Source organism: Vicugna pacos, unplaced genomic scaffold, assembly GCF_048564905.1.
Source record: "Vicugna pacos unplaced genomic scaffold, VicPac4 scaffold_144, whole genome shotgun sequence".
Lineage (NCBI taxonomy): Eukaryota > Metazoa > Chordata > Mammalia > Artiodactyla > Camelidae > Vicugna > Vicugna pacos.
In genome coordinates, this window is record NW_027328824.1 from 7,589 (window position 1) to 68,536 (window position 60,948).

The window sequence follows — 60,948 nt, forward strand, 5'->3', positions numbered from 1 at the left end:
TGGAAAACCAACCGAGTTTTTCTTGAGTTGTTTTCCAAGGAGTAGAGATGAGTTTATAAACAGAACACATCTTCAGGGTAATACAGGCAGAGTGCTTTTCCAGCAGGCCAGAGAGCTATGAAGTGTTTTCAACAGAGGCGCCCAGAAGCTGAGAGAGAAAGCCTCCAGGACACTACAAAAAGCTGCCCAAACTGCCGTCTCCATGGTACTACTGAAATAGGAAAGAACAAATCTGACTTCATATTTGATCTGTTTCTTTGAATTTAACAAAGCCAAGTTAATATCCTCCGGTCTTTTCATGGGTTATGATGTCACAGAGGAAACGGACAGGTCAACAAGGAATCACTCTGCCGTGATCCCGGAGCCGGGGAAAGGGATGGGCTGCAAGATGTATGAAGCAGCCGCAACTGTGCCCGTGCTTCTAGGCAGGTATCCAAAATCGCCTCGACAAGGTGTCAAACATTTGTGCCCATGCCCTCATCAACAGACATGTATTAAAGACAAATGGAAACATATAAAAGGCCAATACCCTTGCTGGGTACACCGTCCAAAGAACAAAGTCTCAGTTTGACAACTGGCCATCTCGGTTCCATGGGATTCATTCTTGGAGAACCTTAAAAACCACTCTTCTGTCCTCAAGAATTGCTGCATATTTGTCCTATCTTTGGCTCAGGGATGGAGCACGTTCAAGTGAATTTTAATGTCTGCACAGATTTGACTGTCTTTTTCCAGGTTCACTTGTCCATTCCAAAGAGGCTTGAGCTATGTCCATCTTCCGTAAGATCTATTCCCTCCAGTGACAGCTCATTGAGCCTGCAATTAAAAGCCAAGTGAACAAGACTGTCCTCAGCTAAAAAGTTCACCCACCCTTCACTGTTTTCTTAATCTCCTCTCCTGGCTAATTGCAACAGACTAACACCTCCCTCCACCAAGATACCCAACTATGTCATTTTTCTCCCCATAGGGAAAATAAGGTCCATAAAAGAGGAGACAACTCCATAGTCACCTCTGAATTCTTAGCATATAGTAATGTCAATAAATACAACTCAGATTATTGTTAGTTTCCTTTAAAACCTTTCTGGTTATTTGAATGAGACCTTGGAAGAGAGGTGTTTGCTGTCCAGTATCTTGATCCACAAGACTCTGGAGGCCTTTTTCGGAATAGCTGTTCACTGATTCATTCAAAACACAACTTATCAATCAAGGAGTAGCTGTGGTTTTCTGCCAGGAGTTTGTGGTCACTCTCATGCCAGAACAGCTTTAAACTATATCCTTAATTTGGATTTGTTATTTTTCCCCTCTTCCACCAAAATTGACTTTTCTTACTTTCTTGTCTTGAGGAATTTTTTTTTCCTATTTCACCCTTTAGTAAAGCAAGATTCTCAGGATGGGCTTGGCCCATTTTATGATCACCCATCCAACTCCTATTGTGAGAGGTCTGGGGCTCACCTGCTTCCCTCCTGTCAAGGCAACTGAAAATCAGTTCAGGAGCCAACCAGCACACCACGGCTTCTAACGCTCACGTATCTCTCAGAAACCCTGCTTTCTCGTTTGTCTTGGCTTCTGAGAATTTTCCCTCACTTTCTTGACAATGAGTTGTGCAGCTTGAAAGATGAGGAAGGAAGGTTTTATTTCTCAATCAGCGTTTTAAGGAACTTGTGTAATGAAGGTTTTCAGGAGTTTCTAGAACCCTCCATTGCCGAGACAGAAAACACACTAGACATTTTCTAAATTTAGTTCTCATGTGCATTTTTTCTTTGCTTTTTTTTTTTAACTGCTAACAGACATTTTTTAATTAAAAAAAAAATAAGGCCCCAAAAAGAATAGAACACTGAAGGGGCAAACAAATTAACGGGCAAAGACAGAAAAATGATAACTACTCTACAAAGTTAATATAATACATACACTATGTATCAGATCAGCAATTCTCAGTAACAGCTAATTGAAACATGACCATGAGGTAAAATTTCTCTCCTGTCAGGACATGGCCAACAGAAAATACAATTAAACCAACAAACTAATATCCTAAGTCTGGCGAGGTACAGAAGGCTACAAGCTAAATGTGTCTTATTCTAGAAAAGAGGGAGTCTCACCAGCTCTTTTCTGTGGAGCCTGAGCCCACGGGAGGACGGTGAAGTGAGCTCTGTAAGTACACAATTAGCAAAGTGAGTGATGAATAAATAGACGTGAGCTTTGATGACAGGGATAATACTACTATTCGTTTGTCCTTTAAAGTATGACTTCACGTTCAGTGATCAATACTTCGGCGTCCTTAGGAGTTGAGATTTTAGGAAAATGCACAACCTGGGCCCAGATCTCCTCTTTAAGCTCGTGACACTGCAGTTAGTTGTCTCAAAGGCAGCTCCAACTCCACATGCAAAGAGCTGACTTCACGGTGTTCCTCCCATAGCCGTCCTTACCAGGGCCCCTGGTCGGGGGGTAAGGTCTCCCTGCGTCTCCCAACTCAGGCCCATCACTCACAGATGTGAATGGACCCCTCCTTCAGGGACCAGATATCCTCAGACTCCGAGTCCCACTACCCTCAACTGACCTACCAGATACTCACTGGCACTCACTCAGCACTGACTCTCTGCTGGAGACCACACTGCACACTGCACAGTGTATCTCACTGGATCTCCACAATAGTCCTGGGAATTGGGTACATCACTGCTTCAATTGATTAGATAAATTGTTTCACTTCCTTGCGTGCGTCCTTCAAACTGACACGGCTACTAAGCCACAAGCCTGGGCCTGAAAACCACTTGAAAATTGGACACTGCTACACCTCGCAGCCACCCTACTCTGACTCATCACATCATCTCCTGCCAAGCCTTCTAAATGTTTCCAAACATTCTAGAAGACAAATATGAACTATGAGAGCACCCCACTCTCCTACTTAAAATCTGTCAATGATGGTTCACTCCCCTTAGGAGAAAGCCCAACCAGGCCTGAGCACAGCCTAAGGCCCCAGCATCCGCTTTCCCTGCACGGCCGCGCCGCCTCACCCACCACGCAGCTCTACACGTGCCGTGTCTAGGACAGGGATGCTGACTCCGCACAACCCAGGGCTTGTCTCACTCGAACAATGATCACCTTCTTCAGTGTTCATCTTCTTCATTGCTGACTCTCACAAAAATGTTTTCTCATAATGAATCAATATCTTTTTCCTTACAACTGCTCATCATTAATAATGAGCTCCTCCCAAAAGAGAGAAGACCTAATTCTCAGTCTCCTTATCTGTAAAGTGAGAATAACAAGGAAATATGTGAGGTTTCAAGAGAAATAATATTCATGTGAGGCTGAGGGACAATTCCATCATACAGTAAGCATTCAATATGTGCTTACTTAATATTAATAAGAATATATTGCATTCTAGCAACCTTCAATGTTTTATGACTTTGTCCAACAGACTACTGACAAACTGTTGGACGAACCACTTTGAGCAGATCAGCACAAGCATACTGGGAGAGGTAAGTGCTGACTCCAGTTACAGCTGCAGCCACCCAGCACTACGGGGCGGGGGCAGTTTGCTCAAACTCTTACATGTTGCTTGAGCATTTAGTTCTCATTATAGAATAAAGACAGTTGTTCTTTAGTCAAAGCTCCTGAAACATAAATCTTCAAAGATTGATGCAAATTAGGTTTCAAGTACAACACTCTCACTAGAATTTATTTGAAAATTATAGTCTTAGCTACTCCGCACATCAAAAGGGCATAATCTTAATGTATCTGACTAAATACACTGAAAGGGTTGTTTAAAAGTAATTAAGAAGAAGCCATTCAGAATAAGCTCTCAGTATCATCTGCACAAAGACCCACCCAAGGGTCTCATTTCTCACTTCCACATAGGTGTTTTCAAGTAGCTTACCTTGGGTCTTGGTTTCTTATAACACGGGGCGGGGAATAGTTGTGGATAGATTTATGTAGCAAATATATACCAAGGGTATTTGTTGTGAAGGAATTCTACAAATAAGAAGATTGATACATAGTCCCACCCATAAGAAATTCAGCCTTTCCATTTACAACAGCATTAAAAATAAAGTGAGAGATACATTTAACAAAAATTTACAAGATTTGTACATTGAACTTTTTGAAGTATCACCAGAATAAATTTTAAAAGATCTACATATATGGAAGACATCCCATTTTCATGGAATGATTGACAATATAATTAAAAATGTTAAGAATCCTCAAAGTGAACTATATATTCAGTGGAATCCCTATCAAAATTCCAGCTGACTTCTATGCAAAATTGAAAAACTGATCCCAAAATTCACATGGACCTGCAAGGGGCCCAGGACAGCAAAAACAACCTTGAAAAAGAAGAGTAAAGTTGGAGGACTCACTTTAAAGTGTACTAAAATGCTATAGTACTAAGTCAGTATGATACTGGCATAAGTTTGGATAAATAAGTCTAAGAGACACAATAAAAACCCACGGGGAAAAACTTACATTTACAGACACTTTTCCACTAGGGGGCCAAAAACACTCCATTGAAAGAATAGTCTATTCAACTAATGGTTCAGGGACAGCTGGGTATCTGCAGGCAAAAGAATCAATCTGGAATCTGAACACCCATATTTTATATAACAAATAAAATTAATTGAAAATAGATCACAGACAGAAATGTAAAAATTAAACCTATAAACTTTCTAAAAGAAGACACAGTATAAATCTTTGTGGGCCTAGGATAGGCTTTGGTTTCCTAGATACAAAACCAAGAGCACAAGTGATAGAAGGAAAAAGCAGATAAACTGGACTTCATCAAAACTAAAACCTTTTTCTTACAAAGGACATCATCAAGAAAGTGAAATGACAGGGGAAAAGGGTATCTCAAGTCAGAGAGTGCGTGCTTTGCAAAAAAATAAAATAAATCTTTACATCAAACTACCTCCCTTGTAAAGAAATTGTTTTAATGTTTAAAAAAATATAGTTAAAGGACAATGTGCAGAATAGAAGAAAAATTTTGCAAAGCATGTATCTAATAAGAGAGTAGTATCCAGGATATATAACGAATGCTTACAACTGAACAATACAAAAAAATACACCCAATTTTTAAATTTACCACGAATTTAAATAGATATACAAATGGCCAATAATCATATGAAAAGATGCTCAGCATCACTAGGGAAGTCATAAACAAAATGAGATCTCATTTTACACCCACTAGGATGGTTATAACCAAAACATGGACAATAACAAATGTCGTTCAGGAGGCAGAGAAACCTCATATGCGGCCAGGGGAAAGGAACAATGTTGCAGCTTCTTTGGAGAAGTCTGGTATTTCCTCAAAAGCTTAGAGTTATATGTCTCAGCAATTCCACTCCTACATATAGAGTCATCTCTCAATATCCTTGGGGGGTTGGTTTCAGGAACCCCACACCCTGGATACCATAATCCAAGGATGTTCGAGTCCCTTTACAATCAACCATCTGGATTCATGTAGTGGAAACTACAGATATGGCGGGGCAAATGTACAGCCAACAGAATGAAAACATATTCTCATAAAAAATTTCACATCAATATTCATAGCAGTATCATTCAGAGTAGCCAAAAGTTACTAACAATATCCATCCATCAATGAACGGATAAACAAAATTACCAAGAATAGGCCCACAAACTTTTGGTCATTGAAACTTTGACAAAGGAGGTGAGAACATACAATGGAGTAAAGACAGCCTCTTCAGCAAATGGTGTAGGGAAAACTTAACAGCTGCATGTAAATCATTGAAGTTAGACTACTCCCTCACAGAATATACAAAAATGAATACAAAATGTGTTAAAGACTTAAACATGTAGACAAGACACTATAAACCTCTTAGAAGCAACCATAGGCAAAACATCTGACATACATCTCAGCAATGTTTTCCTAGAGCAGTCTACTCAAGCAATAGAAAAACAACCAAAAATATACAAGAGGGATCTAATTAAACTTACAAGCTTTTGCACAGCTATGGAAACAGTAAGCAAAACAAAAAGACAACCAACTTATGGAATGGGAGAAAATATTTACAATAAATGAAACTGCTAGGGGCTTAATTCCCAGAATATGTAAACAGCTTTTACACTTAATAAGAAAGAAAAACAAACAATTCAATTCAAAAATTGGCAGAAGTCCTAAAGAAACATTTCTCCAATGAAGACGTACAAATGGCCAGTAGCCACATCAAAAAATATTCAATATCATTATCAGAGAAATGCAAATCAAAACTGCAATCAAGTATCACCTCTCACCAGTCAGAATAGCCATCATTCAGAAGTTCACTGACAATAAATACTGGAGAGGCTGCGGAGAATTGGGAACACACCTACACTGTGGTGGGGATACAGTTTGGTGGAGCCATTGTGGAAAAGTGTATAGATGTTCCTCTAAAGACATAAAATTGACCTCCCAGATGACCCAGCAATCCCACTCCTGGGCATATATCCAGAAGGAACCCTAATTGAAAAAGACACCTACACCCCAATGTACACAGCAGCACTATTTACAATATCAAGACATGGAAGGAACCGAAATGTCCACTGAGAGATGACTGGATAAAGAGGTTGTAGCATATTTGTCCAATAGACTACTATTCAGCCATAAAATAATAATAAAATAATGACATTGGCAGCAACATCAATGGACCTGGAGAATGTCATTCTAAGTGAAGTAAGCCAGAAAGAGAAAGGAAAATACCACATGAGATTGCTCACATGTGGACTCTAAAAAAAAAAAAATAGAAAGAAACAAAAAAATAAACTTATCTACAGAACAGAAACAGACACAGAGACATAGAAACCAAACTATGGTTACCAGTGGGGAGAGGGTGTGGGAAGGAATAAACTGGGAGTTCAAGATTTGCAGATACTGAGTATGTAAAGAATAAACAGCAAGTTTATACTGTATAGCACAGGAGAATATATTTAATATCTTATAGTAACTTATGTTTAAAAAGAGGATGAAAATGAATACAGGTAGGTTCCTATTTAGCTGAAGTGTTGTGCTGTACACAAGAAACTAACACAAAATTATAAACTAACAAGACTTCAATGAAAATATTTTTAAATAGACCAAAAACGAAAACAAAGGAAAAGGATATTATCAAGCAAAAAGAATAAAGTACTGATTCAGGCTACAATTATGGATGAACCTTGAAACTTTATGCTAAAATAAGCCAGACACAGAAAGCCAAATAGTGCCCTTTAAAGTGAACTGTATCTAAGCGTTTATTGTACTACTCCTGTAAATTTTCCAGAGGTTTGAAATCTATCAATATCAAAATAAAATGTATTATGCATTAAAAACTTAAAACGCTTCCTCACAGGAGGGCTTTAATTATTAAATGCAGAAACGCATATAAAGCTCTTGGAAAAACAATTTGCACGTCCACACACAGTCACTGCTGTCACTGCCACTCAGAGGGTGGTGACAGCGCTGATGAGAGCTGCCTCCACTCGCTCCCCTGCAGAAAGGAATAAAGGCCTGAGCTCTGACAGGCAGGGTGAGCGTGAACCTGAGTCATACACAGCCACGTTCCAGACTCTGCGTTACCCAACTTTCTTATACAAACTGCAACATGTAATGTAAACACGCTAGAGGGATGTATCTTACAACACAGGGAATACAGACAATGTTTTACAGTAACTATAAATGGAGCATCTATTGTACACCTGAAACTAATATCATATTTTAAATCAGCTATATTTTTATGAAAAATTAAAAAATATTTTTAAAATGCTATCACTTTAATATTCAATTCGGTTTTTAAGTTACTACTAAACAGCTCAGAATGTATAAAAGCATTTAATTGTGCTGTTTGCTTACATATTTATTTACATTCAGCCTCTTGCTAAAAGAGAATTTAAACAATTCTGTTAAACACAGCTTAACAACCATAACAACAAAAATGCAAAACGGAGAGTGAAGAGAAAATGGAGATTCAATACTTAAATGAAACCAGGGGGAAGTAAACTCATAAAAATGGATTCCATGAAGTCAGGGCAAGTGTTAAGGCTGACTAGAAATTCAGCTGTAGGATTCTTGGCAGCGAAACCAAAAAGAAAAGATGATGGGGCGGGTGGTAGAGCGTGTGCTTAGCGTGCACGGGGTCCTGGGTTGAAGCCCCAGGGCTTCCACTAACAGGTAAATACATCTAATTAACTGCCCCCCTAAAAGATCACCAAAGAAAAGAAAAAGAGAAATTTCTTTCCCAAAGAACCCTGATATTAAATTTGGATTAAATATTAAAAAAAAGAAAAATTCAAAAGATAAGTGACACTGAAGGAAAACCACAGCTGGCCTAACAAGCTAAGTCACAAATCAAAGTGTGATAAGTGTCGGTTTCCTGATCTAAGTTTTGCTGGGCTACCTGGTAAATCTGAAGTTTAGTGTCAGTTTACTGGGCTAATAAGCTAACCCGAAAATCCAAGGTCAACAGTTGTCAGTAACGTGATCTGTTCCAAATTGATAAGCTTCAGTGTACTGATTCCTTGCTTTTTGTTGTTTGAGCCTTATTGGGTATTAGCCCCATACTTGTAATTAACCCTATAAAACCTCATGTGCACGTCTTGGAGGTGCTCAGAGCTTTGGAAAAGAAACCCCTCTGAGCCCGCCAGCGTAATAAATCTCAGTACTCCAACCCTCTGTGTGATTCTTATTTCTTGGCTGGCCTTTTGTTTCCATAACAACACAAGCGATAATGCCCGTGAGATAAATCTGGGGAGGCTGCTGGTAAGTCGCCATGTCTCACGTGGGAAAATCTGAAACATCCTTCTCACCACTCAGAGTCATCATAAGCCCACACCACACCTCCTGCCGTTAAATGCAGGAGCACGGTTAGGGCCCGGCCTTTGCTGTCTTTGTGTCATCACAGTGATACAGGATGGAAGGGGGAAGAGCACAGCCATTCAAGGAAGGCCGCAGCAATTGACATCAAAATGGTGAAGGATTCAACCCCCAATAGGCCTTGAGGCTCAGGATGAAGAGATTTAACTTCTAGCAGATCTTGAGATTCAATAAACATCCATTGTAATAGTAACCTGGTGAATAACATGCCCCAGGCACCATGGCAGTCCCAATGATAGCCACAAAAGGTCAAAGGGTGGGAAATGGCCAACTCCCTGGGAATCCTAGCCCCTTGCCCTAAGGCTGGTCCTTCTACTTATTAGCATATGAAACCACCAAGCCCAAGAAAACAAGCAACACAGCGCCACCTCGCGGTCACCACTCTCTGTCCCTCTTTGGAGAAGACAGACCTTCTGTCTGTGGGGTGTGTACCTACTTCTAATCTGTGCATGAAACCCCCACACCTCGTGACGTTTCTCTTGCATTTCAATGTATCTGTCTGAATATATATACCTTTACTCAACACTGGCTTGCTCTTGAATTCTTTACTGCATGAAGTCAAAGAACAAAATCTGGTGGGGCACATCCCAGGGGCTCAACGAAAGCCTGGGACACAGCCCTTCTCATGCCCAACGTTTTTTATTCTTGTATCAACAGGACTGGGCTGTGAAGTGACGTCTGAGGCCCCAGCTAAGGGACAGAACCAGCTTCCAGGGTTCCAATTTGCGGGCAGCCTCTCCCCCAGCTTGGGCCTTGGGGTCTGCCCGGTTCTCTGTGTTTCTCTGTTGTGCTGACTCCCCAGCCATACAGCGTACTCCTAGGCCTGTCCCCACAAAACCCTTCTCTCCAAAATACAAGCACGTCATGTCACAATCCTCTTGTTCAACCAGGAAATGTTCAGCCCACTTTTTTCCTCCCCAATAAATTACCCAACTGTCCTCCCTCCCATCACATCACTTCTTTCTTTGTGAGAACTCTGCACTCGCCACACCCCATCATGAACACAGGTGTCTTGCTGGCTGTGACCGAGATGTTTCTTTCTCACACAGCAAGCGTCCTTTCACTTTCCCCTTGTTACCTTAAAAAAGCCTTTCCTGAGTCACCCACCCCTCTGATTATGAACTCACAATGTGCTGAAGTTGCAGTCACTATGTGCATACATCCCAGTTTTGGCTAGGTTTCCATCACAAGATCTTCATTAAGGAGCTGCATCAAGAAGTTATACAGGGTATTCTTACATCAGAGTGGAGGAACCTGCAAAAAATTTAAACGGCTTTGAAGAGAGTGTTAACCAGGGACAGAGATGTCGCGGGTCCTAGTCAAAAGTGTCATGAGGAAAAATGTTCTCCCAAGGCTCAGAGTGGCTTCTGAACACAGAATCCTCAGGGAGGAGGTGACAGGCAGTGATTAGGGTGGGTGATACAGGTTACGCTCCCCCAGCTGGGGAAGAATAGGTTTTTTTCTTGTTTTCCAAACAATTTCTTACTATCTTTTTCTCTTATTGCCACATACCATTTCCTACGAATTAAGCATATCAATGTCAGTCACTTGGGCCACTTGGGAGAAGCTACACGATGCCATTCACAGGGATGGGGCATGACAGCCACACCAGTCTAGGTTGAAAGACCAGTGGGGGTATTTGCAAGGTAATCACGGGCATGCAACAAACTCCCCAGCTTCAATGACCTCATCTCAAAGCTGGGGTCAATAAAACTACCAAGCAAATTGCGTGAAGATTATGGCCAATGTTTACTAGGTAAGTGCCCGTGAAAGCTGCCGCTTAATGGGGAATGAGTACGATCAATGAGGCCCTGTCTACCTGCCCACATGCGCCCTGCCTTCCTGCCTTGCTGCAACAGCAGAACTTGTTTAGCTGAGATGAACACCCCCAGAGCAGCCCAGACGGGAAAGCTCCCAGCTCTGCACGGCGAGACGTGTTCCTTTCCTTCTCAGAGCTGATCACAGTTTGCTGTCGTCTGTTTTTATGTTTATCCCTTTTGTAACTCCCTCTCCTCCGGAGTTTTTGCTCAAGCAGCACAGGGCCAGGTGTGTCTTGGGTCCTGCCGGATATTCTGGGCAGGGAAACAGCCAACTCCATATCTGGCTCTGGTGCTGAACGGAGAGAGCAGAAGGCCCAGGGGCCCATGCTGAACTGAGGCCCCTGCACCCAAAATTATGGTCTGACCTTGGGCAAATTACACAGTCTTCTTTACCCTGAGATTCCTCATCTGTCCATGAAAATAACTGCCCATGTCACACAGAGTTACAAGTATTAAAGGAAATCAACAAATTCACAACCTAGCCAAGGGGCTACAAGTGCATCCTCAACAGACAAATGCTGCCTTTACGGCTCTGACGCACGCTAAGCGGGGCGGCCCCACACAGTGAACACTGCTAAGTGCCAGGGTGTTAAATGCTTCATGTGTGCTATAATACTCTTTAGATCTTACAACAATCCCAGGAAGAAATGAATATTATCATGCCCATTTCACAGATTCACCAACAGGTTGAGAGTATGCATTCTATTCCAAGGCCCTATGGTGAAGAAATGGCAATTTAAACCGGAATCTGGGCCCAGGCCTTGGCTCCATCTCTCTCCCATCCACCTGACCACTTGCCTATGAATTCCACCTGTCCAATATAAAAGTTTGCAGCCGGCCATCCCTTAAAAGCAATGTGTGCCACTGTTTGTCAATGTTGTTTAATTACCATAAACTGTTCTCAGAAACCACTACAGTAAAGAAAGTTGGACTTAAGGAATTCTGCATTGCGTTCTCCTGCAATGTGCAGGATCCCTTTCCTACACCTCCAAATCCAAGTGTATGCTTCCTCCGTGTTTATGTTTGCACACGGCTTATTAAAGCAGAAGGTATCTGCAGTAATTCCATCTCGGTTGCTTTCCAAGTTTGCAGATTATCCATATTCGGTCTGTGAACGAAAATACTACAATGTGAATGAGAATACTGCAACCATGTCAGTAAACAAAGAATACTGATACCAAGTCATTAAAGGCTTCCGCCACTCCCCGGCGAGGACAGGCCTGCAGCCCAGCCACTGCAGCAACTCACAATGGTGCCCTCTGAGCAGACTCAGAATAAGAAAGGACGGGCTACTGGCCCGAGATAGCTAGGTGCTTGTCTAAAAAATGAATTCAGTGAGTCCTAATATTTGCTTCCTCCCATTCATACAAAATCACTAAATTCTTGAACTTGAGATACCTGGCTTTCTTTAGATAACAAGTAATCTTTTATTGTTCCAACAACCTGGTCTTTGTTGTAAAGCTCCTATATATCCTAGCTCTTCCTCAACCTCTTGGGAGCAGTCCCTCAGAGAGTTCTGAGAGACGGTCATCCTGGCTCGAGTCCTCCCGCCAAATGAAACATAACTCTTAACTTTTAGGCTGCACGTTTATTTCAGTCAACAGTTTTGGACACCATGAAGCACCACAGCAGATTTCTCTCCACCTGAACTCTCCAAGTAACCAGAGCCTTGGTACCAGCAGTGGCCCTTTGTGCTCATCCGCCTCCTCGGGGGGTCCAGATGAATTTGGCTGAGTCTCTCCTGGTTCTCAGATCTCACATATTGGTTGATGATCCTAAGTTTTATCTGGCGGTGTATCCAGGTACGTGGCCCTCCAGTTGAAAGAAACTGAGGTGAATTACCCACCCAGTGGAGACATCCCGAGTGGGTCCAAGTTGAAAGACACTGGGTTCAGGACTGAGTGGTTAGGTAAGAGGCTGGTCTAATGTTTTCCTCAATTTGGTTACCTCCATTGAATTTTTCAGGATAAAAGTAAAACTCTTATGAGGAAACTTTCAACTCCAAATTTTGGACCATCCTCCTGGCTGGTAACAGCATTCTCAGGTGACAGGGAATCTTCCAGGAGTGGTAGACACAAAGACTTCATGCCACAGAGTTGTCCCTGTGGGAAATCTTACTAGCAAATTTATTCTGAGAACCCGACCTTACAATGGGGAATAGAACTTTCAAAAAAAAAATAAAGAACAGAAAAGAAAAGAAAAAGAAATGACAGATTGCCAGTCTCCAAGTAAAACCCCAGCCAGATTTATGTACATACAAAACTTACAACATTAATCGGGAATAAGAAAAAAAAAAACTCACTCTGGAAATAACCAGGCCTGATAAAAACATTTTTTGGCATTCTGAACTTATAAAAACAAAATCCCCTTTAGTGGGAACTTGGATTTCTCTTCCTGTGTCCTTGAAATGTAAACGTTTTATCTTTCTCTGGATGTTTTAAGTGTGTGCATGTAAGTATATATATGTTTAGTTTAGTTTTTAAAGGAAACCTTGGACTCTGCCATACAAAAGTTCAAGTATTGTGTACATACGGTGGCCACGCAAATAAATTGGGATTCTAAGCAATTCTTTGATTGTACCAATTTTCAGATATTTTGCCATCTTAAACTTTGTTGCATCAGCCTGGACCACGAAGGCTTTAAGCTTTTGGAGAGTAAACCTTTGAATTTTATTTAGGCAACACCCCGACTCTCATGTGGAAGGGCCTCTTCATCTTATTGGTTTAAAATCACTATATATATATATATATATATATATATGTATATATATATATTTATATATATATAAATTGATGGCCATATGATGGATTTTTTAATTTGGAAAAACTTTTTAATTGGTGAAAGTTTAAAGAGATCTCATTATAAACGGCTGTTTTATTGGTACCTATTAAAATAAAGTTTAAATGCAGAAAAATATATCTAATGGTTAACCTAAGAACTCAGATATAAAAATATAACTGGTTTGAAAAGCTACATTTTTGTTTTTCCTTTCTGATAAATGTTTCTAGAGATGCTAATAAAAACTTAGTATAATTAATGTTAATTAGGTTGAATAACTGGAAAAAGGATTGTAAAAATGTCAAAAAAACAGATAAGTGGCTTATCCCAAAAGGATAAATATTTTTATATGGTTATTTTGAATGAGATAAATAAAATGGACATTTTTGGATTTACATACAGGGTTTTGATACTACACTACGTAAAGTTAAAAAAAAAGGGCCAAAGAGTTCACCTACTCCCCCCCAACATTAAAGTTCAAACAAGTCCGTTTTATTTACCACAGTTTAACATATATTTATATGTAGACTGAAATACTTGATCAAGGATTGGGACAACAGACCAATTAATGAAATTAAAAATCGAGAAGGGCCTAAGCTCTTTGGCTGAAACTTGGGCATCCTAGAGACTTCTATAAAATTATATACAATGTACACCCACAAAAAAAAGGTTTCTGTCACTCCTTCTAGAAATAAGAATTATTGATTAAACTTAATAAATATAAAAATTAAAGGTATAAGATTTAATAAAATTGAGATAAAAGTTTGTGAAATTGGTATATTTAGATGGTCTTTATATAAACCTTTTGCTTATGTTGTGGGATAGATATGTTTCAGTGGAAAAACGCTTCCCCTTCTTGGTATTATAAGGCTGGGCACATGTCTATCCCTCTGAAAATATTAATTGAACAAATTAAAGGAAACCAATATAGTTACTTGAGACGTCCAATATAACGTAAATCTAAAAAGTAATTTGAGTAGCTAAAAAAAAAAAATAGGTTTACCCTGGGTTTAACTTATAACTCAAGGAAAAGAGACCTTAATAAATGTCTTATGCAAGCTTTGGAAGACAAAATAAAGAAAACCTTAGTTTTAAAACATGGAATTCTTTGTTTACAGCTCTTCTCACTGATACAAAAATGCCAATTAAGGAGATAAAATTGGGTCTGGGTGACAGAGCATTTATCTGGGGACCTGGAAGAGAGTGTCTTTGTCTTGCAGATCAGAAATATAAATACAACAAACAGTGACCTAGGACTGAGCCTAATTAGCTCAACGAAATAAAACTTGAGGCCATGAAATTTTTGGCATTTTAGAACTCAGAACTCTGACGGGTCCTTCAGACTTTGTGAGGAAATCTTAATTATCTGTTTCATAAATAGTAAGCCTTAGTGATTTGAGCAAGCAAATTCAGCTTACTCCAACTATTATTATAAATATAAGTAAGTTTTAAAGTGAAGCTATGAGATCTCTAGCTTTTGTCTGTTTATAAGCCTGCATACAGATTATAGAAGTGAGATATTTCTACTGCTAAAAAAAAAAATTTCGAAGTCAAAGAGCTCTGCTTAATTGATGTAAAAATATAAGAGCTTAAAAATTAAGTATTTTTAAAATAAAAACTTAACAAATTGACTTTCAGTGTCATGTGAATTGGAAAATATTCAATATTAAGGTAATATTTGATATTGTTTATTTTAAGTATGTTCTAATAAATGTAGACATCTTTAAAATCATCCATCTTAACTATAATACCTTTACTGTACCTAGGTTTAATGAAAGTCAAATAAGATCCTGTTATATCTGTTGCAGATTTGTCAAAAAAAAAATAACAGTAATGTGCTGTGGTAAAATTTTAAGTAAATTAAATGTAAATGAGATGAGAGCTTTGGGTAAATATTTAAAATATATTTTTAAAATGTATGCTTAAAATAATCTCTAAATGTTTGATATCTTTAAATTCTAGAGTTGTGCTAAATTAAGTTAAATGACAAGATTTTATTAAATATCTATGCCATTTTCAGATAAAATAAGATTGAAATATGAATTACTTAACATTTAACTTCCTCTTACAGTGAAACTAAAGGTGTTTAGAAATATTAATAAATGGTTGGTGTCACACAGAAATAGTCTCTATTAGTAAGGGAATGATCTCAGTATCCTAGGAAAGTAATATAAATGCGTAAAGGAAGATGTAAGAATGGAATAATACTTTGTTAATGAAAAATAGTGACTTTCTCCTGAAGCTGGTTACCTCTGAATGGAAGACAAAATAAGGGACACACTAATATAAGTATAGAAAGCTGTGGAAGGCTTGTGGAAAAGGAACCCTGAGGAAAGTTTTGTACGTGGTCAGAATTGGCTAAGTTTAGAATCAAATTGGGCAACGTAAATGAATCTTAGAAGTTAGCTGGAACAAGATTAGATTTGGTTTTCTCTCTGTTAAGAGGAAAAAATTTTCTTAAAATATTAATCCACCTTCAGTAACAGATTGTAAAACTTCTTATACCACTTAGCTGATCTGTTCTGCCTTTACATTTGACATATTTTCTTGTTAATGAATTAGTACTACATTACAGTGATCTATATGTTTATCTGATCAAGTGTTCTGAAATCTTTCAAAAAGCTCCCCAAATATAAAATTCTAATTAATTAAATAAAAATTAATTTAATTAATTAAAATTCTTTTAATCTCCAGTTAAGTTTGGGATGCTACAGAAGGCCCCTGAAACATCCCAAAGAGAGATTTTTAACTATAAAGTTTCATTTGGCATTTTAAATAACATGGAATTGTCAAATGAATCATAAAACTTCTAAGGTTATATTGAATGAGAAATATTATTAATATAGGTATTGTAGAAATTATATGGACTCCCTAACATTCTGGTTTATCTGAAATGTTACCAGTGATAATTATGGGTATAGTGAACAGGTTTCTTTATTGATTATAGTGTAACGGTGTTTAACCATGCTTTTAAATCTTTTGTCATTTATAGACAGTTAATTGTTTTCTTCTGATGGTTTTGCAAAATGCTTTCTCTTCAAGGAGATTTACTGATTTCTAATAAATTTCAAACTACAGCACTGAACTAAACTGGGTAAGACATTTTAAAGTTCTAATGAAAACTCTCATTAAAAGAATTAGTTACATGGGACTGATTAACCAGCTGAATATGGTTATAATTTTTGATATTGTTTGAAATACTACTGCCTTTTAACCTGTTTCCCAGACATAAAGAATCTCTTCTCCTGAAGCTAGTTATGGTTCACAGCAATTTGATAAATTATAACTATGTATACAGACTTGGAACAGTTATCTTTTCTCTCTATCTGATCCCTCAAAAGACTAAAAATACTTAGGTCCCCAGTGGCTCTATCAGACAAATTAGGGAGATCATCTCCTAAGAGATATAGGAGTATAAAGGTATTTTAAGGATTTTAAAGAGAAAAGAATTTACCTAAATCTGTAAGGCAAAAATCCATGAAAAGCCTTGACGTGGCTTTCTTGGCCTTAGAAAACCTTATTAACATTCTACCCTGAGACTCCGTATTAAAACTTCCAACACAGCCAATTTAAAAAAGCCTATATGATCAAATAATCAGACCTAAGTTGTAAAAAATTAATCTTGATTTGGCTATATTTGAGAAAACTGAGGGTAACTTAAGAGAGAAAATAAATTATATTTTAGTGGATATTAAATTCTAGTTTTGTTAATTGAGGTCCATATTTACTAAGACACTTCCCAGATCATTCCTTGCTGTTATGTCACATTACTGTACGGTTTAATTGAATTATGAAAAAGATACTCTAGGTTTGTTTCTGAAGCTCAGAAATCTATCCTTGGGTAAAGTTCCAATGCCCCATGACCTGCAGCCAGGGGTTATACATACTGCAACAGGCATGACTTAAAGAACTGTCTCCAACCTGAATGGAAGGACCCTTTTTCAGGTACTCTTTTCCAGACCATACACACCAAAGCTGAAGGAAACGGAGTCTCCGATTCATTTCCTATCAGAAACATCCCCTGCACTGCACTGGCCTATCGAGTGCTGCTCCCCTGAAAACAATGCCCAAATGGAGAAAAAGCTACCAGACCAGGATGAGAAGAAGATGACATCTGAGCTAGACAGCTGACCCAAGACACCGGACCAGGACTGTATACCAATTACTTTGATAATTTCTCCAACCTTTGATTATGAACTACTCCACTTGTTAAGTTTATGATAAATTACCTATGTCTAGTACTTCTGTGTTACCTTGGTGGGTTTCCCTACTCCAAGGCTCTAATTAGATAGCCCTCAGAAACGTTATTCTAAAAAGAATTTATAGTTCTGTTTAGGCCACTGTTGATCTTACAAGGTGGGAGATTTCAACTGGCCAATTAATACCTGCTCTGACCCTGACCATAAATATGAACTTTCTCATAGGATCAAACTCAGAAACACAAGCAAAATTTTAACCCAAAAATACAACTTCTCGACTATTAAATTCTTACTTGTGACTTTATTAACGTTACTAGCTGTATTACTTATATCCTGTCTATTTTATAAAATTGTTGTCTGTTACAATTCCCAATGTGTAACTAGGCCCACAAGATGGATGATGGCTAAACATCTTGAAGAAACAGATAAAATTTATAACCCTGAATAAAATAAATATAATAGTGTGATTCTAGGTATGGGAATGAGCAAAGATGGGTAAACACTTTCTGTATCATAATAGACTAGTAAGACAGGTGATCCAGAGAACTTTTAGTATCAACAGGGCCTGACAAAAAAAAACTAACACCTTGAATGGCAACTCAGAAGATTCTTCACCTGAACTAGGAATGAGCCATCCTAGCACCGTGGGACAAAATTGGTCATGAAATGTCTCTCAAAATATTGGTCGAATTTAGGACCAAGTGGGAGCACTGTGAATGAAAATACTACAATGTGCATGAAAATACTGCAACCATGACAGTAAACAAAGAATGCTGAATCCGAGTCATCAGCGGCTGCTGCCAACCCCCAGCGAGTACATGCCTACAGCCCGGCCTCTCAGCCACTCACAGTGGTGCCCTCTGAGCAGACTCAGAGTAAGAAAGGACAGGATACTGGCCCTAGATAGCCAGGGGATTGCCAAAGGAATGAATTCAATGACCCAAATGTTTGCTTTTCACCATACATAGAAAAGCAGTAAATACTTGAACTTGAGATATCTGGTTTTCTTTAGATAACAAGCAATGTTTTATTGTTCCAATTACCTGGTCTTTGTTGTAAGCTTCTATATATCCTAGCTCCTCCCCTACCTCTTGGGAGCAGTCCCTCAGAGTGATCTGAGAGGCTGTCATCCCGGCTCGAGTCCTCCAGCCAAATAAAACAAAGCCCTTAACATATAGGCTGAACGTTTATTTCAATGACGTTCCAGAATAGACACAACTCATCAATTCTGTAATGGAACACACTGAATCAGGAACCAAAGCGTGTTTTAGTCCGGAAAATCTCCGGGTTCCTATTTCTTCCTGTCCTTATACAATCCCTCTAGAACTCATTAATTTGCTGTCTGCTCCTCTGGCAACAAAACTCGTAGAAGACTCAACTCAGCAGAGCGCCCTGCTGGGGAGAACACCCCGCAGAAGCACTGCAGGCTGCCTGCCCTCCTGCACGCTCTGCTGACCCTTGGTGTCCCCCGTGGAGACCAGGCCAACAGAGCTGTTCCTAACAGCTACAAATTCGCACTCGTTAAATAAATCATTTTATTTTATATGATATTTTACGTATATACCCATCTCTGAAAACAGCTTTGCAGAAGCTCAAATCTTCAACATCAATCCCCAAAGGCAAATCCGGTCCCCAAGGGGAAACAAGACTTAAGACGACGCTAAGGCCTCCAAAGTCCTCTCAAGGACCGTCAACCAAACTGCCTGCAGGTCTGCAGCTGCAGGCTGTTACATGTCTGCTTTTAAAGCAACCCCTTCCTGCCCTCGGGTATTACAGTGTCCCTCTACGCCCTCCTGTCTCAGAGTAAAAGCAGCCATTGCAGAACCTTGCAGGGAAGCACTGACAGGAGTCGACAAAGAGGATCAGAGCTAAGCTAATACTTCTGATGACACGACCTTGTCACTGTGTCACTTTACAGATGAAGATATATAGAGAGAGAGGTGGGGTGATATTGCTTAAAGTCACACAGCTAATAAGTGGCAAAGTCTATAACTCTGCTCTTCCCTTCGGCGTGACGCCCCAGCTGGGACGCCCACAGGGTTGTCTCATGCCTGCCTGAACAATCCTCTCCTGTCACTCATAACCCACCACAGGGTCTGACCCTAGCCTGCCTTTTCAGCATCTATTCCCTCCAGTCTCTCAGGAACAAGGCCGTTTGGGCCACTGTATGACTTCCGGCTCCCGGAAACATCAGTGCTCATGCTGGTCTTGCCTGTGCATCCGGCCCGCTGCTCAGAGGCTCTTCCTCCCCTGCAGGAGTACATTTCCACTCTCCGCAGGGACACCTCCTCAGGGGAGCCCTCTTCTCGCTCTCAGCACGGCAGGGCCACATCCCGAGCTGCCCCATTAGGACAGTGTGCGCCCAGGTCTGTTAATCAGACCAGCAGCATCAGAGCCAGGGATTATGCCCGGGCTACCCTGCAAAACTACTGCCCGCCACACAGTCCCCAGCCAGCAGGTCACCTGGAAGTCACAGCAAGTGCCCCACCCAATCCAGAAGCCTCTTCATTTGCCAGCATCGCTGATGACTGGTTTCCAAACTTTGGTCAGTTTCACACAAAACAGCACCTTCAACTGTGAAGCAGAGGGTTTCGCTTCTGCTCCCCATCCTTACTGGTAATGTCAAGGAAAACAAAGAGGCCTTTTCTCAACACTTTTATAATGACACCCTCCCACCCACAATATTCATATGCTCAAGAGCTTTGGATCCACGTGATTTTCTTTCCCTTATGATAAGCGGCTCAAAACACTGCGGGATTCCTTCTATTTAGAGGGTATTTGTACTCAGTTTATCGGCTTTAATCTGTTTTTGTCTCTCTTCAATATCCCTAGCAGTTGCCACCTCTTACTCCCTTCAGCAGTCTCCCTCCCAACATCTACTCTAGGAAATCAGCTGTGATGAGGGGCCCTGGGGCAGTCACAGACGATGCAACTAAGGCAAAGAGAGGGTCCATAATTTGCCCGAGAAGATCAGCTTCAACCCCCAACAATGTGTGTCACATCCCTGTCTTTAACTCTTATGCTAAGCAAGATAACTTTTTGTAGATTATGGTTATAAACAGATGAGGTATAAAAATACATACAAGGACACACATCTACTCTAAGATGCTCACTAACTCCACTATTTTGTTTCTACTTATTTCTATTAAAAAATATTAAGAACCTCTGCAGTCAGTATAGCAAAATGTTACTGGGCTTTAAATCCAGAATATAGAGGTGTTAAATGTGTCATTACTCATACTTATTTGTATGTTCACAATACAAAATTATTTGAAAGTCCCTCTCACCTCCCCCTACTCACTACTGGCTCTCACCTGAGCTCCCAGACCACACATCTAACAACCTTTCACTTTACCCACAGCTGAACTCATCAGTTTTCCGCAGAACTCCCTCTGCAGCTTTCCCTCCTCAGAGCACAGAAGGACCATCATTTACCTCATTAATCCACCCAGAAACCTGGGCCTTACTCCATCCTACATTCACAGACAGCCTTCATCCTTTCCTTTTTACCATCTAAACATGCCTTCAATATGTTCGCTTTTAAACACTGACCGTCCCACCGCTCAAGTGGAAGCCACCAACACTGCCCACCTGGACACATGAGTCTCCTACGTGGCCCCACAGCCACTCTCCCCTACTTGAGACAAATGGGACTTTGTCACTCCCGCGCTTTTTGGACTCTTTTCAGACCCACTCTTCTTAGAAGAAACTCCAAGTTCTTCACCAGGTGAAAGTCTTTGCCATGAAATTGTCACCTCAGGGAGGGCAGGACCCGCCCTCTCCCCTCGGCCCCGCCCTCTCCCCTCGGCCCCGCCCTCTGGCAGAGCATCAGCTTGGGAGGACCTGCTGAGCTACACCAGCCTGTATTCTAAACCTGGTCTGAGTTCTTAGCAAACTGCTTCAATTATCCATACAATTCCAAGGTAAATTAGAAAGATTTTAGATGTTGAGCTAGACTATTGATTTTGGGATTTTGCACTAGCAACCTGCAAGGACATGTTCTAAAGATTCTGTCTTCTTAAAACCACACCCAGATTAAAGGAGTATTTGTGGAATGTCTTCGGAGGAAAAGGGACTGTACTTTTACAGGCTTTATGTTTTATAACATGAACAACCCGGACAGGGTCACAAATGGAACCGCCTCACAAGTGACAGAAGACAGGTGAGAGGCACAAAGCAACAGGTTGCAAAGATGGTAAGAGCAAACATGATTCTCCAACCCCCCCAAAAATTTTTGAAACAACCAAAAATTCTGAATTTTAAAAGTAAAAGAGTATCATATAGAGAAGTGAAATAAATAATGCTCTTCATCAGGGTTTCAAGATCTCACTCCAGAGTTTTTAGCAGGCCATACTGAATCCTAGCACAGAAAAATCAAATGGACTTGTAGTGAGAAAGTTCCAGGAAAACTGCAGTAATTCCTCCACTTGTGTAAGGACATACACTCACCTGCTGAAGGTGAATGTAAACCGCATTCTGGATAAATTCGAAAGCTTCCAGGCTCCGCTTCTGGATGCCAAGGACATGGACAGCTTGGAAGCATGCTTCTAACTCAGTCATCGGCATTTTTACACTGCAGGGGAAACGGAGGCACCCAGTCAAGAGCAGAGATGTTCCTGTCGTGTCTCACAGGCCGTGCCTCGGGGATTCAGTGCCCTGCAGCAGCCCGGCCCCAGGCAAGGACCAGCAGCGTTTTCCACCCAAGCAGGAGGGGCACTGTGCTTGAGAAAGCCCATCTCCGATGGGGGCAAGAGGGGCTGGTGGGGTTCAGTGAACCTATAAATGCCCACAGAAATATGCCTGCATTCATTCAAGTGATGCAAACAACTGTAGCAGGCTATTTAACAAAATTTCAATTGTCAGTGGAAATTTTGCCATTCCTTTCCGCTTGTCCCCTGCACTCTGAGACAGGCTTAGGCTCTCTTACACCTGCAGCTCTGTGCAATAGTTGTGAAGTCATTTTACTTTACAGATACCACGGTTCTGCCCAGGGTGATATCCAGCCCAGAGAGGTGGCCCAGGCCAATTTAAAGCTATGTGGCTTGCGTGCGGGGGCAATTACAGGAGCTGGTTCTGGAGCCAGGCCCCTCCCCACCTCTGCTCCCCTCTCTCCCGAGGCCCCGCTGCCAAGCACTCAGGCTCCGTGATCTTATGTCCTACTCTTCTACTCTACTCCAAACCCTTTTCCTTTTGTTTTTTTCCCTAATTATTCCCAGCTGGAGTGATTTTTCAATCTCAATATCTGAAAAAAATTCCTGCAGCCGAAAAAGAGGTCTCCAGAGGTCAATGCCCATATGCTGGTTCCTGAAGAGAGCCCCTGGCTACGGGGACCCTCACCAACACTCACGGGGCATCAGAGATGTTGCAGGGTCGGCCACCCCCTACAAGAGTTTGCTGTCACCCCAATGCCTGCACAGCATCCCTGCTCACAAAATATAGTTGGTACACTTATCGGTTATTAAGAAGCAAAAATACAAAATTGCTCGTATTTCTTACTAATATTATCTATGAAGCTGGAAACGGAATTGTAATAAAATGTACAGTTTTTACCCTATGTTAAATCTGTTCCTTTGAGTTTAAACCTGTGCCCTGTTTCCTAGGCTCAGACTTGGTAGCTCTGCACCATTTGAAAAAGAAAGTTGCCTTTAGCCTGAAATCTGCAGGAAAGCCTATTCTCCTGGCCCTGATCTTTAAAAATGTTAGCTCATCTGCACTTCTGTAGAGATGGCAAGTTGCATAATAGAGAATAGCCTTTGTTTTTTTGGAGGTTTTACAGGGGTACCATGATTTGATCCACATGGACAGCTGCAAGAACAGCGGATTCAAAGGACAAACAATTCATAAAGCAAGAAGTATGCAACAACCAACCACAACCCCGCCCCTTTTTAGTATAAAAGGAGACTGAATTCTTACTTGGGGAAGATAGTTTTCCAGGACATCAGTCTGCCGTCTTCTGGGTCTGCCAGCATTGCAAGTGAAGTCACTATTCCTTGCTCCAACACCTCATCTCCCGGTTTATTGGCCTGTCATGTGGCGAGCAGAACGAGTTTGGACTCAGTAACAAAATGACTGCATTGGAGGTAGTATGTCTCCAATGTTTCCTCATTTCCAATATGTAACATGCACATCATTTATGATCTAGTGCAAATAATTCATCAAAGACAACCACAAAAAGAAGCTATACTCACCTAGCTATCAACACTGAAGTCACAACCTGTCAATTTTATATGATGTTGAACAACACAATGGAAAAACCTAACATAGGGAGTTGATTCCACGGAAATAAAATTATTTCTACTCCTTCAATACTTTTTCTTTTCTTTTCTATTTTATTTTGTTTTGCTTATTGAAAGGAAAATAAAAGTCAAGTCATTTTATTTCACATATTTTTGTTATAGCTACATTCTTTAAATACTACAAAGAGATTTAAACTGCAAAAAATTGTTCATATATTAGTATAAAGATATATACACAATCAATGGGGATTAGGAAAGGAATGGACATTTACTAAAAATCCACTGCAATCTTGTCTTTTACAAGCATATCCTGGAATATAAGCTGTATGATCCAGGGGGCTCCACCCCCATTCTCACTGTTGAGTCCCTTAGCAATCAACTACTAAGGCACCAGCATAGAACCATGTGATCAGTATTTTAGGAATAAATTAGGGAATTAGCACATTCAATTCTAAAACAAAAACCCTAAAATAAATACTGAACTTATTTACAGATAAAGAAAATTGGAACCAAAACAGTAGTTATTTCCCCAAGGTCACAAAGCTAATAACTGGTAAAGACAAGATTTGAACTCATCTGCCTGATTCTAAAAACTAAGGTGGAAATCCCATTTGACTGGGGAGGGTCCAGCAGCAGAGCCTATCACCCTATCTTTGTTCAGATCTAGCCTTAGACAGCCTGAGACAGCACCCCATTCCTATGGAACTCGAGGGCAAATGATAACAATAAGGATTTTATATCCAGTAGTTTGTTAGGTCTCATTTATATAAAGTGTCAGCAGGTCAGCAGAAAAACTCTGGAAAATATGAGTGGGTCCAGAGCTTTCTGCTGATTAGTAACTCAGTCTCTCAGGACATAGTGACCTTCCCATGAGAGGCCTCATGGACATAAACTAAAGGCAGCTGAGCAATGAAAACTAACAAGAACCTGGAACTCAAGCAAGAAGGTTCCCTGCCATCCCCCACCCAGTTGCCTCTTCACCCGCGTGGACACGATGGCAGGAGACCCAGATTCTTGTCTAAGTTACATCATCATGGATTCTCATCCATAATAATGTATGACTCTATGCCGCCTTATGTCCATTAAAACTCAAATATGATAACACCAATATCTCAGCAGAATATCTATGTCTCCACTTCCTGTCTTCTAATAGGAGAATATTTTTATGGACAAAAAGCAGAAATCCAATTTAAAAAGCCATGCACGAAGCCAGGTGAAATTCTGCTTAAGAGACTGCTCTCACGCTGAGTAAATGAAAACTCAGAAAAAGTGGCCCTTCTCCCTCAGCAAATGGGAGGTAGCCTGATGTGTGTGTGTGTGTGTGTGCACGTGTGTGTGTGTGTAAATCAAATACAATGAATTCTGGGATGTGTACAGTTTTTTTAAGTCACTGTCATTTCATGGGAATGAGCCACAATTTAAATAATTTGAATCTAGTGTTCTGAGAGAGTCTCAGGCTCTTGGTGGAGGAGGTGAAAGGGGAGAGTGAAGGAGGAAAGAGGTACATGAAGCAAAGAACTAAGAATACTGCCAGGGAAAGGCAAGACGTTAGTTTTGTTCTTCCTTGCACCACATACAAATTAGGGACTCGCTTTCTGCTGATGACTTATCGAGCACTGATTTGCAGGAGAAGAGGGGACAGCTCATTGCTCACTGAGCTTGTGACTGTACGTGGCATCTTATAGACACAAATCATTTACCCTGATCAAACACTCTAGCAGCAGGCTGTAATTCTTCTGTTTTGAGAGACAACAAAGCAGGAGTTCAAACAGGATGCATAACTTGACAAAAGTCAGAGGTCCAGTAAACTAAAGAGGATTAATTCAAACTCAGATCTGAATGCAGAGTCTTATCTTCCCACTCCCAGGACTGGAAAATCCTTAACACAGGCTCCCCAGCTCCCCTGCATTGTTCCTGGCACCAAGCATTTGCCATGGCAATGGTCACCATTTCTCACAGACACAGCGCTCTGTGCAGCAAATGACCTTGATCAGACCTTGATCATCTACCTGCCACGCCCACCAGGCTTCACCATACAGGCAGGAAAGCTGGCTTTCAAGTGCATACAAAGCCATTCCTTGTCTAACCTGGGCTCTTCTGTGGTTTCTCCAGCCTAAAGGCAGCCATGAAACTGCTCACAGTTTGTACATGAGCCACACTACCTCTCTCCATCTGTCTCCCCACCTATACTACTTAGCTATGAACATTTTGAGAATCTTCGACACAAATTTTTAAAAACAAAAAAGAAAGGATTCTGGAACAACTACTTAATACTTACAATTTTAAATGACAAAATACAAAGTGAGTATTTACAAACCGAATCTTCCTTTCTAAATTTCAGTTTTAAGCGTTTAAAAATATAATAGCAAAAAATTTTCACTTACAAAATTGACAAAAACATAAACAATAATCTGGAATAAGTTAAAAAATAATGCCCATGTTCTAAATGGAGAAACTTCAGGGCTGTACTGAGGGGTAAAGTAAGAGGTGAGAATGTAGAGACATCAACAAATTGCATGGAGGAAAGCAGTTTTGTAAAGATGTAAGTTCTCATCAGAATAATTCAAAACTTACTGAAAACTCCCATGGCAACTCCAATCTGATTTTTTTTAACTTGAACAAAATATTTTGGAATTCTTCAGGAATAATAAAATCATAATACTAGACAAGAAAATTTGGGATGGAAGAAAAGAATGGAAAAAATTCAGACTGCCAATTATTAAATAAATTTTTACAATATGTAAGTTATGGTGCTGGAGTAAGAAAGGCAGATTGACAGAAGGGAACCATGAGCTCAAAAAGAGACTCTAGTGTACACAAGTATTTTGTAAAGGTGGGATTTCAAATCAAAGAGAAAAGTATGACTTCAGTAATTGTCCTGAGACAATCAGACAATCACCTAGAAAGAATAAATACTATTCCTCTCATAAGGACCACAAGATAATTTACAGACAGTGATGTAAATATAAAAAAGTACTAATAACAGCAAATACAACACTTTGCTCTTATTAACTCAACTAACCCTTACATTAACAAGTACTATTATCATCTCCATCTTAGAGATTAAAAAAAACCTACAGAGGAGATTTATTCCAGTATAAGAAATTATTTTTAAGAATAATTTCAAAGATAAAACACATAAGGAATACATTTATTATCATAAGAATATTTTGAGACACTACCAAAATAAAAATCCTCCTAAACAAAATGAAAGGAAAGAAATGACAAGAAAAAGCTCTGTGATACATGTTGTTGAAGACAAGAAGTTAATGTTCATAACATACAAAGAGCTGTCACAAACCAACAAGAAGCTCCCCCACTTAAATGTGTGCAAAGGATAAAAGGAATCATTCATTTTAAAAAAGTCAAATGGCTAATGAGTGAAAAATGCTCAATACCTCACTGGTCATCAAATGCAAACTAAAACAATGAAAAAGCACTTTTGCTCATCATATTGGCAAATATTTTTAAAAGATATTCTATCTAGTGTCCATCTGTGGGAGAAGAAACCATGAGCGACATTTTCAGAGGACGACATGTCAATGGATATGTAAACTCTGAAAAACGTACGTACACAATGACTCAACACCACTTCTAGGAATCGTTTCCTTTAGGAAAAAACAAATTAGGTCCAAAAAGATGTACCCATCAGGGCATTTACACAGCACTGTTTACAATGGTGGGAAGAAAAACTGAAGTGAAATCATATCCAGCAATAGAGAATTGGTTACATAAGTAATTGTGCATCTTTTCATTCCCCTATGGAAGGAATTTCTAGAGTTACTTGAATGGAGTCTGTGATGAATGTAAATGTCACATCCAGGGACTAAATTTCCAGAAGCCTTAACTAAGGGAATACTCATAAAAGATCACAGGAATGTCTGTACAAGAAGGATGCCAGTCAAATATCCTTTCTGACAGTGGAAAATGGAGAAAATTTAACTGTCCACCATCAAGACAATGATGCGGTAAATCACGACGAGCTGCGAGCAATGAGGGAGCCAGCGTTTCACCGTGGTCCAGGGCCTTGTCCACAGCATTCTCTCACCAAAGGTGTGCGTGGGAAAGAGACCACACCCGCAAATCAGGAGACCCCTCCACTCTATCTGAAAGGACCGGGTGAGTCTGGAGTGGGAGGACGTCTATGATATACACCTGAGTGATTAAAGCGAGCTGCAGAAAAACATATAGTATGGTCTCATTTTTAAATAAAGCATATATACACACACGTATACATGGAATTCTCATATGTGTGTATATATGTATGTCATAGGCATAAAGGTCATGAAATATATATATCAAATTTTCAACAGTTTTTACTCTTCGGAAATAAGGGGAAGGGAGGTAGGGCCTTCCTCTACCACCACAGTTCTCTTTTCAGTATTTCAGTTAAGTATACTTGGAATTTAAAAGTTTATTTAAGTCCGAAGTAAAATTGACAATGCCTCCACAAGACAGAATGCTATACTGGTCATCAAAAATCATGCCAGAGGAGATAGAATATTGTAGAAAAACATATAAAAAGCCAAATGGAAAATGGAGGTGTCCACACAGTAAACAGTCACAGAGTGCTCTCTGGTTTTTTATGACAGAGGTGATCCACACTGATGAAAATATACGTTAACGTCTTAATTATTATCTTTGAATAGCGGGACAAGGATAGCCTCTTTTGCCCCCCTTTTCAGAGTTATTATTTTAAATGCACATTCTTTTTCATCTGAAAAAAGCATTTTTGGGTGTGTAGTACTATGCATTGGAGAATAATACAAGAATACTTAGAGAAACAAGTAACTAGGAGACAAAGCAGCAGCATCACACAATGTAGGAAGGGCGATCCTGATTAACACCACGCAGTTACATAAGGACCCACAAAGTGAGAGCACCTGCTGTAACAGGGCGTGGCCCCCTTCTATTTGTCAGCAGTGTCTTCAGGGCTGAGGCAGTTCTGAGCACGGCCAGTGTCAGTGCTGGTGTCTTGATTGATGCTACTGGGGGTGAGGGCACCTGCAAGCCGAGAGGAAGAACAGAAATCATCCTCTGCCTTTTCTGTCTTGTTTCTTTGTTACTTTAAAAGAGAGCCATATATAAGATAAACCGTGTATCTCCCCAAATGAAATTTCAGTAATGAAACCGTTTTTAAAGACTTCACAGCTTATATTCTGCCTATAACTGTCTTTTCAACAAAGATCATATTTATTAAATGTTAATTAACTCAGTTAATTAACTCCCTGTTGAAACATTCTAGTAAAGAACATGAAATGCAGTATGTAAAAGAACCACACCTGCAGTGACTAGCTCAGCTGTCTTGACGGCAGTGCAGTCAGCCCCCACCATCCCGTGGCCCTGAGCTCCTGATGCTGGTAAGAGATTACGCTGCCGCCTCAGATGGAGAGAAACGGTGAAAGCATTTCTTGAACCCTACAGCACTGACAAAACATAACTGACAAATCCCAGGCCGCTTTGAGGCTCTCATTTTCTGTTTCTGGCCAACCCCCATCAATGAGCAGAACCACCCAATCCCCGAGCCATGGGACTCACGTGGGAAGCAGTTTTGGAGAAATTTCCAGGTATAGAATGTAACCAACTATACATAGAACTCTGAAAAAGAAAAGATGCCATACTCTGATTTTGGAAGACACTCAAAATATTCTCCTAAGCCTTAGTAGCTGGAAAGGCTGGGCTTCTCCTAAGTCACTTATTTATTTCACAGCCAGTAAGCATCTCCCTCAAATCCTGCTTCCCTGTGTCTGCTGGGAGCTTGAAGCACACTGCTGCTGTCGATCTTATAAGTCACATGGCAGAGACATGTGTCTCACGCCTGCAATCCTCACACAGGCTCGCCTCCTAGCCTCACTGTCTGAACTGGGCCCCATTTTCTCACCTGTTTATTTGGTATCTGTTCTTCTGTAAGCTACCTGAAATGCGTTTTGGAACATGTCAGAAGAAGCAGTGGGTTGAGAAATGGACAGATTGAGAGGTGAGAGATGGGCAGACAGAGAGAGAGACTCCAAGAAAAGGGGAACAAATAAAATTTCCTATGCAAAACCCTCTTCTAATCAGGGAAGGAAACCACCACGGAAAAGTGTGAAGAGGCAGGTAGCTTAGGACTGTTTCCTGGATTCCATGAAAAGTAATACCAAGAGATGAGAGGGTAGAACTTTAAATAGTGAAAGAAAAAAAGCACGCATGCTTGAAAAATATATCTACAATATGTACTTTCTAAAGAATAGACTGAAATCAGCAGGGCCCAATAACACTACACTTGGGTATTTACAGAAGTGAGAATCCCATCTCCAAACCACAAGGCATCCCTTCAGAGCACTGACAGTCTACATGGGGCGGTCATAAAGCCATCACCGCAAAAGCTATGCTACCCTGCACTTACAAGGAATGAGCAGCTGTGCTCAGGCTGCCCATGCGCATCATTTAAAACCTACAGCACCTCTACGGGGGGGACGCCTAGCGAGCCCCGTCTCTGCAGGACAGAAAACCAGTTCTGGAGAGGCTAAGCCGACTTACCAGTTCTCCATCTCACAGGACTGGTCTCTCCAGAGCAGGACACGAACTCGGACCCACGATTGTAACCATGGTACTACAGTGCTTTGTGTGCTGTTTGTGTGTATAATACATTTGTTTCTATCATGAAAGGTTATTTAATAAATGATCGGTTGTCTTGTCTATCTCATTAGCTCACAATCAATCTTTATACTGTTGAATTGTACTCTTTTCCCCTGAAGAAAGGAACGGAAACAGCGGGGGTCAGAAAGAGGTGGGGCTCCATTCTTTATCTGGGATCTCATCTCATCGAAGTCTCCAAACAGGGAAAAGGAGCAAATGTTCTCTTTATCTTTTAAAGAGAGGGCTCCAGTGATGGTGACTTATTCAATTACAAAATCAAGGCTGGGGAAAGGGCACATGCAGCAACTAGAGCAGTATCAGCTGTAGGAAGGTCAAAAGTGCTCACGGGAGGGCTCAGGGGGCAGCCTCATTTAATTTCAATCAATAAAACAATAACAAACTCTAAAAATACTGGCCTACAATGGATTAGCTCTTTCTTGACATCTAGCAAGTTTCCACAGCCCACATGTAACATTATCGGGAACGAGTGAAAGGAAGAGTCCACACACAAGGAAAATCAATGCCACAGGCAGGCTGAAACCCAGGCTGGAGTTTAGGAAGAGAAAGGGCATAGTTAAGAACTGGGGAAAGGCTGGGGAAAAAAATCATCACAAGGACTCTCAAGCATCATCCAACAATCATATAATCATTCATTCAAGAGAGAGTTACTGAGGTCGTATTCTGTGCAAGATTGTACAGCGGGTGAAGCAAGAGCGCAGCGTCCATGGTGGCAGCAAGTTGCGGGGCTCAAATACACTTCTGATCCCAGTACCTTGCACACTTGTCCTCAATATAAAGGCAAAGATAATTAAAGTAAAATAATACTCTGTAAACTCAAAGCATTGTTGAAAAAAAAAGTTAAAGAAGACCTAAATACCAGGACAGACACTCCACACACATTCCCCTATCAAAAGAAAGTGCTCTTGGAATGGCAGTGCTCCCCAGAGCGATCCGTATATTCAACGTGGTCTCGATCACAATCCCAGCGGGCTCCTCTGCAGAAACTGACTATCTGCTGCTACAATTCATATGGGAATTCGAGGATCTCAGTAACCAATACGTACTTGAAAAAGAAAAATTTGAGAGGACTTATAATTCTCAATTTCAAACCTTACAACTGTATCTCCAGGTGAGATTAGAGGCCATTGTGAAGTTATTACTGTGTTAATCCTTATTTACTAAATTCTCTACAATGAATATTACTGTTACAATAAGAAAAATAAAAAGTAAGTTATCCTTTAAAACATGCACACCGATTCATTCATTGGGAAAAAATTATTCTATCAATTAAGAGATAAATATCTATTGAAAAAGGACAACTTAAAAACAAGAGTGCATTTGCATTTTTCATAAATTGAAAACTGAAAAGCACAAAGACGTCAAGTTTCTAGGGAGACCAATGCAACATATTAATAGTTATTTTCAGAAATTCTAATTTAACAATGAAAACTCTGGAAAGGGAAAATCGTGACTGAGAGCCAACTGCAAACACATGGAGAGCAAAGGCCTAGAAATCACAGTTCCTTTAACTCTGCTCCTAACACAATAGGAGAGGAAATTCCTCACTGAGGGGACAGTGGAATCCCATGCATAAGACAGGATACACAGTACAAACTGCACTAGAATTGGGGGTGATATCCATAGAAGAATTCTAAAGTTACAAAATTGCTGAAAAACTATTAAAACACTGACAGAAAGATTAAAACACACAGTCATATATATTATATAGAAACATATGTAGTCTGCTCCCATGTTGCATTTAAATACAAATATATTTGTTCATTTATGGGCACTTATGACTTTATCCCTGGTAGAATATTTCAACTAAAACAAATAATCAATATAACACTCCTTTTGTCAAATCTACTTGATAAGTTACTCTGCTATGTAAACATAATGTGTCTAAGATAGATCTAAAATTAGTGAAAAAGACCTTTGTATGGCTTCTTGAACTATTCTCAAAATTCAAAGCTTAATTTTAAAACAGATCTGAACAGTAATTCTATATTACCTTTCCCGTCGTGAAATGAACAACACAGTCTGTTGTCAAAATTCTGTCCTTACAATGATTCACGAGCACCGTATCCTCACAAAACTGCTGGACAGCAAGGCACTATCCAGACACTGTGACCCAACAAATGAAACACAATGAAGACAGTGACCCTATTCTGGAGGGTTTATAGTCTGTGTCAACACCAGGGTTTTATCTGATTGGTTTGATTTGTTGGCAAAATAAAATCAATCAAGTACTTTCTTCTTTGAGCATTCTATAAGTCATGACTCTGCTGTTAGTGTCATGAGCAGGAAAGACTTAAGCATGACTTGATTAGATCAACTAGCAACAATCATCACTGGAGAGTGAGTAATAAAGAAGTTAACTGATAGCAATGCTTCTCCCTACATGAGACCTAAAATAAATCGACACTGATATCCGAAAAGAAAATGAGAATTTGAGGTCCCCAATAAGAAAAAAATCTAACAAGAAATCAAAAAAGTAAAGATTTTTTCATTAACGTTTCCTGGAAAGATTGGAGCATGGTGGTGTTGAGCTCAGATGCTAGGGAAAAACATGAGGGTCTGAATTCCCACAGCACTGGGTAGCTTTGACACTAATATGTCAGTCAAATTCTCTGCATCTCAGTCTCCGATGCATAGACTGGGGACAACAACCGCACCCATCTCCTAGAACGGTCCTAAGAATTAAGTTATTTTATATATACAAGTTTTAATAAAATACATCAGATATTAAATATTACCCCAAAAGCACAAGGAAAAATGAAAACAGAGATAAATTGGAGTTCATTAAACTTTAAAACTTTGCTTCAAAAAACACCATCCAGAAAGTGAAAAAACAACACTCAGGAGAAAATTTTTTCAAATCATTTATCTGATAAGGAATTTGTGTATCAAAAAAAAAATTCCACAGCTCAACAATAAAAAGGCAACTCAATTAAAAAATGAAAAAATAATCTGAAAAGATATTTTTCAAGGAAAATATACAAATGGCCAATAAGCACAATGAAACGGTGTTCAATAACATTAGCTCTAAAGGAAATCAAGTCAAAACAACTAGGAGAAACCGCTTCACATTCACTACAATAGGTTAAAATCAAAAAAAGATTAACAAGCACTAATGAGGACACAGAGGAAGCAGAGCCCGCAGCCATTGCTGGTGAGGATGTAACACAGTGTGACCACTTTGGAAAACATCCTGGCACGTCCTCAGAGAGTTGAACATTTGGCTTCTGAATGATCCACCAATTCTGCTTCCTGGGCACACAAGTAAGAGAACTGAAAACAAATGTTAACATAAAAACTCCTACAGGAATATTCACCATTACTTTTCGCCATTAATTTTCAGAGCCAAAAAACAGAAACAACCCAAATGACTATCACGTGATGAATGGGTAAATAAAGGGGCCCAGCCATACAGTGAAATATTATTCAGCAATAGCAAAGCATAGAGTACTGACTCAGGCCACAACATGGACAAACATTGAAAACGTTACTCAGTGTGAAAGAAGTCAGTCAAAATAGACGGTTCCACTTACATGAAGTGACTCGATTTGCATGAAATGTTCAGCACAGGCAAATCCACAGAGACAGAAGAGTGGCTCCCTGGGGCTTGGGGAGGATGGGGAAGTTGATAATGTCTGCTTATGCGTACTGGGTTTCCTGTTGGGGGGAAGAAAATATTCTAAGATTGACTGGGATGCACATTTCTGGGCATAGAGTAAAATCCGCTGTACATTTTAATGGGTGATTTGTATTAAAACTGTTAAGAACAAAAGCACCTCGGATTAGTACCTTCCATAGTAAATGCAAATTGCTAACATTTATTACAGGAAGAAGAAACTGCCTTCAGCATGAAAGCAGGAGATCAGCAAATATTAGTTAACCGAAATTGGACAAGAGCATTTCACTTGAAACTGTTGCTGAGTGTACAAGAAATACTCAGACATGACAAGGAAAATCAGTTTGACATCACGAAGAAGCATTCTGCTTCAAATGCAAATCAAGGATTCGGCAAGCCCAGCTGCTACAAATGACCAGAGAAGAAACCTGGTTCTTAAAACAAGCACCAGAGCCAACAAGGAAATGGTGGTGAGGAAAGCAGGCGGCCTAAAATCTGGAACAGTGTGCTACAAATAATTTCTCCACTGAAAATTCAAAAATAAAATGAAAGTGATGTAATGCTGTGTTGAACTCACGTGAATGGGCTTCCTGCAGTGCTTGACAGTTCTGTAACCCCGAATGACTCAGGAGAATCAGCATGGCTCCTGGGAGTCCCCAAGTAACTGCCCATCAGCACGCTGACCACCATCACATCTGCCAGGGTTGAATTGCAGAGAAGAGAGCAACCTCTGAAAGGCACAGGGAATGTTGACAAGGGAATAAAAGGCTGCGGTCAATCCTGGGACAGAGGCCCTGTGAGCAGAGGCCAGAAGGCTGCAGGTGAACTGGAGTGGCCCTGGGGCAGGAAGGGACCACAGGGGAGCATATCTCAATTATCTCCTCTCTCTCCCTCGGGTAGGAGGGATAAAGCCTGCATCCTTCTCACCTGGAACTGTGGGTTCTGGCTGGCGGAAGTCTTACCGACACGGAATGAATTTCTCAAGACTGTGGAAAAAGGAAAGAAAGCGAGAGGGATTAGGGAGCCAAATCCACGAGTCTCTCAAATGCTCCCATATTTATTGTGTATAATCAAAGTAAAAAGTCAATAACAGTTATGAGATAGTAGGCAGGAACTTGGGGAAAGAAGGGATGAGACAGAGATTGTAGACTCCACCATGAGTACTAAGGCTTAGTTTACCTTTAGGGAAGTCATGGGCTGAGGGGAACAAGATACATTTTTTAGACATGTTCATTACAAAGCAGACCACCAGACCAGCCTGGTCCCTGTTTTGGGGATAATAGACTATCTAACACCACGCAGGCCTGGCGTTTATAGCTGAGGGCCTGGGTCATTGCTCTGCAATAAGCAGTGTGCTATCTATAACCTCAAATATGCAAGCAAGGCATTGTCTCTGCTTTTTATGGCAAGGAGACAGGAGTGAGGATGCACAGGTGTTTGCTTTAAAGCAGTTAATAAGCACATTTTTTTTCTTAAAGTTGACAGGCGGCTGCGATGTGTTACAACTTGTTAACTCAATCATGGGCTCCCACATGGAACCATTATGGAGGACATCCTAGGATGAAAAATCCTGGCTCTGGATCTTTTCCTGCCAGCTTCGGCCACTCCAGCAGGGTCTAGACACATCCCTGAATAACGATCCCACAGAACCACCTAAACTCTTAACTCCTGGTGCTTGAAACTTAATTTTAGCTCTACACAACTTAATGTAGAAAAGTTTCAGAAATAAAAGATATTATATTCTTTTTATATCTCATCATAAGACTGATTTTTCTGATTGCTCTAAGCTGCTTCTACATGGTAAAGCACCTAATTCTGCAGGTGAATTCAGTACTTTCCTTTGGGCATAACTAGACAGTCTGGGCTGTCTGACTTCTATTAGTCAAATACCAATACACTTAATTGATTTCTTTGTTCATCAATTTCAGCCTGGAGGTGAGGGTCTATCACTATTTTCCTCAGCCCACCCTCTACTCTTTTCTCATCAGCATCTCAGGCCTCCTGAAAACAAAACAAAGCATTTGTTTCCCTTCATCTACACTTTCCACAAAGGCAACAGGAATCATCATGCCTAGAGAATGAATTCAACACAAATGTTAAAACAAAAATCTATAAACCTGAAGCAACTCCATCTCCGACTCATGATACACAATGACATGAGAGTAAGTGTGTCAGGTACAAAGCATGCGTGAGCCTGACCACCTCATTTCTATTCTTCAAAGGAAGGAAGGTTTTCGTATTTTTTATTATCATTCTTTGTCATTGTTTCTGATTAAGCCAAAAAATTTTTTATGAAATAATTAAGCACTGCAATAACAGATTTTCGCTGTATCAATTACAGAAGGAATTCAGAGGGGATAGGAAAACCCACCTCTGTAAAAAATGCAAAATTCCTTCCCCTGTTAAGAACACGAATACAAAATGCAACAGAATTCAAATTCTTGTGGAGAGGACAAAAGCCACAGAATCAAAGCAAAGTCATTATTATGACTCAATCCAAAATTCACTGGACAAACATGCTCAATGCATTCAAATAATTTTTAAGGCACACTGCAAACCATTCACTTAATTATCTACAGGCTAGAGGAAGAATTTCCCTCTATAACAGACAACATAAATCAATAGGTTGCCCCACCAAACAAGGAACAAACATCAGGTTTTTTGCAGTTCTGATAAATCAGCAAGTTTTAAAGATCAAAATCCAGAAATTTTAAACATTCATTCACACCAGAATGAATCAAGCACTTAAAAAAAATAAATAACCCAAAGAAACTAAACACATTGATCACGTACCTGGATCAATGAGAAATTCTTGTACAGCTGGAAAAAAAGAACAGTCTATAGACTTATACTTGAAAAATAAAACTACTTTTAAAGATAACTGCTAAAACACATTTCATCATTCATGTTGCCTTGAAAAATCTGAGGCACTTGTCTCTGATCAGAAAAGCAATTCTGAGTATTAGTATGTTACAATTCAGTGCCAGTTTGCTTTAGAAGAAAAAAGAAAAGCTACTGTTTCTCATCTTGCACAAAGTTTAAAGAACCTCCCTGCCTCTATCTCCTCCCATTTTCTAAGCTCATGCTCCCCAACCCTTCTGAAACAATTATGAGAACCTCTTATTCCCACCAATATGCCAAATCACAAAAGAGTATCAATTTATTTGTGTAAATATATACCTACACCTTGAACTGGAGGAGAAAGATTTCAGAAGGCTATATGGAACTTATTGCTACATTCCTGAAATCACACACATACACGTTCACAGAGACACAGACATATACAAACTGAATTACTGGGCACTTCACAAGCTAAGGACTTACAACTTCTAGAAGATAACTTTGTAGTTAGTTTAAAATACAAAACGGTCAGCTTTTGAAAGCCTTGAACATTGCAAAATCATCCAAATATCAATGAGATCCAATTAGCCTTCTCTGTAGAATGTAATTCCCCATGATGGCAAAGCAGACCCTAAGAAGTAGTGGATCCAAGACTCGTGTTTTTCACTAGCTATGATCGTTTTAAAACATGTAAACAGATTTAGAAAGGTATGTCCCTATGACATTTATTCTTATTGAGATGGCATATGTATTCAATTGTCTATGCAGAAAATAGGACCCATGATGGTGTTTAAGAAATATTTTGTGTATTGAAATATTTATTTTTAAGTGCAGACAAGGAGGGTGGGTATTACTCCATTGTAGAGCACCTGTTGTGCACGCACATGTTCCTGGCTTCAATCCCCAGTACCTTCATGAAAATAAATAAATACAAGTGCTTACTTAAAAATAAGAATAAATTTATATAAAAAAATAAATGCAGACTAAAAAGCACTGCAATCTAGGAGCCACAATTATAATAAAAAACAAGTGTTTCTATCAAATATTGACTATATGCCAATCACAGAGACAACCACAAATCACACCTGACAACCATCACGTGTGATTCTCAGCAATCCTACTAAGTAGACACGGATGAGAAACCCGGCTCTGCGGATGAGGAGACGGAGCTCGGAGGAGCCGGGGACACTGACCGTCCTGCTCCCCGTGACACCGCATCAGCCCAGGGCAAGCGCTGACAGAGCTGCACTGAGGGGACACCCAGCTGCATGGAACCTTGGGGCACTGGGGAGTCCTAGAAAATACTCAAAAGTGTTCAATGAAAAACCATCTCAAATATATTACTCTGTGCCCCATCCTCTAAACACAGAACATGTCTGGGACCTTTTTGATGCCTCCGTGTCCTTTCTGCCATCATCAGTTACGTGCCCTCTCAGCGCGACCAGTCATGAACTGGACCCCATACGAAGTGCACTCAGATGGAAGAGCTTTAAAAGCTGTTTTATGAAGTTTGTAAGACTCTGTCTATTCCTCACACAGGCGGTCATCCAGCACTACTCACCGGTGCGGATGTACCACCTGAAATCACACCTTTCTGCTTTTTAAAATCCCTTCATGTAATACAGACTTTTAAACAGCAAAGAAGCAGCTCAACCACAGACAGTGGACAGCTTTTCACCAAATGGACTCGAACAGCACATCTGACAACCTGGAAGCCCTTGTCTTCTATTAAACCCACTTCCAGGTACTTCATCATTTTCGGATTGGTGGACTCGGCCTCTGAATGGCCTACTCAGAGAGATCCCATCCTCACATCCGGGGGTGGGAGAGGACCCTGCTGCTGGGAGAAATCAGTGAGGAAGGTGGACATCCTCCAGCCATTTCTGCACGGGTAGAAATGCCACATGCTCAGAAATTATACCGTCAGCACCCCTGGGCTCCCATGGACTGGTTTCACATTAAGCAAACTTATGACACACTGATGCAAGAAAACCAGAAATTTAATTTATTAATGTAACAGGAGATGTGAAACTACAAACCAGATTGAAATATCAGAGTTCAACCATGAGTACAGATTCTCCTCCACGGCCCAATCTCGGGCAGGCAGTCACATGGCAAGCGTGGACAGAAGCAGAGCAGGAAGGGTTTCTAGATTAACTCAATGGACTAAATTTCTGTTATAAGAACAGATCTACTGCCTGGAAAACAATTAATGCCAATCACGGGGCACACTCCATGGACAGTGGCTGAGACACGACTGTGAGCACCTGTATAACTCCACTTTCCCTGTCCTTTCTGGTCTAACTGATGCAGAGGTACAGAGGTCCAGGGATGCAGATACCTGTAAACACCCAAAGCCCATCCCTGGGAGCCTGGAAACCAGATAGCCAGGATTTAAATCCCAGCTCTGCCACTTACTAGCTCTGTTACCTTGGCCAAATTACTTACCCTCTGTGTGCCTCAATTTCCACACTGTAAACCTGGGATAACAATCAAATCTTTCTTACTCACTTGTTGTGAAAATTGGAGGATTCATTTCTGTAAAACTCTCAGAAAAGAATGTAGCACATTTTTGGTGCCCAACAAATTTCAATTTAATAAGAAAGTGATTTACAAGTCTCCCATCTAATCATCTTCTGTGTTTCATGACTATTCTGAGTCCCAAAGGAAATCCTTATTTCCCCTCTTATAAACTCTTGAGGAGCACCCTTCTGTTTCAAGCCACCACCTGTTTAAACTGAGGGGGGATTCCCTCCTCCCCACTCCTCTGGTCCATGGGAGACTGCTTCTCCCTTCACACTCCTGACCACTGGCCCACGGCTAGCCCTCCTCACACTAACAGATTGAGGTGTGAGTCCGGGGAGACAAGCAGGGCATATGAAAGCTTTCCTTCCCCTCCAGTGTTGGCCACCCTTAGGAAGCAGCCGGGATGCTCAGTTCCATGGCAAGACAGTCCTGTGCATTATGGGTCAGAATCTCTCAAGGGAATGCTCGCTGTGGACCAGAGTTACCTGGGACTGCGTAAGTCTCTAATTCTGGGACATAGTGTCATGACACTCACTCTCCCACAGCCCTGAATTTCATGGAGAACGTGGCTTCATCAGTAATAAAGGAGACATTTATCGCCTGCCTGTTCTTCTTTGTCATCTCTCAGTTGGCTGCTGGACACAACATGTGTATAAGTATTGGGTCCCCTTAAGCCCCAACATATATGAAGTAACAAAAATTCTGTGGCTTAACATTGGTTCAGGGCGACTGTGTAAATGTCCTGACTCTGCTGATGCTAAATTATGTGTATAGGAACTATGGAACCTCCTCAAATATCTTTCATCATAAAACCAGCTTTTCTTATTTTCCTGTTTCTCAGTAATTGCCAAAGACTATCAAATGATGGCTTCACACCAAATAGCAGTTAAGATTATGAGCCCTCTTGTCATACACACTGTGCTAAACACTTTACATAATTTCTAATTCTCACAATTCTACAAAGCAGAAATGAGTGTCCCCATCTCACAGACGAGGGAAAAACTCAGAACGAACTGACTCAGGATCACGTAGCTCAGTGGCAGCGCGTGCACGCAAACCCAAGTCAAAACACCACACCCCTTTGTATATGTACCAAATCTCCTACCACCCATTGACACACAGCGGTGGGGATAATACTTAGGGAACTCAGTACACTTTTCAGCTTTAAGGTGCTCCAGAGGCCGCTTCTAGCTCTTTTATAAAATCCCGGCTCACTGGTTTCTAACACTGCAAGAAAAGTCCGATGTTGCAACTGTTTGCACAGGAAGTCTGAAATGTTCACAGCGAGATGATAGAATAAAACTAAGACATAAGCAGAATAATAGTTCCAGGTAGTCAGACATAATGGACATTGTGCTACCCTGAAGCATTAAGCAAAGGAATCAAAAAAAAAAAAAAACGTTTAAGACTTCCTTTACAAACAGGAAAGTTAAGACTGTAAGAAGGTGCAACAGCGCCACCTATGGCTTAAAAGGCCTTCCTGGTTGCCTGGAAAGGTGCAACACAAAAATTGCCTGTGGATCAGAAACAAGAATCAGATAACTAAAAGCTTATGTAGTACATACTGCTCTCCTAGTCTTCATGTCTTGCACTGTAGCAAAAACCAACAGACCTGTACTAGGCCTATATTCATAAAAGTCATGTCTGTATTTTCCCAACAGGAGGTAATCTAAGTATCTTGCAAAATACTTCTCAAAGAGCCAGGAAATCATAGAAGTGTATTGAAATACAAAAACATTTATTTACATATTAAAACAGCATGAGCTTTTTTCTATTAAAAAAGCTGACATGTCAAATCAATGTTTTGATATTTTAAAACCTATTAAGAGTGCAGAAAAATAAATCAAAATTTTCTTTAATCACAAAAGAGAGAAGCTTATTCCCTGAAAATGATCAATGTGGATTTTTCTAAACTTAATGCTTCTGGTCAGAGTCCTACGAATTTAAATGTCTGAGTGTATAGTTACACGGCAGCATGAACACTGAGTTGTAACAATACACATTCTGTGTAAATAATCTTCAAGGTCGTCTGCTTAAGTCAATTTAACTAGTCCCTGTCTCAATAGAATGATACAGATTTCATTAAAACTTCATACTGCACGCACACACACACACAAAACCCTGAATCCTTGTTACTTTAAGCCATATTCATATATATCCATATTGAATATGCATCAGAAACAAGCCACCCTCTTTAGTATTCACAGTTGATCCTTCTAAACTATCTGTCATTGTGACAGCACATTTTTACTAAGCAGCTCTTGGATGCTTTGTATACAAGGCGTCTACCTCTCACAGTCAGACATGGTAAACGGCATCACTCAAATTTCACAAATGAGGAAATATACTTAAGCCATGGAAACAACGTACATATTTATCATCAGGAAAGAAAAGAGTAAAGATTTTACTTTCAATATGCACTGACAAACTTTTCCTCCATACTAAGACTACATACATAAAACAAATTCAGTCATTGTAAATTATTCTGTCAATAAACACCACTAGAGAAAAACAAGCAACATCATTAGCAATGATTGGACTTTCAAAGCCCACTCCTATTTTGCACTATAATCATTTTTAATGTTTTGTTTTTAGTGCTTACATAGCACTAATATAAAGAAAACATAAACTATTTAAGTCATTACCTGAGAATGCAACATTTGTGAAAATGTACAATTTTAATTTATGCCGCTCTGTCTCACATTCTCACTGGTGTCTCTCCTTTGAAGGCCTCATCAGGCTGAGATCGCCAAAATCGGTCATTTATGGACTCACAGGAGTTCGGGAAACCACTCAACGGGAGGCTGATCAGAGGAGAAATTGAGAATGCATCCTGTGCAGCCTGGGTTCCAGCACCGAGCTAGGCACCGCCAGCTGCGTTTGATTTGGGACAAGCTGCCCACCTCTCAATCCCTCAGCTGCAAAAAGGAGACATTGATACCTACCGTCAAACACCTGCTTTGAAGTAAAACATGAGAAAAACAGTTTAGCCTTTGGTAGGTGTCCACTCACAGCAAGCTTGGTCATTATGATGATGAGGATTACTTTTAATAAGTTAAGCTAGACCAAAAATTAGAAATCACCATAAAGGAGAAACATTTTAACTCAATAAGCATTTCCTTTTGAATGGATTGATAAAAGTTCTAATGATTTTTTTAATAAACCAAATTTTGTCCATTAATTTTAGATTTACCGGTTTATGGACAAGTCTCCAAAAAAAGAATTAGAGGCCTCTAACCTCTGAATACTAAGAAAGTAAAGTTTAAAACAATTATGGGGGAGAGTATACCTCAGTTGAGAGAGTATGTGCTCAGCACGCATGAGGCCCTCAGTTCAGTCCCCAGTAACTCCATTTAAAAACTTTTATTTAAAAAAAAGGAGAATTAAAGGAAAAAGATGGAGGACTACAGAATTTTTTTAGAGAATCCACTCAGATTTAAGATGGGGAAAAAATATCCATTTCTCACAGGAAATCTTGAGAACTATGTAAACCGGATCTGAGTTGTCTAGTCTTTAACATTATTCATGAATTCATATTACCAAGTCTTAAAACTACCTGATAACCCACAGTGGTGATAGTGATCATAAAACCTGACAATGCGGATCGAACTCCGGCTAGGACTGCTCTGTTCTGACATCTCTGCCCCTGAGGCCTCACCAGGCTGAGAGCACTAAATTTTGTCATTCATGAGCATCTCGTGTAAGTCTTCCACTTGTGCTTCTCAGTCTCCTCTCACCAGCCCCTCTGAGGGAAGCACTGTTATCATCTTCCCCACACGCAGATAAGGTCACTGAGGTACAGAAACTAAACCTGCTCCAGGTCACATCGGCATTAAAGGACGTCTGTATTTCTGCTGTTTTGCGGTTGACAAAGGAATCTGAGATATCAATACAAGATAGACTGTTAAATAATCAAGTCTGTCAGCTCTTCACCTCAAAGAGCAGATACTATAAATTCCTGATGTAGGATGAGGCTGCTGCCACAAAATGACTCAGCTAGAAATTAATATCCAAGATGAAGCAGCGGATACACATAAATATTCATGACTGTCAACTCCTCTCACGGGTCTTGGCCCTTCACTGCCTGAATGGGGGTGAAATCCCCACCCGTGTCTGGGAGGGTAGCGCGGCTCTTCCAAGTCTCACCCAGGCTTCACAGGCTGTTTCCCCCTACAGACTGTCCTAAATGATTAAAAAGCTCACAAGATTTTTACACCAGCCAAAACTGAAAGACATTTCTGCATATGGAGCACTTTCTCAGGCTTAAACCATTTTTGCCTACACTCAGCAAGGGGGAAAAAAGAAACATGACTCTGCAAAGTCTCTTAGCCTTACCACTCACAGGAGTTGAATGGTCTCAGCACAAGATGACCCTTCACATTACAGGATGAGAACAAAATAAAGCCGCCCCAACAACAAGCACTCCCAGAGACAGCGCTCAGCAGTCTTCTGCACACTCACGGTTGTGCAGCCCTCACCACCATCTATTTCCAGAACACTTCATCACCCCAATAGAACACCCCTGTCACTAGCAGTCACTCCACAACCCCCCTCCACCCAGCCCCTTGCAACCATCATCTGCTCTCTGCCACTGCATGAGCCAATTCTGGGCATTTCTAAGATCACTGAAATCAACAATATGTGGCTGTTTGTGTCTGGTTCCTTTCAGTTAACGTGCTGTTATCAAGGCTTTCCCATGTTGAAGTGGTATCAGCATGTCTCTTTTTTTTTGAAAATGTTAAACTTTATTAGAAGGTGGTAAATACTATCAAAAATAGTAGAGTGGGGTATAAGGGATGGGGTTTCAAAGGGAAAAGGCCGGGTTGAGCAGTCAGGGTGGACTACCCAGAGCAGATGGCTTTTTTCATATTCCCCTTTATTTATTTTTTCTTTTTTATTCACTCTTATGTCTGAATAATATTCCACTAAATGGAGATACTACATTTTGTTCTTTCATTCAGCAGCTATATATGGACGAGGTCCAGAAGAATGAGTGTAAGTGGTGGCTAGCAGGGATGGCATTTAAGCAAAGGGCAAGATGTGCTTTCAAAAAAAAAAGTGAACAATCAGAGGCACAAGGAAATTCAGCGCGTTTCTGAGAAAGTGCATGGTTGCTTCAGTAGGACTGCCATGCAGGGCTGTGGGGGATAGTGACAGGAGACACAGTGAGGGAGTCACCTGAGAATATTCCCCACTGCAAGCAGCTCAGCCAATTCTCCTCCCTCATCCTGTGTTTTAGAGACATTTTTGCTAGCTTTTCTCTTATTTCAAGTAACAGTACTTTAGTTACACATCTGATCATCTGCATCAGACCACATTAGCTCCAAGCCACAGAAAATCATTCACTGACCGGAGCAGCTCCAAGACATAACATTGATGGACCAGGGAGTCCTGCAGCATCCCATCCTGCAGGCACAAACCACACATGTTCCCTGGTGATGTCCGGAAAGTAAAATGCATGGAAATATCTCACTGCTGCTGCACGACATCTGCCCACAAATTGCCCCCAAATCATGCTGGCACAGCACTACTCAACCCTCGCACTACCCAAAAAAAAAAAAAAAAGAGAGAGAGAGAAAAGAAAAGAAAAGAAAAGAAAAGAAAAGAAAAGAAAAGAAAAGAAAAGAAAAGAATAAAGCTAAGAAAGCAAATTTAGGCTCTTCCATTGAAAACCAGCAACCATCACTGCCAGTATCTGAGCTGGAATGATCCTGACTTCAAAAAACACTGTGCAGTTACTATTCAAATGTGACAGACATATATGTATTTCACTTAGATGATATTACAATAGGATTTTTCTTTTCAAAATTTCCAGTTGCAACAATAGCACAAGAAAGTTTATGTTTCATTTTTTAAAAAAAATCAATTATTTTCCACTTTGTTAATTTTGAATCTATTATTATTTTATAAAGGGAGCTATGCTGCAGATTATAAACCAAATATCTGGCTTCTGCAAACAAGACCTAAATGACTTCACTATTTCAGAGCAAGCTTTAATGATGCTTTCAAATTGGGGGCGCTCACTAACAGCTCTTTAAATACTGTCAAAGATGTGCTATTATGTAATGCAAAGGGTCTACCTACACATCAACTCAGAAACCAAAGAAACTACACGAAAGCCTTAGTTTATCATTTTAAAATATTCCTATTATTTTGAATATTAAATTTCTTAAAAGATAAGATATTTTTTGAGAAAGACATCAGTTGTATTAAATTTCCTCTCACCAAGAAAGCAATCTTTATCAAGAATTACTACCCCTATGAAAATCCAAAAGACAGGACGTTTCTAGCTAAGTTAACTTACAGATCTCAACACAAGCCTAAATCCTATCTGCTCTCACTTGAACGAGCCCAGCAAAGTCCTGGGCTACTCTGGAACTTAGCTCTTCTGTTCCATATGTTGGCAGAGCTAAGATCATCACACAAGGCAGGGAAGGAGAGAAGAGGTAAGTCCACCTGGCGGCCTCCATCTGTTTACTTCCAGCCACAAGGTGTCGCTAGAGCGACCCCGCTAACAAGCCCTCCACACAAGGAAACCCGGCATCCACTCTGCCCCTGCGGTCCCCAAGCAGTCCCGACGCCCCTCTCCCACTGGTGGCCTCCGAGCCTGTGAATGGTCTTCTAATGACCCTCCCAGTTGGTGACACCCTCCCCCTCTTCCCCGCTACACACACACACACACACACACACACACACACAGCCAAGGCAGCCTTCCCAAAGCACAAATTTGATTACATCTCCCCCACTTCAAACCCATCAGAGGCTCCCTGGTAGAGTTCTAGCCCCACCCCCGACCCTGCTTGTCCATCCTCACCTCAGTACCAGGTCCCCAGTGACCTCAGGGGCCCCGTGACCTGCTGCTACTTCCCACTAGCCTCCAGGCTCATTTTAACTGTTTGTCAAGGAAGTCTTCCTTCCCTCCAACCTCCGCACTTTGGATTAGGTGCCCTGCTGTGTTAATAAAACATTTTAATCTAAGTCAACTTCTGACACTGCTAAGCTCTCAAGAAGCAAGTACATTTTGCTTACTACTGTAGGTCCACCCCGTCTCCCCTAGACACTCAGAATTGCGTGTGTTGTGAATAAAAGAATGAAGGGGTGGGACTCAAAAGGACAGGCAGAGCTGCTCTCCTAAGGGTCACTTCCTGCTGACACCCTTCACTGCCTCTTCTGTGTCAGTTCTAGTAAAAACCAAGCTCCTCCAAAGCCCTCCACCCCTAGGCCCTCTCCAGTGTCCTTCAAAGCAGGGTCACCCACCACCCTGGACCACACAGGGCAGTCTCCCCGAGTCCTCACCCCACAAGCCTCCAGGCCTCTACCCAGGCTGCTCCTGCCACCTGAGTCACCCTCTTGATTCCTTCCCCTGGCTGACTCTTACTCTGTCCTCAGAACTGAATGTAGAGCCAATTTCTTCCAGGAAGTCCTCCCTGATGATGTCCTTTAGCTCTTGGCTGGCTCCATCTACAGCAGCACTGCTTGGCGACCAACTGGTATTTGTCCACCTGCTCCTATGAGACCATGACCTCTTGGAGGCCACGTGGGAAAAAGGAGTGAGGTGACAAGAGGGGTGGGAAGAGCAAACAGGAAAGTCGCAGCTCAAGTCCCAAATTCAAGGATTCTATCTCAGATAAAAAGAATAAACTGTTTCATACGTGTGTCATTTGGCTATGATTTTTGTGGCTCATGGAAAACAAGAGCTTGGTGTTCAAGCCTGAAATCCAAGTTACATGCAAAGAAATGTATATATTCATATCCAAAGGAAACCAGAGCTGCTCAACAACACTTTGCAGTTAAAATCCAAAGGAACTTTGATAAAGGCAATCTCCCTCTCTCTCTTTATTTTTATTTATTTATTTTTTTTTGGTATCATATAGTTTTAGAAGTATTTGTATAACTAAGTGATGGCTACAGCCTATGATTCTGCACTGGAGTGTTTGGGGCTAAGGAAGCCCAGATTACATGCACTGTGTAAATGCAATCACACCAACACAATGACAGGCGCCCTAGTGGCTGAGCTGAAGTTCCAAAGCAGAGAACCTTATGTTGGAAGACAGCTCTCAGTAGAAAGTAAGAAATGAAATGTTCTGTACTCAATCTCATTAGCTTTATGAGCCATTAACAGATAGTATGTCTTGTCTAATGAAACCCCAAAATATATTGTCATCTTCGATTTTCTCCATCTGACTGTTTTATGCTAAATTTGGATATCAAACCCTCACTCCATACGGAAAGCTCAGGCCTTAGCTGCAGCACAGTTACATCCCGTGGAAGAAAGCCGATCAAGGGAGAACAGGAGAGTTTCCCTTCAGAAGCTGCTAAGTGTGGTTTTGCACCTGTATGTCATTTACAACCACGCCATCGTCAAAGGAGTAAGACCTTACATCTGTGGGGCAAAAAGCACTGCGGTGGTTCTGAACCATGAAAGAACACTGAGCTTTGTGCAACAGTCCTGAGGCACTTAAAGCGTACTTTCTCTGAAAGGCTCCGAAACTGACTCACTTCACCATTTCAGGTACAACCGGAATTAGTAGAGAGAACATGCCCTTGAAGTCTGACAAGGCCCTGCTGGAATCCTGCTACAGCATTTACTAGCTGCTAAATGAACCAATTCCTTAAACCTCTGAGGAGGCTTCCCAATCTTCAAAACGGGGCTGCCACCGCCCACTTGGGAGGCATGGATGTGAATGCAACACGCAAGTAGGGCGGCCGACTGGTACGTGACACGGGGCCTGGCTAGTTTCCCTCCGCTGCCCTTCTCCCCCTTTAAACTTGCACTGTTCCCCCTGGTAAGGGTGAAGCCCCAGGAACAGACTGCCCGATTCTTCTGTATATCCCCGGATACATACCTTACCCTTAGGAGGTCAGAAAAACAACTGCCTCCTCCCCAGTCACTATCAATATTCTTAAGAGTCTGGGTTTTTTTAACTCTATGTTTCAGGGAGACTATTCAAGAATTGTTCAACCACCGTTCTCCAGGTTGGCTCCTCTCCCAACGCCCATCCCTTCTTACCTCAAATCTTCTGTCTGATTGCCTTTTGTTCGTGGGAAAGAGAGTCCGCTAGGGTGCGGACTCCCTAGGCCTCCCTCCCTTCATCACAGGAGAGTGTGACTACATTCTCCCAACTCCCCACTCCGACTCCAGCTTCTGAGGAGTTTCCCCTTCTGGACCCTGCAGCCTCTGGATCGTCCCAAGACGCGCACACGTGGCCAAAACCCTCTCTTCAGATTTCTTCCTGGGTGGGCCTGCCCACCCCCCAGAACCTTAAGGATAAATGCCATTGCTCTGAAAATCACAAACGCCGCTGTCTGACACACCAAAGCTGCATGGTCCGGGCTTTCCTCCAAACCAGACACAGCCCTGCCCCCCCTCAGACACAGTCTGCACCTCTTGAGATGAGCTGATCCACTTGCACGGCTGTGAACACCAGCTAAGAATGACGAATCCCAATGTGTATCTCTAGTCCAGCTCCTTCACCTGAGCCCCAGGCTCATAGACACGAGTGCCTCTTGGAAGTCCTAACTTGGATGACAAATGGCATCTTAAAAATGCCATATGTCAAAAAAAAAAGGCCTTATGTCCACCATTTACTCTAGACTTCGATTCCTGGCAGGTACCTCCCAGGCTCCCCATTTTAGTAACAGCCCCAGCACCCACCTAGGTGTTTGAGGTCACATTCAATTTCCACTGTTCCCTCCACCTGGCCCTGCCCTGGAATCAGTCTTGTTATTTCTGTCGCTAAGCCAGTCTCAAGTCTGGTTCTGCAGGGAGCACGATGGAAACCCACAAGCTCACAGCAAGGTGCACTGAGTCACAGTCCTCCGAAGGGAGTTCCCTGGAGGGGGAGGCATCTCCTGCTGCCAGTCACCTCAGAAGGCACTGGATTCTCACAAAGAAGGACCAGAAGAAGGGACTCAAGGATCTCCCGTGATCTGAGGTTTGAAGGGCCCGAGGTCTGGGGGAGCTCCTAGTTAGCTGACACTCCTGTCAGTGAGCAGATGAGGATGGTAGGAACCCAGGCAAGTCTTTTCTCGCTCCGACCCCTTTTCTCTCGGGAGCCACGGGAAAGGCCAGTTTCCAGGGCACAGACCGGCCATCACAGATCCCAGCCTGCATTTGCCAACCCAGACAGCCTAGATTCCTACTTGCGACCCTTACTTCTGTTCTGTTCCCCCCCAGAATGTGATGGACTCTTTCAGAAAGTCTGGACTGTCTCAAGCGAGACCAAGTCAGTGAAGGATGAAGTGTCCACATTTGGACCAGAGCATGAAAGGAGAAACAAGGCCTCATGTCCAGCATGACGGTGGTGGCCAAGCCCTTTCCCTGGGTGAGATGAACCAGGGTCGGGGTGAGAATGCAAGGTCCCTTCACGGCTGACAGGGGTGTTGGAGACTCACTACCGCAAAATAACCACACGGCCGTCAGTGGTGGACATCAGCTGCAACAGACACAGAGTCAGCTATTTACTGCCAAAAAGGGGTAAAAGTAAAGGCCGGTGCAGGGAGGCCTGCACGGCTGCTGAGGCAAACCACAGACCCGGCTCTGAATGCCCACTGGCTGAAGCAGAGAGGAAGCTATGGTCCCATTTAGGGGTCCCTGTGTCCACCAGATCCAAGTGAACCAGCTCCTTAGGACAAGGCAATGTTTTCCTGATACTTAGAAAAACCAGTCTCATAAAGGGAACAAAAGAGTGGCATGGTTTTAGGCCCGCTCCTGCCCCTCTATGAATGCAAAGTAAAGTAAATGGCACTGGGAAGGTGAATGCAAAAAAAAAAACCAAAAAACAAAAAACCGGTGACTGCTTCCTCCAACAGCGTCCCCTGCAGCTGCTCACCCCCGAGCCGGCCACTTCCTCACCAGTGACCGCCGGCCAGGAAGCGCCGTCACGCACGTCACACAGCGACAGCCAGGAACCGTGTGCCGAGCACGTTTGTGTAAAAGCCAGAATCAAGCAAGGTGCTGCAGATTTTGACTTTCCAAGTTTAAATACTCCATGAAAAAAATCCCTCAGCAGCCGCCTAAATCAATTCGCATCTCACTTCTTCAAAACAAATAAACAAAATTAGTAAGAGAGCATTTGTTACCAAATATAAGGACGAACTAATAGGTTCCTCAAAGCAAGGACTTTAACATATATCAAACTCCAGTGGGTGATGTGCTAACATAGCAAAAATTCCAAAAAAGTAGAAAATAAGATGACTAGGATAATATACGAATCATGGCAACTGTTAAGTTTTTGCTTTTTATAGCGATGGAGACGGCACAGAGGGCGATCTGGCTATTCCAATGCAGGGTGTGCACAGCCCACATTTTCAGACCGAACAACATGCTCACGGGGTGGTATAAGGGATAAAGGAAAATAGAAAAAGGAATAGAGGAACAGCCAAAATTAGAAACACACGAGAACAAAAATGACTTTGACAGCATTTACAAGAAATTACGTGAGTGTGATGAGGACAGGGACGCGGGGACGGTGAGACCCACCCTCACCTCCTGATCCAGGGAAGGCAGGGGCCTGAGGGGAGCGATGCTGCCGGGGGACCCCAACGTGGTCAGCGCCCCAAACCAAAACTTCACCTAGATGCGTGTAGACAGCTTTTGAGCTACAAAATGTGGTCGCATTTCAAGCTGGACAACTTTACTCACTCCCACCAAGAGGAACAGGGGAGAATTAGGTTCTGCTCCTGAACCAAAGCATTGTTTAAAAAATTAATGACTGTGTAATAGTAAAAGCAACAATGGAGTAAAAGTCACTGGAGGAGAAAGTGCTTGACCCGAGCTCACTGGCCACGTTATCTCACTGACGTTCAGATGCTGGCTGAGCCCTTATGGTACCAGAACAGACAGACCCACCAGGAGGGAGGTTTAATGTGCTGCTGTATTTTGATGCCGGCAGCCATGCCTGGTACACGAGGTTCTGGGTAAACAATGGTGACAGTGTCAACCACTATGGGCTAAGCACACATCCAGCTACTCCGCCAAATCCCAAGGGCAGACTTCAAAAGGCAAAAACAAGCTGGCATTCTCTGTTGGCTCTGCAGAATCAGAGCCAAGCAGTTGCTGAGCAAAAATGTCACCAGTGCCTCCTATGACAAAATAGGAGGCACTGGCGTGGGGCTGGGGCAGGGCTCCAGGCTTCCACTGATCACCCACCAGTCTGTCCAGGGGGTGAAGGAGGTCCCTGCTTTCATTGCACCGATGCACCTACCTTGAATGACGCCTTAGGACTCAACAGGAGGTGACAGGTGAGGTGAACGGAGCCAGCCTTGGTGTAGCACGGTTCTGGCAGCTATGCCCTCAGCAGTGCCCAGTTTCCTAAACCTGACACCTCATCTCCAAGGAGCAGAAGTGTAGTGTGGGCATGTAGATCACAGGGCCCTGTGAGGACAAGTACAGATCATGGCCACGACATGCCTCTCCCCTTCCTTAAGCCATAGAGGAATGTCCGGGGAGGAAGTGAAAATTATTCCAGAGCCTGCCAGGCACCACACGCAGGTGGGACACGGATCCCCTGTGTCTGTCATTCACAGGACTGGTGTGGATTTTCTTTTTATCAATTCTCTGGCATCTTCTCCTCCATCTTACCAACAACAAGAAAGTAGAATCTGACCTTAGAATCACAGAGAATCACAGAGCCCCTCCTGCACAGCGGGCCCGGCAGCACGTGCCATGTCCTCCGACCGTCACCTGTGGGACCGCCATGAGCGCTCTCCAGACTCAAGGCCCGAGGCCGTAGGCCGGGGGGACACAGCTCACCTCACTCTCCCCAGTAAAGGGGGACCATCTCTCGGCAAAGACGTCTCACCCTCTTCTGCCCGAGGGACAGCTTGAAAGATATACAGGGAAACATAGTAGAGGGTGAGGGGTTAGGCAGCCCAGAAGAGATCATCTGCACTTCCAAGGCAGAGTGGGGTCTTTGACCTAATCACAGGGACAAAGTGAGGACGAATTTTTCCCTGCTGTGTCCCATACACCGTGACATGCCTTTCCCTGCGTAAGGAGCTAATTCGGAAGCCCCTGGCAGTGTTTCTGATGCCCTAACTTGGCATGGTGGCTGTCAGGCAGGGGAGAGGGCCTGAGCCGTGCTGGTGCTGGGCCTGGGAGGCAGGAGACATCGGCTCCACCCTGAGCTCAACCAGCACCTCGTTCTGCGTCTCGGGATTCAGAGTCTCATTTATAAGCAAAGGGATGAAACTGTCCCAGGACAGGCTGTCCAACAGGAATGAAATGAGAGTCATGTAAATAATGTTTCTCAGTTGCCACGTTTAAAATGTAACAACAAAAAAAAAAACCAAGTAACTGATTTTAAGAACAGACCTTACTTATTCTACTGTATGTAAAATACTATCATTTTGACGTGTAATCAATATAGAAAGTAACAAGATAGTTTATATTCTTTTTACTAGACAAGTTTCAGCGTCTGATGTGCATTTGACCTACAGCACATCTCAGCTCAGACCGGCCTCCTCCCCAGCACTACTAACAACAGTAGCTGTGGCTACTCTATTGGACAGCAACTCCAGGGGTCCCCCCAAGTGTCCTGGCTGAAAGAGGGGAGTAAGTGTCCACACTAACCCTAAAAGGATCTCTCTGAAACAAAGGCGGATTTAGTTTTAAACGTCTGAAAACCGGCGGGCTACACCTCCTTCCCGCCTTGGCTACAAGAAAGCCCTCCTCCTTGATGATCCCATTCTGGATGTAGGGAAGCAATCTGTCACACAGCCAGGGTGGCCCGGCCTTCAGGTTGACTTGCCTGCTGTCTGTGTCCAGTCCCACGAAGTCCTCCTTCTCAAATAGGATGTAGAGGAGGGGGGTCTTCTCCCCAGAATTTTCGGGGTCCCCATCCAGCCACTTGGACTTGGGCAAGATGAAGAGTGACTCAGTGAAGTCGTCGATCCTCTTCTCCACCACCCTGCAGTCCTCGTAGATTGAAGGCCACGTCGGTGTGCGGCTGCTCGGCCACCTCCCCATACAGCACAAAGACAAAGAGCTGAGAGTCGTAGAGCGTGGTGCCATACAGCTCCTCTGTGCGTGGAGCTTCTAGAAGGTCTTGGCCAAGAGGCAGTCAGTAATGGTGACAAGGCCCATGACATTGCGGTGGGTCTGGAAGTCACTCCATCCATTCTCGGGCGCATAGAGATACCTATAGTAGATACAGAGTGCCCACTGGGAGCCGCACGGTCTGATCTGGCTCACCAAGGAGATTCCATTATAGATGCAAAAGAAATTCTCTAAGATGATCCCCACGGGTTGGACCACAATCGGGAGAGTCTGGTGGTCCTCAGCGCACTGCATGTAGTCAGGGGCGTTCATGTTGCAGGCGCTGCCGAGAAGGGAGGGTAAATCGATGTACATACTGTGCTGTGGGCTGCAGGCCTCACTGGGATGCGGCGACCTGGTGTGCACCAGCCAGAAGGCAAGGGAAGTCCAAGCAAATCGGGGATAAGTTTGTCCTCAGCGTCTGCACATGGCTACTGAAGCTCAGATCACATTACCCAGCTTTTGGTCTAGGCTTCCATCCCCTGCAGAAAAGGATCATTTCTTGTTTTCTGTTTCCAAGCACCTAGGCAGGCCCTGATGCAAAGTCGGTGCTCAAAACTGCTGAATAAATGAATGAATAAAGGAACTGCTTCCCCACCCCTCAGCAGGATATAATGCAAAGAACCATAGTAGGATCAAAATATCTGGATTTCAACGCCAATTTATTTGAACTCCTAAGGTGCAGAATAATGGGTAAGAAAACTTGCTTTGGGGAGGAGGGTACAGTTCAGTGGTAGAGCACGTGCTTAGCATGTTCAAGGACCTAGGCTCAATCCTCAGTACCTCATTTTAGAAAAATGAAACAAATAAATAAACTTAATTAACCCCCTCAAAAAATATTTTCTCCATTCAAAATTCAAAAAAAAACCACCTTGCAATTGACACAACATTGTAAACTTGACTATACTTCAATTAAAAAAAAAACTACTTGCCTTACAAGAATATATCTGGATTATGGAAGTTTGCAAATGTAAAATGCCTAGGGTACCATTTGCATAAGAAGAAGGAACTGTACAAATGTACTATCCCTCATTTATGAGCTATTTTTCCTTTGGGGAGATTATAACCTCTCAGAAATATTTTTCTCATATTAAAAAAAAAAAAAGAAAAAGAAAACATTACCTGATTCTCCATACTGCTGAAGAATCAGATAACCCTATGAAAGCATCTGACCCACAGAGTTTATTCAATAAATGTTTGTTGAATGAATGAATAAACAAGCAAAGTGAATGCTGCTCCCTGCCACAGACCATCATAATGGTACTGCTTGGAAATGCCAAGCCCACGTTCCACCCAAATCTTCACTAACCACGTGGGTGACCTGGGCAGACCTGTGTGCTTCTCTCAACACCAGTTTATTCACAAATAGAAATGAGGGCAATAACACAAACCTAAAAGGGTTAGTGAGTCACGAATGAATAGTACCCCAACTTTGCAAGATGGAACTATTAAAGAAAATTGGGCAAAGAGTCCATAGGCCCTCTCCATATTATCTCTTACAACTACATGGGAATCTACATTACATCTAAAAATAAAAAGTCTATTATTTTAAAGAGGCTATTGAGTTTAAATCAGCTCACCATCTCAAATAAGGAACACACAGTACAAATAAGAGAATGCGCAGCCCATGAGATGCACTCAGTAAATATTCCCACTGAACCCACTGGTCCCTCCAAATTCAGAGCATGAGGATGTGTCCTCGTGGCCAGAGGCCACTGCACCTGAAGCTAAAAAAGCTGATGGTCCCCACTTTCAAAAGCCCCTGCCACCAACCTAGGTCTAATTTTGTATTTGTAATTTTTTTTCTTTTTATAAAATAGAAATCCCCAATTGCATAGCCTTCAGGTCACCAAAACCTGACCACAGAGATCATGATGGCAACCCTCCTTGGTGAAACAATAAAATGAAAAGCCATTTCCACAAGACCTGTGTGTAAATCTACTAGGGAACTTCATCCTGGACTGAGAGGAAGAGGACTGGGGAGGAGGGGGCAATCTGAGGCACACAGACCCATGGGCCACCTGTCCCACGATGGACATTACACTCAACCCTCACCCTCCAGGAACTTCAAAATACACACAGACAGAGTGATGTGGACAATATATATGTATTTTTAAAGAAATTCCGACTCTCTAGCAGGTCTTGTATCTACCGAGACACAAATGGCTTATGTGTATAATGTTTCACAAAAGCCTTAAAACATTACCACCCCAACTTGACACATTAAGAAACTAGGGATAGAGGTTTATCACATTGTGCAAGATTAGAGAGATGCCACATCAGACACTGTATTTAAACCCAAGCCTTTGCTCCAGTGCTCACACAAGAAAGTGTGACATACTGCCCCTTTCCTGCCCTCTCCCTGCAATAAATCTCTGAAGAGTCTTTTCTGTGCCACGTGGAATCACAATCACATCAATTTACCACAAAGAGCTATGTGACTCCTTGGAGGACGTGTCAAAATCTAAAGGGTTGTGATGGGAGGAGAGATTTGAATTTTCTGTTTCTCAAAGGAAACATGGCTTTAAAAGAAACTGAAAAGCACTTATCTAGTCTAAGCCCTCATTGTGTAGAGAAGGAAATGGAGGCTCAGAAGAGATGAGGAAAGGGACTTATTAACAAATATTGCCTCAGTGCAGCACCAAGCCAGCCCTGGGCCCTTCTGGGGGAGTACCTGGAAGGCCCAGGAAAATGATTGTTAGAAAAAGGAAAGAGAAGAAGCATACAAGGCCCTGTCTCTACACCACCATACCATGAAGTTCCACCAAATTATCCAGTATTGGGTGCAGCCAAAATTTAGGTGGGCTAAAGAGGTTATAGAAACCTGGAAGTCTCAACCATAGTGGAAATTCCAACATTTACTGTTTTTTTCCAAGTTCAAGCATCAGTTCAGTGGGCGCTCCATACGAGGGACTACACGAGGCCTGGAGTTCTCCCAAATACAGATCTCTATTATCACGTGTGCAAACCACACACAGGCCCACCAGAAGAAAAACGCCCACACATAAGATGGAACTACGGAAACAGAAAAGAGCCAACCAGCATATATTGCTAGCAAAAACGGTGCTGCTAGAAATAGACTCATGGACATAGAAAGCAAACTGTTGTTAGCAGGCAGGAAAGGGAGGATTAACAGATACACATTAATAAATATAAAATAAATGACAAGGACCTACTATATAGCACAGGGTACTATTTTCAATTTCTTGTAATGAGTTGTACTAGAAACAATCTGAAAGACATTTATATACATATGCATAAGCTTATAACTGAATCTCTGCTGTACATCTGAAGCTAACATGGTAAATTTACAACACTTCAATAAAAAATAATTTTATATAATAAGTAAAAATAAAAGCAACGCCATAAAAAAAAAAGTAAAAGAACACGGTAATCCCCTTAGCTGTAGGTGGTGGAGAACTCTGCAAGCACCAAGTCCACTCGAATACTCCAGCACTGGCGGTCTCTCATTCTAACCATCAGAGAATCACTTGGCTTCTACGAGGTTACTTTTCTCTTCAGTGAAAGGCTACAGTTCCATCTAATGATGTATTGAATCTCATCATTCACAAACCCAAGAATTAATGAGGATTTCCCATAGGCCTGGCTCTGGACAGATGAAAAGATAGGGTCCCAGATATATTCATGTGTAGAAGAAGTTTATGCCATAAAGACATTAATTCTTCCTGCTTTGATAGACAGATTCATTGCAATTCTGATTAGAATTCCTCCCAGATATTTCATGGAATGTAACAAGTTAATTTATGGTCAGGAACAGCCAAGAAACTTCTTTAGAACCACCACTGGGAAGGGGTGGATAGGTCATGCATTTCAACTGGTCTTTCTGATGTGATGAAAACGTTCTGGAATAATAATGGTTGCACAAATGTGAATATGCTAAAAGCTGCTGAATTGTAACATTCAAGTGGGTGGACTTCATGGTGTGTGAACAATATCACAATAAAGCTGCTATATGAAAAAATCCTTCTTGCCAATTATTTTTCCCTCTATACTACTAGTCTGTCCCACAATTTAAGTAAAACAAACAAACAAAAAAAAACAAAACAAACCAGATTTTGCCAGGAGCTCTTTAGGAGTGCAATGTCCCTGGGTCTCCAACGCCTCAGGTTGTGCTGTTCCTGTTAACACACAGTAGCTGGGCTGGACTAGTTACGGACTATAAGTATCTTTTTAAGATCGACGGTCTCACGTTTCACCCTGGGAGAGTGAATGATGGAGGATGAGACAGCCTCATGCCTTCAGCTCATTTTTAACTGAACCAAGCCCTGCTTTCACCACTGTAATCCCTCTCAGTATAAAAACATGTGACATCAACAAGCACCGCCATCCTAACACCTGAAAGTGTTCAAGGTACTTACCTGGGGCAGAAATCCTGATCAAGGAGACAGAAGCTCCCTCAGCACTGCCGCTCCCTTTTCCCGACTCCACCAGGAGAAGCTGGGAGTTACAGCCGCGGGCTCTCAGCCTGGGGAGCAGCGCCCACGCCGCTAATCTGGACCTCAGGGATCGGGAAAGGGAGAGGAAGGCAGCCCCGGGGTCGCGGGGCAGGGAGAGCGGGGTGGGGGACGCGGGCTGCAGCCCCGCTCGGAGGCCAGCCCCAGCCCCAGCCCAAGCCGCCCGCCCCGTCCGGGTGTGCAGACCCCGCCCGCCCGGGACACAGCCCGCCCAGTGGTGGGGACGGGTCGGCGGCCTAGGAGAGGAAGACCGGGAGGGGAGGACTCGCCGGCGGGAGAGGGGAAGCGGATGCCAGCCGCGGACTGAGGGGAGCCCGGCTGGGTCAAGAGGCGGCAGGGGCACACCTGGCCCTGGGCAGCTGTGGCCGGTGCGCCGGGGCAGGTGGCGCGGGCAGAGGGGTCTGGCCCGAGCAATCCAGCTGAACACACGCTGACTGGCGCCCTGGGGGGCTGTGACACGCCGACCGCCCTCCCGCAGCCGCCTCACCCCTTTCCCGATATCCCCTCACCTTGCACTTCCACAGCCAGAGGCCCCGGCCCCAGGCAGTAGCCAAAGGCCTACAGGGCGACAGAGCTGAGAAGCCATTGGGGCCGATCCCCGGCTCGGAGCTGGAGCTTCCAACCCGCGGTCCAGCTGGCAGCAACTGCGCATGCGCAGGAGGGCCAGCGATCCGCTCTGGGTCCTGAGAGGGAAGGGGAACCGAGGGAGGGAGAATAGGGGAGGAGGAGGGGAGGCGGGGAAAAGTGGAGGGAGACACATGGACAGGAGGAGCAGAGGGAAGGCAGTTATCTGGAATTGGGAGGGGAGTAACAGAGATGGGGAGAAAGCGTTTTACCTCTTGTGGCACCCCGAAGGAGGCAGCAGTCCTGCCTATACACCCTTCTCTTACCCGTCATTGCCCACAGCTCATATTTTACGTCCCTGGCCCAGCCCTCCAGCTAAGGTCTCTGCAGAAACCCTACGGGTATCATACCCGTTGCCCCCACAAGGAGCTAGGTTTACTGTTGCTCAGGGAACCAAGCACCCGCAGGTGTTGTTTCTCAGAACTACCTTGGGAAGAGTACATATTCCCCTTTTACACGCTGGGAAACAGGCAGGCACGATCTCTGCCTTAGCTCCACTGTCCCAAATGTTGGGCTGGCAGGGAGCGGGAGGTAAAATGTCAGAGCCCCAGAAGGAGCAGACTGCCTGAGTGTTGGTGTAGAGTCCCCATCCCTCCTGGGTAAACCACACCCCAACCTCGGGGAATAATCAAGGGCTCACCGTAGGCCCCTGTGTGTGGGAGAGCTGCCCTCAGTCCCAGTGTCCAACTTGCTAGGTAGGTAGAAGTGTTATTGAGTCCAAATTCATTCTCCTCAGTGCAGGACAGGCCAGTAAGTTGGGAGACCAAGTGTTGGGGCATGGAATAGCAAGTTTCTGTAGACCTAGATGGCAAACTAATGTCCTGGAAAACCATCTCCCCAAGTCAGAATTCAGTCTGCTTTCCTATGTGCTTGGTTTTTGCAAACTTCTTGGTGTAGGAATTCCTTCTTGTTAGAATCCTTTGTTCTTGCAGCTATCTCCCTGGGTCAGATCCCTGTAAACCTCCAACAAAACAAACGTTATTTTCTATTCTGCAACGTGTTATCTTTATATGATTGGAAAAGTGTTAAATACCCTTAAAGGTCAGAGCCTTCAGAATAGGCTCTCCTGTATATTTTAGGCTCTAGGCAACATTGTTTTACAAGCAAGAAGAAGCCTAGGAGACAGAGCACAGGGTTAAAGTCAAAGGAACAGATCTAATATGGAGTCAGATTTCTTCTTTTCTATTACTGTGGCAGAAGCCACTTGAGGATTTAAATCCCTTAAAGTTAAAAATAAGTAAAACTTTAAAGGAATTTACATACATTGGTGGGAACTTGCATAGCATATCTGGAAAAGCACACAAAGGATTGTAAACATTGGCATCTCCAGGGAGGCATGTAAGAACAGAGGATGAGGGAAAACTTCTTTCACTTGAGTATTTTTTGCTCTGTTTGAATTTTTTTAACCATATGCATATATTTCTTTTTCAGTTAAAATAAATGTGTAATGGAGCAAAGGAGTAACTAGCTCAGCAAATACAGCAGCCATAGACTCACTGAGTCATCATTTTCGATTTAAGCCAGGAAGCATTGATTGTCTCTCTCCTATGTGCCCAGTGCTGTTTTAAAACTCTTTTATATATTTTTTAATAAAATAATAACATGCTATCCCTCACCCCTGCTCAGGGCTGGTGGGAAACCAACTGAGTTTTTATTGAGTTGTTTTCCAAGGAGTAGAGATGAGTTATAAACAGAACACAACTTCAGGGCAAAACAGGCGGACTGGTTTTCCAGCAGGCCAGATAGCGATGACGGGTTTTCAATAGAGGCGCACAGAGGCTGAGAGAGAAAGCCTCCAGGACCCTACAGAAAGCTGCCCACAGTGCCTTCTCCATGGCACTACTGAAATAGGAAAGAACAAATCTGACTCCATATTAGATCTGTTCCTTTGACTTTAAACATGTGCCCTGTTTCCTAGGCTTAGTCTTGCTGTTTCTGCACCTTTTGTGAAACAATGTTGCCTAGATCCTGAAATATACAGGAGACCCTATTCTCAAGGCTCTGACTTTGAAGGATATTATCACTTTTCCATTCGTATAAAGATAACAAGATACAGAATAGAAAATAACATTTGCTTGTTGGAGGTTTACACGGATCTGACCCAGGTGAAGAGCTGCAAGAACAAAGGATTCTAACAACAAAGAATTCATACACCAAGTTCGCAACAACCAAGCATTCCCGCTTCCCCTTTTTAATATAAGAAGAGCCTGAATTCTGACTTGGGATGATGGTTCTCCAGGACATTGGTCTACCATCTTCTCCGCTGGCTTTACAAATTAAAGCCGCTATTTCTTGCCCCAAATCCTTGTCTCCTGATGTGTTGGCCTATAAT

The 60,948-nt window shown here is 42.2% G+C and overlaps 1 protein-coding gene across 1 annotated transcript; it reads right to left on the reverse strand.

The window, feature by feature from the left end:
- Positions 1 to 27,759: 27,759 nt before the first annotated feature.
- Positions 27,760 to 59,596, reverse strand: LOC140695117 (uncharacterized). The gene is made up of 12 exons (XM_072958022.1): positions 59,257 to 59,596; positions 58,502 to 58,782; positions 57,897 to 57,975; positions 57,588 to 57,656; positions 36,906 to 36,932; positions 35,040 to 35,098; positions 34,690 to 34,807; positions 34,030 to 34,153; positions 29,399 to 29,458; positions 29,143 to 29,300; positions 28,744 to 28,864; positions 27,760 to 28,033 (listed from the first exon to the last, which is right to left on the reverse strand). The coding sequence occupies exons 1-7, from the start codon at positions 59,447 to 59,449 to the stop codon at positions 34,802 to 34,804; spliced, it is 714 nt and encodes a 237-aa protein (XP_072814123.1). The 5' UTR covers positions 59,450 to 59,596; the 3' UTR covers positions 27,760 to 28,033; positions 28,744 to 28,864; positions 29,143 to 29,300; positions 29,399 to 29,458; positions 34,030 to 34,153; positions 34,690 to 34,801.
- Between the last annotated feature and the right edge of the window lie 1,352 nt (positions 59,597 to 60,948).

Bases quoted from the DNA above. Each gene is read 5' to 3' on its own strand.
- LOC140695117 (XM_072958022.1), bottom strand. From the start codon at position 59,449: ATGGTTTTCCAGGACATTAGTTTGCCATCTAGGTCTACAGAAACTTGC. The intron at 57,657-57,896 runs GTAAGTACCTTG...GTGTGTTAACAG, and splicing joins GATCAGGATTTCTGCCCCAG to GAACAGCACAACCTGAGGCG. The intron at 36,933-57,587 runs GTTTGTTTTGTT...CTTTTTTTCCAG, and splicing joins AGAGCTCCTGGCAAAATCTG to CTGTACAAGAATTTCTCATT.